Genomic DNA, 72,089 nt, shown 5'->3' on the forward strand with positions numbered 1-72,089 from the left:
CGCAACGACGACATGCTACTCCATGCAATCTCACAGCCCCGAGCCTCCCTACTGGAAGACATTCGGAATGAACTGCCACAGTCACCCGAATGGAGTGATCTGCTTAGGACAATACAGGCGGGAACGGTTAACTCCAATTGGAGCACACAGGACGAGTTGGTACTGTACAAAGGCAGAATTTATCTTCCAACCGACTTCCCCTTAATTCCCTCTGTTATCTCCAGCATACACAACGCCATGCATGAGGGTATCCAGAAAACACTGCACTGCATCCATGCAGATTTCCACTGGCGGAGCATGAAGGCTTCGGTATGGGACTTCATCCAGAACTGTTCAACGTGCCAGCAACAGAAGTGGGAAAACTTGCACCCAGCAGGCCTTCTCCAACCCCTCACCCTCCCCACTCAGATCTGGGCACATATTTCCATGGACTTCATCGAAGGCTTACCCAAGGTGGGAGGGAAATCGGTGATATTTGTAGTAGTGGACCGCTTCTCAAAGTATGCCTACTTCCTTCCCTTATCTCACCCCTACAGCACGGTCTCAGTAGCCCACGCCTTCTTCGGCCACATCTTCCGATTACATGGGCTACCTGAGTCCATTGTAAGTGACAGGGACCTGATCTTCACCAGCGCCTTCTAGAAGGAGCTCTTCCGACTGTAGGGAACAGACCTCGCCTTCTCCTCCGCCTACCATCCACAGACAGATGGCCAAACAGAGGTGGTGAACCGGACAATAGAGATGTACCTCAGCTGCCTTGTGGGAGACCAGCCCAAGCGCTGGGTGGAGTGCCTTCCGTGGGCAGAATACTGTTATAACATGTCCTACCACTCCTCCCTTGGCATGACTCCCTTCTAGGTGGTATATGGCCGAGACCCTCCCCGTCTCTTATCGTACGAGCCAGGCTCTACACGGCTGGAAGAAGTCGATCGCAGCCTCCAAGATCGTGACGCCCTCCTAGCCGAAGTCTCCTTGCGCTTACAGCAGGCACAGGCGCGCATGAAGCACGCCTACGATCAGCACCACCGTGAAGTCACCTTTGAGCCGGAACAGTTCGTTTGGCTGAGGCTCCAACCCTACCGATAGGTCTCCCTCAGGCGTCGAGGACCCCCCAAGCTAGCCCCAAAATTTTACGGGCCCTTCAAGGTTCTCAGGCAGATCGGGAAGGTTGCCTATCAACTCAAGCTACCAGAGCACAGCAGAATCCATGACATCTTCCATGTGTCCCTCCTGAAGCCTTTTACAGGGACTCTGCTGAACCAAGTGCCTCCTCTACCACCTCTAAAGGACAGTAGACCCATCCTCCTACCTCGGGCTCTTGTACGGTCACACATTAATCAGGGTACCTTCGAGGTTCTAGTAGAATGGGACGGAATACCATCAACTGAGGCCACCTGGATCCCCTGGATCGATCTTCACAACGCCTACCCCGAACTCGAGCTTGAGGACAAGCTCGTAGTCCAGGAGGGGTGTGATGTTATGGACACACCGCCCAGCAGCACACTGCGGCACAGTCATAGGCAGCAGCACGCACCGCCTAGCAGTACCGCATGGCAGCACGCAACGCCCAGCAGTGCGCAGCATGCACCGCTCGATAGCATACAACACGCGTCACACGGCAGCAGCACGCAGCGCACGGCAGCAGCACTGTGAGACGCGCGTGCCGCCGACAACAACAGTAGGGCAGGGCTCGCACGACAGCTCATCAGGGTGGGCCCACACTTATCTTACCATGTCAGCTCTGCTCGCCAAACTCGCTGCCAGCTACTCTGTTCCTTATTCCTATCTTATCTTATCTTATCTTAAGTAAGAGTTGTGTTACCATTTGGAGTTTGAGTTTAGGTTGAAGTTTGAGTTTAATTAGGAATTTTCTTCTGTAATCTCCTATTTAAGGAGCCACGAATTGAAATAAAGGCATTCAGTTTTCAACCAAGAAAGGAGTTAGGAGAGTTCGGGTGATGTCTTGGACAAATCACCCACGCGATTGCCACAATAGGGTCTGTACGCAAGGGCAAGGGCAAGGGAAGACAGGAGTCTCTCCCGGTGGACTAACCCGTGGCGAGATCCTACGCGCGGGCCCATAACATAAGTGCAATTAAATTAATTCTTATTTTTTTAGAATTAAAAATTATGGTTGACTCCTCCTCCCAAAACCAATTCTCCAATGGTAAATTCACTAGTCCGATTTAAAAAATATTTATGAGGGGAAGGGAAAAAGAGCCATTTTCCAAAAATGTTGGATTGGCTTTAGTTTTAATAGCAAGGGTGGTACTGGCCACTTGGCCAAGCATTTTCTCTTCCATGAGAAACAAGAAAAAGACACCTATTTTAAAGATTTGTTGAATGTTGAGGATAAACAACAAGACAAAGAAGGACATGACACTACTACACCTAATGAAGCAGATGATTAACGTCAAGGAGATGGAGTAATTTTTTCAATTTTATTAAATTATTTGTTATATTTTCAACAATGTAACTTTTGTTTTCAATTTGTAATTTTTTATATTTTAAATGAAATAAAATTCCTATTTTTTCAATTTGTTGTCCATTTTATATTTTGGTAAGTATTGTTTTTTCATTTCTTTGTTAGATTTTTTTTTTTTTCAATTTGTCCCCGAAGCAGACAAAGCCCAAAGTAAAGTTAGCAAAAAAAAAGTCTAGGCCTTTTTGGTTTGGTTTGGCCTCGGCCCAAGGCACGACTTGTAGCCCAGCCTGACATGGGCTTGGCCCATGACATGGCCTACAGCCCGCCCATCCTAAGCCCACAGCCCGCCCTAGTCCAGCTCGGACCCACATGGGCTCAGGCCCTACTGGGCCGACCCACCCGGAGTGTCCCAAGAGTGGGAAAGACGACCCATTTTACACCACTATACTTCAATGATAATCCCAATTGATGAATCAATTTTTTGTGATGTATCAATTTTTGGGCTAAGTACCTCGTAATTTGGTCTAAGTTGGGGGCAGATTAGGTGCCGAGTTAACTGGGCCGAGCTGGGCAGGTTAGGTGCCAAACTGATTGGGCCGAGCTAGGCAGGTTAGGTGACGAATTGACTGGGCCGAGCTAGGCAGGTTAGGTAACGAGCTGACCAGAGTATCGAGCTGCCTATTAGTTGCCGAGCTGACTAGAGGGCCGAGCCGCTTGGTGGCAAGCTGGATTGATTGTTGAGCTTTGTTGTTCTTTATAGACCTGCAAGGAATCAATGTCAGTGGACCCGGGGTGGCTAACCCGGCGAGGTCGCTCCGATGCTTAAGTCAGTACTCTCATAATAGACTGCGAGCTAAAAATCACAAAGTATGAGAGATAGAATATGCTTACTTGCCACCCCTTGCTCCATTGGGGTTGGTACCTTTATATAGACATTGTTTGGCATGGGCTTCACGCACCATATCCAAGATTTGTGAGAAGTCATCTAAGTGGTTTGAGATTCCCTGAGGTAACCGCCATGCACGTTGACCACCCTCCGGATCATTCAACACGTGGGCAAACTTCCAAGGACCGTGGGAGTGTTTGGATATGCATGCCAAATTTGTCGCCGAGCACATTTCCCAGGCCGCCAGTTAACACCTGGGCTAGGCCGCCAGGTCGTGCCAGGGCCAGGCCGCCAAGTCGCCAGGTCGCGTCAGTGTCAGGATTCCAGCTCGCGCCAGTGCCAGGTTGCTAGTTCGCTCCAGGGCCAGGCTACCAGCTCACGCCTGTGCCAGGCTGCCAGCTCGCGCTAGGGCCAGGTCGCCAGGTCGCGCTTGTGCTAGGCTGCCAGTTCGCGCCTGGGCTAGGTTGCGCCAGGGCCAGGCCGCTAGGTCACGCCTGTGCCAGGTCGCACCTGTGCCAGGCCATGCCTGTGCTAGGCCACGCTTGTGCCAAGCTGCCAGGTGGGACACCATCAAGTTGGCTAAGGCAAGTTGTTGCCAAAGTGGTTTCAGGTGTCACCTAGTTTTTCCGAGGTGCCATGTGTCACAATATCATTGGAGGGCCAAATCCGCCCTCATCATTTGCCTCCCACTCCCGAGCCGAAAGTAACTTGGCAAAGGGAGTAGATTGCTCATTTTGGCCTAAAATGACTAATTCGATGAGGTCGTAAGCGTCGATTCAATTCCTTAGGCTCTGGGAGCAACTCACAGTCCACTCTCCTTACCTTTGATTTTGCCCATTCCGAAGAGGTGACTGGGTCTTATGTGGTGCTGAAGTCTTTGCCAGTTTGGCACTTTAGCCCTTAGACTCTGGGAGCAACTCGCAGTCCACTCTCCTTACCCTTAATTTTGCCCATGCCGAAGAGGCAACTGGGTCATATGTGGTGCCGAAGTCTTTGCCAGTTCGACACTTTAGCCCTTAGGCTCTGGGAGCGACTCGTATTCCACTCTCATTGATCTTTGATTTTGCCCATGCCGAAGAGGCGACTGGGTCTTATGTGCCCATGCCGAGGAGGTGACTGGGACTTATGTGCCCATGCCGAGTTCTTTTGTCAGTTCGCCAGTTTGCGCCTGGGCAAGTTCGACACGTCGGCGCTCGTGCCAGGCCGCCAGGTCACGCCTGAGCTAGGCCCCCAGTCCGCGCCTGGGCCAGGCCACCAGGTTGTGCCTAGGCTAGGCCGCCAGGTTGCGCCTGGGCCAGGCCGCACTAGGTCGCGCCTGGGCCAGGCCACCAAGTCGGCTCCTTAGAGCTATGGCTACACTGCATCAGCCTCGTTAGTGACATCGATTACCCACTCCTACAAGAAGCTACTAGGAGTTCGACCTACGGGGGCAACACTACGGATTTTAGGTCACCAGCTCGCACGGGAGCCTTTGAAGGCTCGACTGGTAGGGGCGTCCATGAATTCTGTTGGCCGCCTACTCCCGTGGAAGCCACGAAGAGCTCACCTTTGTAGAGGGTACCTCGCGAAGAAGACTGATGAGGCTTTATCCGAGTTGAAATAAAGTTGGTAGAGCTACTTAGTCTGTTGGCCATCAACTTCCTGCATAGTCTTTGAGTTCCTAAAACATGCAAACTACAAAGTGAGAGATTTTAATTTCTAAAAGGTGAGAACTTAGCTTTCTGGAAGAGGAGGACTTAGCCTTTCGAAGGATGAGAACTTAGCTTTTTGTAGCGTTTCCCACAGACGACGTCAATTAATGCTGCACGATCTAGCTGCTTTATGTTGGAGGTGATCTAGCTTCCAGGCAGACGGCGAACTATTGATTTGCAAGAGGATCAGAGAACCCGGGGTTGCTAACCCGGTGAGGTCACTCCGATGCTTAAGTCAATACTCTCATAATAGACTGCGAGCTAAAAATCACAAAGCATGAGAGCTAGAATATGCTTACTTGCCCCCTTCGCTCCATTGGGATTGGTGACTTTATATAGGCATTGTCTGGCGTGGGCTTCACGCACCATATTTGAGATTTCTGAGAAGTCGTCTAAGTGGTCCGAGATTCCTTGAGGTAACCGCCATGCACGTTGACCACCCTCCGGATCATTCAGCACGTGGGCCAACTTCCAAAGATCGTGGGATTGTTTGGATATGCAGGTCGAATTTGTCACCGAGCACGTCTTGCAGGCCGCTAGGTCGTGCTAGGGTCAAGCCGCCAGGTTGCACTAGGGCCAGGCCGCCAGGTCATGCCTGTGCTAGGCTGCCAATTTGCGCCAGGGCTAGGCTGCCAGCTCGCGCCAAGGCCAGGCCGCCAGGTTGCGCCTGTGCCAGGCTGCCAATTTGCGCCTAGGCCAAGTCACGCCTATGCTAGGCTGCCAGTTTGCGCTTGGGCCAAATCGCGCTAGGGCCAGGCCGCTAGGTTGCGCCTGTGTCAGGCCGCCAGGTGGGACACCATCAACTTGGCTAAGACAAGTTGTTGTTAAAGTGATTCCGGATATCACCTAATTATTCCAAGGTGCCATGTATCACAATATCATTGGAGGGCCAAATCCGCCCTCATCACCAATCTTCGATGTGATCAATGAATTATTATAATGTCAATGTAATTTCGAGCCCCGCTATTGGTTACATCATTTTGAGAATTATTAAATAGTTGTTGAAAAAGTACTATGCCAACGAAAATGATTTGTGGTCGTGTGGGGACACTATCGAAAATGATTTATAGTCGTGTGGGGAGACTACGAAAATGATTTATGGTCCTGTGGGGACACAAGGCGAGTGTTAATCGGTTGAACTTTTCAACATTGAATACGCTAGTCAGAAGGAACAAATTACAGCTCACATTGTTTAATGTATTTTGTTTGGTATGTTAAAAGTTGTTTTTTTTTTTTTAAATTTCACTCACACATAACAACCTCTCGTATCTGGATTTTAATGGATTACCAAATCATTATTCATATCGGTATTTAAGTGAAAATAAAGGGAAGTCTTTTATTCTAATATAAGTGTCTTTTAGTAAGTCTTTTTAGAAAGATCTTCTAGCAGTTTAGATGGCCAAAAGACGACGAATTTTTGGGGTTTTGTTTGTTAAGACAAAGATTGTTTGGTAAACAATTTGATCTATTGGGCTTTTAAGACACATTTAGAGGTTATATATCATATAGAAAGACAAAAAGTATTCATTTGAAGCTTCCTGAAATTCGGTATTTTCAGTCTATTCGGGTCTTATTGTGCATGCATTTTTTCATCTTTCTGGATTTTGGTTACCAAATGGAAGAGACTAATTAATTTTTTGGTCTTTTGAACTTGCTGAAGCCCAAAAGGACTTGCCAAACACCGTCTGATTTTCAGATTGACAATGGGGGTAGCATTCACAACCCTATTTGGTTGCATCCAAGATTTAAAGTATCCACGTGATGGATTGAAGGTGATGACCATTGAATGCTTAATGGTGAAGATGGACCCCTTGTGGAGATGCAGACGGACAATTAGAGAATGCAAGAAGCTAAATGGACATTATCCATTCCCATATTAGAGATAAGGAAATTAAGTTGTGGATTCGTTAGGGTAGTTTGGCAAGCTTTTTTTGGGAATTTCTTTTGGTAGCTTTGATAATCAAAAGATGCATTGAGTTTTTGCATGAAGATTTAAGCAATGTAAAGCTAATTTGGTAGATACATGTATTTCCATGCATCTTTCTATGTCTTTCTGTATGAGAATAAAATGCAAAAGACATGAAAAACTTCATTTGGAGCTTCCCAAAATCAGCCTAAAATGGGTTTATCGCGTCTTTTTGGTGTTTCTGCTTTTGGCTGCTAAATCTTCCACGAACCATACAGGAATAGACCGAAAATCAATCTGCCCCCAACTTGTAAACAACCGAAAGACCAAACGGAAAGACACATTAAGCATGGCCTTAACATGGGCTATAAGTATCTTGTCAAGGGATTATCCTTGGGGCCTGTATTATATTTGTATCATGGACCATTGGGGGAGGGGAGAGGAGATCATCCTCATTAAGCTAGTTATTTGTTGTCTTTTTTAGTAACATAGCCGATCCAAAAAAAGCATCCATAGTTCCATACAGTTTTTACTTTATTACTTTTTATGTTGGCACCAATTGCTGACAAATACTTTATAAGTAATAATTATTATTTAGGGTAAAATGTTGAAATCTCTTGAAGTTTTGGCGTTGCTGAAGCCTCCCTTGAAGTCTGATCATTGCAATAACTTCCTCTCAACTTTTTGACAGTTGCAAGTAGGCCCCCTCTGATAGAATCTTCTAAAATAGAGGTATGAAAATGTCTAAAATACTCATACAGTTAATGTTTATTTTCCAAATTTCACTTCATATGAATCACTACCCCAAACCCTTCCAATCTCTTTTCTACAATTGATTTATTTTTCAAATTTTCCCTTTATATCAATCACTCAAATGTAAAGCTGTAACTTTAAATTCTCTCAGCAATAACTGTATGGGTAGTTTAGACATTATCATGTCTTTTTATAAGATTCCACCAGAGGGGTCTACTTGCAACTGTATTAGAAAGTTCAAAGGAGGTGATTGCAACCATCAAACTTTAGGTATGGTTTCAGCAACAACCAAAAACTTCAGGGGAATGTTTCAATAATTTGGGAGAATGACGGATAACCCCAGTGTCAGCATTTGTAGGTTCAAAATACATTTTGGGTAGGTGCCAACTCGGTATTGATGCAAATTTATGGGCGGACATGGATGTATAAGGTATGCCTTTTGACGTTTTGAATGTTTATAGCTGTGCAGTGGAAGATACTTCTCCGAAAAGTCAATGGGTATATAGTTTTACTATATACCACAAAACTTGAGGGAAATGTTCCCTTTTTTATCTATTTACCACAAATATGTATCTATGCTCATGCTTCTCTATTTAAAGGATGCTGAGATGACCCTCTCCATAACCCAAACCGGCTGTTATGGCATTTCAAAGCTTCCCCCTGCTCGGCCTGCTTATCCTTGTCGACTTGCTGGGTCGATCTGGGGGTACTACACTGAGTAATGATTCCTCAACTTCACTAAACCGATACAGTTTTCTAGGAAGATCTTTTGGTAGCTTTGATAGTCAAAAGACGCATTGAATTTTTGTATGAAGATTTGAGCAACTCAAAGCTACATTGATAAATACACGTATTTCCGTGTCTTTCTGCATGAGAATATAACACAAAAGACACGAAAAACTTCATTTGGAGCTTCACAAAATCAGCCCAAAATGGGCTTCTCGCGTCTTTTTGGTGTTTCTACTTTTGGCGACTAGATCTTCCATGAACCATACTGGAATAGACAAAAAATCGATCTACCCCCAACTTGTAAACAACCGAAAAACCACACAGAAAGACACACTAAACAGGACCTTAACATGGGTTATAGGTATCTTGTCAAGGGATTATCCTTGGGACCTGTATTATATTTGTATCAAGGGTCCATTGGAGGAGGGGAGAGGAGGTCATCCTCATTAAGTTAGTTATTGTTGTCTTTTTTAGTAACATAGCCGATCCAAAATAGGCATCCATAGTTCCATACGGTTTTTACTTTATTACATTTTATGTTGAAACCAATTGCAGACAAATACTTTATAAGTAATAATTATTATTTGGGATAAATTGTTGAAATCTCCTATGTAGTTTTTGGCGTTGCTGAAGCCTCCCTTGATGTATGATAATTGCAATTACTTCCCCGCAACTTTTTGATAATTGCAAGTAGGCCCCCTCTGATAGAATCTTCTAAAATATAGGCATGAAAATGTCTAAAATACCCATAATGTTTATTTTTCAAATTTTTCTTCATATAAATCACTACCCTAAACCCTTCCAATCTCTTTTCTACAATTGATTTATTTTTCAAATTTGCCCTTTATATCAATCACTCAAATGTAAAGGTGCAACTTTAAATTCTCTCAGCAGTAACTGTATGGGTAGTTTAGACATTATCATGTCTTTTTATAGGATTCCACGAGAGGGGGTATACTTGCAACTGTATTAGAAAGTTCAAGGGAGGTGATTGCAACTATCAAACTTTAGGTATGGTTTCATCAACAGCCAAAAGCTTTAGGGGAATGTTTCAACAATTTGGGAGAATGACCGATAGCCCCAGTGTCAGAATCTATTGGTTCAAAATACATTTGGAGTAGGTGCCAGCTTGTATCTTTCGACATTTCGAATGTTTATAGCAATGCAGTGGGAATCAGAAATCTACATTGGGTGTATCCATACTTCTCCGAAAAATCAAAGGGTATATAGTTTTAGTATGTACCACAAAAGTTGAGGGAAATGTTCCATTTTTTTACCTATGTACCACAAATATCTATCTATGCTCATGCTTCTCTATTTAAAGGATGCTGAGATGACTCTCTCCATAACCCAAACCGGCTGTTATGGCATTTCAAAGCTTCCCCCTGCTCGGCCTGCTTATCCTTGTCGACTTGCTGGGTCGATCTGGGGGTGCTGCACTGAGTAATGATTCCTCAACTTCACTAAACCGATACAGTTTTCCAGCAGGCTTTGTTTTTGGGGCGGCATCAGCTTCTTATCAGGTATTTCAGCAAGAAACCTTCTTAAGTTAATTTGTAGAAGTTGCTACGATATATATATCTGGCAGCCTGCGTTTGACCCTTGTGCATGGTTTCTTAGTTTGAAGGTGCAGCTAAACAAGGTGGTAAAGGCCCCAGTATATGGGATACTTTCACTCACAAATATCCAGGTCTCTCTCTCTCTCTGGGTTTTTTGGAGATGACAATGGTTCTTTGTTTCATCTTTTTCCTTTCATTCAAAAGTTCATGTAAATCTATATTGTTTCTTTCATTGTAACATGAGTCTCCTGAGTTAAATTATTTAATTCTTTCAAGTGTTACATTAATTAACAAATTAGAATTCATCAACATGGAGAGAGTTGGTTTTGATTGATTAGACTCCGAAGAGTACGATTGGGTGATTATCGTATCCGGAGATCTCACTTTTAAATTGACAAATCAAAACCACCACTATGAATTTTGATGAATTCTCTTTGGTTAATGTACAATTTATTAAAAGCCTTAAGTGTAAGGAGATCAGAACCCAGATTTCGTATTCACTTTTTCTCCCATAATTCGATACTATGGTTAGAGAGTAGTGGGTAGGAAATTCGGTCTAGACTAAGTTTGATAATGCTTAGTCCACCGATTAAGGGTATATCACCAGCCTAAGTTGATATGTGACGAGTGGGTGGCTCCTGTAAAACGGGCCGGGCTGGCATGGCATGATCAGTGTGGATGGCCCATATAAAATGCGGGTCATGTTGTATTGGCCTAGAGGTGATGCAGGGTCGTGTTATCTTCCCCTAAGATAATTTAGAAGTTAATGCTTAAGTTTATACGGGCCTGTGCCGTGCCGTAGGCCAAGATAGCTCGTGGGCTATGAAAACCAGGCTAATTTAAAGAAAAAATTATTTATAATTGATAATCATATTGTGGTATGTTATGCAGGCAAAATAGCAGACCGAAGTAATGGAGACGTAGCCATTGATTTTTATCATCGTTACAAGGTACATATTACACTGATTTCACTTCTTTTGGTTTTATATTTTAATGGGCTTTTGTTGCATTCATGGTTCAAAGTATCGGGCGTATTATATTATATTTTTTGAAAAAGTTATGGTTTAAAAGGTATCTTTGTTTAATTTTTTTAATAATAAAAAACATCTTATAAACTTTCAAAAAATTAAATTTTGACAAAAAAAATTAAAAAAATGTATATATCAACCATTTCTAAACACATACGATAAGGCCAAAATGCATATTGTATATGGATGAACTTCCTTTAATAACTTTTTCACAAAAATACTTAACAACTTCCATCAATTTCCACTCTAATTTGCCATCAAATCAAACATAGCTAATACAATTACCTTCTTGTGTGGGCGTGTGTTGGGAATCGGGACTGCATGATTTCAAAGAGACATGAAATAATTTAAGCAATGGGCCCTGTGGGCCCTTAAACATTTAAGAAATGCTTAACTCGAACTTTGAGCCCGCCCTGCCCAAAGTGGATGCCACTTAATAATTGGATGAAAAAGGATAAAAGCATAAATGCAAGAAAGTCCACGGAGTGGGGCACTGGTTCCCAGTTTGTTAGGTGAGATGTTATTAGGTGGACAAATTCAGATGATCTAACAGTCTTTGGCTTAACCGACAACTAAGTTGTCATGTGCAGGTGTAAAAATATCTTTCCATTAACCAGCACATCTTATCAACAAACTTGTCTATCATACGCATTTGCTGCTGTAACTAGCAGGAGATATTATCAATCAGTCAATTGACACCTTGTCATCATAGTATAACCCAATTTTACCTTTTGTCCTTCTTCTTCTTCACCATCCCTCTCCCCTCTCCCTGTTTCTTCGTCGCCATTACCACCACTGTTATCGTGTGTAAATTATCGGCAGAAGCTCATCTGAGCTCAGTTTCCCTTTGAGTCCAAATTTATTCTAAGTAAAAATACATCGATGGGAACCTCTCTCTAGTCCTTCGTCGATCTCGGTCCCACTCAATAAGTTGACGTGAAGATGCCTCTGCAGAGTTATTGCGCATTGGATGGCAGCGGTGAAGAATAAGGGATATGCGTAGAGAGAGAGGTAAAGAGAATTAACAAAAGAACGAAAGAGAAAGATTGGAAGCAAGCAAAAAAATGCCACCGCTGCTTGAAGTTGCAGCGGCGATGTCGTTGACACGAAAATAGACATGTTGGATTTAATGTTTGTTTGATCAATTACATAAGTAATTGCACCAGTATACTTGGTCGAAAAATCAATATTTTCTCTTACAAAAACTCAGTTTTGTATTTGTCCCACATTGGGATAGGAGCTGATTTATACTCCTGAGAGTATGGGGATTTGATATCATGCAACGCGTGTACGCATGTGTGCGGCGTAATGAGGCACTTTAGAGGCGCATTTTGCTCGCACTTTGCATGATTCGCGATGAACAGTTCTAGTTTTGGTGCGTTGATGATCGTTGATGAGATCAATGGTCACAATTCGGTCAAGTGTGATCAAGAAGCACAATTCAAAGTTAATAGTCACCAACTGTTAACTATTTTTTAAACCTTCAAATCACACAATTTTCGAAATTCACTCTCTCTCTCTCCGATCTACTACAATCTCACATAAGGTTTCTTTGGAGACTTTTCAACTTTGTTGGTTGCAAATTCTCGCCCAAAGGTCTATTGTGTCCTGAGAACGAATTTACCTATAACCCAACAACAAACTCAATAAAACTAAGTGAAGACAAATAAGATAAAGAAGACTTTTCCTCCAAAGTTACAATGACCCTATTTTCCCCAAGACATGGGTGGGATAAAAAAAAGAGAAAGAGAGAGAGATTGGAAGCAAGCAAAAAAAGCCACCGCCGCTTGAAGAGAGAGATCGGAAGCAAGCAAAAAAAAGCCACCGCCACTTGAAGTTGCAGAGGCGATGCCGTTGACATGAAAAGAGACGGGTGGGATAAAGATGGAGAGAGAGAGAATAAGAGACAATGACAGAGGGGAGAAAATGAGAGAGAAAGAGAGGTGGCTGATCAAGGGAATGCAGCTGCTGCTAGAAGTTGCAGTGGCTGCAATCATAGAATGGGAGATACAGGGAGCGTCAAAGGAGGAAGGGAAAAAAAAAGATGGAGAGAAAAAGAAAGAAAAAGGGAGAGAGAGAGAGAATGCGAGAGAGAAAGAAGAAAAGATAGCGCTGCTGGAGAACTCCCGAAAGCTGCCGGTGTTGTATATTCAAATTGGTGTTGTATACTCCGGTGGACGACGGGCCAGATCTCAGATATAGGTTCTCCTTTCAGATTTGAGATCTCCAACCTTTCTCACCGTCGCACTGCCATCCGGAAATTGCAGCGACAAGTTTCGCTGTCGAAGGCGACGGTGCTCATCAGATCCGGCGACGGTCACCGTTGCAAAACCACTCCTTAATTAATCGTTTCGTGAGAAACAGAGAGAATCATAGAGAATCAGACAAGTCGAGGGTCACCGCTGCAAAACTGCCGTCGCCAGTTGGTCACTGCAGTTCGCTGTAAATCGTCGAAGATAAAGTAAGGGCAAATTTTACATTTTGTTTCCTTCTGTTAACACTGAACGGCAACGATAATCGTTAGAAACCTTAAGTACCGCAAGACCGTATGTCATTGTCCTGAACAATAGGGTAGTTTAAAAAATTTACCCTTTTTAATTTAATGATAAAAATACTACGAACTCGCATGGCATTGAGGATCGTCTTTACGCCATGCTGCACACAACAGGCTCCATACCCGCATGGGTGTGGATTCACTTGTTACCAATGTGATTTACTCTATATAGAGGTGTTAATTGGACTCCATCTATTCCAATGTGAATTTACTTATAAATGGATTGTACCTAATCTAGTCTAAATCCAATCCAATTCATTAAAATGTAAATGGATTGGATTTAATCTAATCTAGATTAAATAAAATATCAAAAATTATATAAAAAACATGACATATAAAAAATTATAAAAATATATTAAAATGAAGAAAATCTGAAAATTACAAATATATACCTTTTTATCATTGAAAAAAGTGCTTTTGTAAAGTGTTTTTGTAAAAATGCTTTCATAAAAATGTTTTTGTAAAAGTGCTTTTATAAAAGTACTGTAGTTCTTTTGTAAAAATGATTTCATAAAAATACTTTCGTAAAAGTGCTTTTATTAAAGTGTTTTTATAAAATTGCTTCTACAAAAGTGCTTTCATAAAACTATTTTTTTTTTGTAAAAGTACTTTCGTAAAAGTACTTTCATAAAAGTGATTTTATACCGGCTTCAATTTTGATTGGTTTCAAATTGGACAAGCGTTTGGCCTCATAATGGGATTATTGGAAATTTGGTTTAGGTCCAATTCAGACCAATAAGAACATGGACCAATTTATTTTAGATTGGCCCAATCTAATAATTATAATGGACCATCCAAATCCAATTTAACAAGGTTTGGATCGGAATCCACAAGTACGCGCCTAAATCCACAAGTACGCACCTGACTTCAAAGTCGCTGATCCTTAGTTTTATGGCGAGCGCGTCATCGTGAGGTTGTGAACACCTCGCGCATCGTCTTCCGTGAAGAAGATCAGTTCTTCTGTCTTCGGCCTCTTTGGAGGGTTTTGTTCTTCTCGGGCTGCCTCGCGAACTGATGTCCGGGCTGCTGCTGAAGTACACCCTACTACCACCGGACCTCCCACTATCACATGGAAGGTTTCCCAAACTGGCCTCTCTTCCGGAGGCTGTCATTGCAACGCTTCGGCTAGTCTACTGCTGGATTCGGGGCATCCTTTCCGTGCTCCCCTTGCCGACCTACCTTATTGTTATTATTATTATTATGCTATACAAAATTTTTCAAGTATCCGCGACGGATGAGTCCCTCTATCTCATCCCAGAGATTATTACACTGTTCGGTACTATGACCATGATCTCTATGAAAACTACAATACATATTTTTATTTCTCTCGTTTGGATTCCCCTTCAGACGAGGTGGCCACTTTACGTATGGGGCGTCTTTGATTGTCATCAAGATCTCGGTTCGCCTCGTGTTTAACGGCATGTAATCTATCCGAACTGCTAAGGGAGCTCGGGACGACTGGCTTGGTTTTGCCTCCCGGGCCGGGTTTCTTCTGTCACCTGGGTTGGAGGGCTCACCTTCTCTTTTCCTTTTCTCGACCCCGCCTTCGGTCCTTTGGTTGATCTCTTCCTCTGTTCTCATGAACTTATCCACGAGTTTGAGGAATTCGGCCACGGTCGTAGGCTGGCTGGCTACCATGTGCCATTTAAGCTCCTTGTGCGTTACTCCTCTCTTGGCCGTCATGAGTTGTACCGCGGGGTCTAATCGCGGTATCTGCAAGCACGCTTCATTGAACTGCTTGATGTAGCCCCGGATGGATTCTTCTTCTCTTTGGACTACTCCAAAGATGCTTTCCTCAGTTCTGGGGCACCGCTTGCTGGTAACGAAGTGTGCTGTAAAGACCTGCACGAATTGGGTCCAGCTTCTTATTGACCCGGGGGCTAGGTTCCTGTACCAGGTGCGGGCCACCCCCCTGAAGGTGGCGGTGAAGGCCACGCACATGCATGATTCACTGGCCCTAGCGAGGTGCATTTGGGATTGGAAAGCATCGACGTGGTCGTTGGGGTCAAAAGGCCCATCATACTTGTCCAAAGGTGGGAGCTTGAAGTCTCTGGGCATGGGGACTGCTAGGAGTTCTGATGCGAGGGGGGAAGGAACTGAGAGAATCGGGGTAGCTTTTACCTCGTCCGAGCTCGTCTCTTTCATACCTCTGAGCTCGGGCAGGACACGAGTGGCAATTCGGCGACTTCGTCGGCGCCTTCGTTGTTGAGTGGGCATGGTACTGGTGCTGCTGGCCTTTGTGTTGCCAAGCTCAATGGGCCCGGAATGTTGGTAGTCTGCTCCTAGGGCGCTGAATCGGTTCTCGGTGAGCGGGAACTCGGGCCTGGAGCGTTGAGGTGCTGACCTTGCGGGTGAGGTTCCTGACCCACCTGTGAGCTGCAAGGCAGGGGTGATTTTCCTTTCCCTTCGGCCTGGGGATGAGGCCTGGCTGTTAGGGGGGTTCTGGAGCTGGGAGGCTTCTCCCCAGTGAGGGCATCCACTCTGAGGGGAGGCCTTAACCGGCTTCGGAGCAGGGTGCCGAGGTGGAAGCAGTGGCTGGTTCAGGGGTAGTTGGGGGAACTTCGGCAGCAGCCCGGATGTCAGTTCGCGAGGCAACCCGAGAAGAACAGAACCCTCCAAAGAAACTAAAGACAGAAGAACCGATCTTCTTCACGGAAGACGATGTGCGAGGTGTCCACTACCCCCATGATGACGCGCTCGTCATAAAACTAAGGATCGACGACTTCAAAGTTAGGCATGTACTTGTGGATTCAGGTAGCTCGGCGGACATTCTCTTCAAGTCAGCATTTGACTAGCTACAGTTGCAGAGAAGCGAGCTGAAGCCCGCAAACACTCCTCTGGTGGGCTTCAGCGGAGAGAAAGTCAGGCCCCTCGAGAAGATAATAGTATCTATGGAAGTCGGCACATGGCCTTGTGCGGTCAGACTCAACCACGATTTCCTGGTGGTCGCGACCCCCTCCCCATACAATGCCTTAATAGGGCGGCCACTCACACATATTCTGCGGGCAGTGGTCTCCACCTACTATCTGGCAATGAAGTTCCCTACAGACTTTGGTGTGGGGATAGCACGGGGCGACCAGCTTGAGTCTCGCAAGTGTTATGTTGCTGCCCGGAAGGGAAAAACCAAAGGGCCGACGACCTCAAGCTGGAGCGGCCTACGGAGTAGGGCGAGGAACGAGCTTCGCCCACAGAGGAAACGGTTGCAATCCTGACTTCGGCTACGGATCCGGCTCAAACGCTACAGATCGGTGCTTCCGTCAAGGAGCCTCTACGAACTGAATTGGTGAGTTTCTTACTTCAAAATTTAGATATTTTTGCATGGTCCGCGGCCGATATGCTCGGTATTAACCCTGGCCTTATAACTCATAAACTTAACACTGACCCTGTAGGCAGACCCATTAGACAGAAGAAACGCAACTTAGCCCCAGAGCGTTGGAGGGCGGTCGACGAGGAGGTTGAAAAGCTCCTCGCAACAGACTTCATAAGGGAAGTTCATTACCTGAACCGAGCTTGCCCAAAAGATTGCTTCCCCCTCCCCGGAATCGACCGCCTAGTGAACGCGACCTCGGGACATGAGCTTATAAGCTTCTTGGACGCCTACTCAGGTTACAACCAAATCAGGACGGACCAGTCCGATGAGGAAAAAACTAGCTTCATAACCGAGTTCGGCCTGTACTGTTACAAGGTCATGCCCTTCGGATTGATGAATGTTGGGGCAACCTTTCAAAGATTTGTAAATAAGCTGTTTCGGCCCTTAATTGGCATGAAAATAGAATGTTATGTAGACGACATTGTCGTTAAGACGCAGTTCTCATAGGAATTAATACAAGACTTAGATTCTGTCTTCCAAATTCTGTGTCAATTTAGCATGAAACTAAACCCCAACAAGTGTGTCTTCGGTGTCACCTCGGGTAAGTTCCTAGGGTACATTGTCAACCGGCGCGGTATTGAGGCCAACTCGGACAAGATAAAGGCCATCCTAAATATGAGACTACCCCGAAAAGTAAAAGAAGTTTAGTGGCTAAACGACCGCATAGTCGCCCTGAGCCACTTCATGTCCAAATTGGCAGACCGTTGTCTACCTTTCTTTAAGGCAATCAAAGGCAAAGGGTTTGAATGGACCCGAGACTGCCAGCTCGTGTTCGACGAGCTAAAGAGCTACCTCACTACTGTGCCAACCCTGGCCAGGCCCGAGGAGGGCGAGGTCTTGGAACTGTACCTCTTAGTAAGTGACGAGGTGGTCAGTTCGGTACTAATAAAAGATGTAGATCGGGTCCAACGGCCCGTCTATTATGTTAGTAAAATTCTGCAGGGAGTAGAGGCAAGATACTCGCAGATAGAAAAGCTAGCATAAGCCACAAACTGCTATTAACGAAGTGGGTCATTGACCGACAAACCTCTGAGGCAAGTCTTACTTAAGCCCGAGGTTTCCGGTCGACTAACGAAGTGGGTCATTGAGCTCAGTGAGTACGACCTCCAGTATAAGCCACAAACTGCTATTAAGGCCCAAGCCCTAGCATATTTTATTGCCGAATGCACGTTTTAGCCTCGAAGCCCCTGGGCTGGTTGAGCCCGAGATCCCTAGTTCGGGTGAGCCCGGAGCTCCCAAGCCAATAGAGTCTGAACCCCGTGAAGTAGCAACCAGTGTGGCATCTCTCTTGGTTAGGCCAAACGCGAACTGGGAGGAGGAGCCCTAGATCCTTCATGTAGATGGCTCCTCGAACCAGCAGGGCAGCAGGGCTGGAATAGTCCTACGCGGCCCAGGTGGCACGAAACTGGAATACGCACTACGCTTTGAGTTTGTGGCATCCAATAATGAGGCGGAGTACGAGGCACTGGTAGCCGGGTTGAACCTAGCGCAAAAGGTAAGAGCAAGGCACATAGTTATCTGCAGTGATTCCCAGCTCAAGGTCAACTAGGTTACGGGCGAATACGAAGCATGCAAGCTCACTATGATCGCATACTTGGCAAAAGTAAAGGAGGCTCTGCTAAACTTCCAGTCACACTTCATCAGAAAAATCCCAAGGTCAAAGAACACCGAGGCTAACGCCCTGTCCCGGTTAGCCAGCACGAGTCACAACACTATGAGAACCGTGTACATAGAGAACTTACCTCGGCCTAGCATTCTCGGTGGGGCATAGGAGGTCGCTCCCATCCTTGAAGTAGAGCCAAGCTGGATTGACCCACTCGCTAGCTTCTTGCTAGATGTAACCCTCCCTGTGGACCGCAATGCAGCCAAGAGGGTGCAGCGCTAGGCAGCCAAATACGTCATAATAGACGAATAGTTGTACCGACGGTCTTACACGCTCCCCTATCTGCGTTGCTTGCGATCTGTTGAAGCCAAGCTCGTACTACGCGACATCCATGAAGGTCTGTGCGGCGGACACCTGGGGGGCAGAGCCCTCACCCAAAAAGCACTTCGACAAGGATACTACCGGCCAACGATGAAGGCAAAGGCGGCCGAGCTCGTCAGGAAATGCGACAAGTGTCAGAAGCATGTCAATATCCACCATCAGTCTACTGCTGACTTCAAATACCTCACCAGTCCATGGCCCTTTGCGCAATGGGGCATCGACCTCCTAGGGCCTTTCCCGCCAGCAACAGGTGGGAGAAAGTTCCTAGTGGTGGCAGTAGATTACTTCACAAAGTGGATAGAAGCTGAACCTCTGGCAACGGTCACACACCGAAACATACAGAACTTCTTCTAGAGGAACATTGTATGTCGCTTCGGGCTACCTCGAGTACTGATCTCCGACAACAGCAAACAGTTCGAGGATATCAAGTTCCAAGAATGGTGCCAAGATATGGAAATTCGTCAGAACTTCACATCGGTCGCACACCCGCAGGCAAACGGTCAGACAGAAGTAATGAATAGAGCCATCCTCCGCGGACTGAAAGCACGACTAGACCGAGCTAAAGGGTTGTGGGCGGACGAGCTACCAAGTGTTCTATAGGCTCACCGAACTACAGAGAAAACCGCCACGGGAGAGACCCCCTTTAACCTCACCTACGACACCGAAGCGGTAATCCCGGCGGAAATCGAAATACCTACACTACGACTAGAAGCATATGACGATCAGACAAACGAAGATGAGTTACGTACCAACCTCGACCTACAGAATGAGGTAAGAGACCTCGCGCACATCCGGACAACGGCCTACCAACAAAAAGTAGCCCGGTACTACAATGCCAGAGTAAAGAAGCGGAGCTTCCACGTTGGTGACCTGGTTCTCCATAAGATCATGGTACCTGAACCTGGCGTGGGCAAACTTAGACCAAATTGGGATGGGCTCTACAGAGTAAAGAAAGCACTCGGGAGGCATACGAGATCGAAACCTTAGAGGGTAAACAAGTACCCCAAGCGTGGAACATCGTCAACTTAAGGCGATACTACCTATAGACCACCAAGCGAAGTGGACAAAATCGCTACCAGAGCCTAAGGGATAGGGTGCTGAGCTAACGAAGGAACCTCGACATAGGCAAGCAAAGAAAAGTGTCAGCCAAAGGCGAAGCGGAAATAGCGAACTAATAGGGACATCGGCATCTCAGAGACAGTATTAACACCAAAACAGGACGTGTGAGTGTAGTAACCCGGGCAAGAAACAGATTGGATGTATGGTCAGTTCGGAAAATACGGTCAGTTCGGGAGAAAGAACAACCAACACTTAACCAAAAGAAAAGTCATTCCATTTCAAAATAAGGGAGTGTACATTTCGAACAAAAAAAAAAAAAATTACAGGCCTAGAGCTACTTCTTCATTATCAGAAGGCACTTCAACGATACCCAAAGGCCCTGTCTCTTCCTCGGAATCTGGCTCACCATCAGCAGCATTGGCCATCTCCTGAGTTATGCGCGAAGTGGATATGGCACTGATATCGAGATCGGGGTACGTATTCCGGATCATCAAAGCACGAAGTGGATATGGCCATCTCATGACCATTGACCATCACCTGAGTTAAAACCCCTTCTGTACGAGTCTACCATGAGGTCATCAAAGCACGGCGAGGCGATGTACTCATCGACGGCCTTCTTCTTGGCATCTTTGATGCCTTGAGAAAAGATCTGCGTCCTCTCCCTAATGTCCTCCTAAAGGTACTCAACCTGATGCTGCAGATCCAGCCTCAGGTCCACCATATGCTTCACCACTACTCCCATGACCTCGGCATCTCTCTGAGACCTCGCCTGCCTGATCTGTACGACGCGAGCAGCCTCCTCGGCAGCATGAGTAGCCACCTCAACAGCTTGGGAAGTCATCTCGGCAACACGAAGAGCCTCTTTGGCACCTCGTGCTTGCCTCAAGCTCCTTTCCACCTGGGCCGCCAAGGCATGGATAGAAGAGTTCACCTACCAAAAGGAAAGAACAAGTGATCAAAAGAACGACAACAAGAGTGGTAAAAGCAAAAGAGCTCGATAAAAAATCTGACTTACCACCATGGCATGAGTGACAGCATGATAGGCCACCTAGTGCAAAGGAAGATCAGTCCACACCGCGACCTCCTTGGGGAAAATGGCCTCCCTACTCTTCTGAAGAGCATGGGTCGGCGATAGCACACTCCTAAATTCCCCTGGGGCCTCCGAGCCTGAGGGCCCAGCTCACGTATGAGCAGACCCAGAGTAAGCAGGAGCACCAAAGTAGGTGGGAGCCCCCATGTAAGTAGTCTCAACATAAGGGGCCCCTGCCGCTTCTTGCATTGGAGAAGCCATCTCGGGCTCCCTGGGCGGATCCTCTGACGGGTAGTCTGGTACCTTGGGCTCCGCATCCCGGGGCAGCTCGGCACGAGTTCGTTTGGCCACTCGCTTCCTCCCCTTCATGCCTTGAAACAAATGCCCACTACGAGTCCTTTCTGAGTCCATCACACCTGCAAAAAAGAGTTCGGCATCAGAAAAAACAAAAGAAACAGAGCAAAACAGAACCTTTAAGTAAGGAACCTACCCGAACTCAGGTCGGCCGCAATGAGCTTGGCCTCCATCAGATATTGATGGCACTTTAGCCCAAGCCGCGCCCATTGCCAGAGGCCCTTCACCGTCTCTTTGTCAAGCGTAACACCGGAGTTAGGGGCGGCCATCCCCCACCCAGTCTGAAGCAGCCACCCTAGTACACTTCGCACCCCGAAGTAGTCCCGCTTCCACGTCGGGACCTTGTTGGGAAGTTCATTTTAAAGCTTAAAACTCTGGCGAGGAGACAGGTAATACGCCCGTCTACGCCCGGGAAGGGACCCACTTGCTTCTTAAGCATTAAGATGGAAGAGAAGATCTCCAAGTCTAAAGGAAAGCCCTGTTCGCAAAATAGGGAGATTGTCCCCACCAAGTTACGAATAGAGTTCGGGTGAAGCTGGCCGACCGTAACGCCGAAGTGGTTCATGACGACAAGGAGGGGATGGAAAGGCAGTCGCAGCCCCGCAGCGAGCTACTCCCGGAATATCACGATCTCATCAGGACTGTGTTCCCAAGGAAAGCTACCCGAAGGTATGAAATAAGCGTACTCCCCAGGCAACTTGTAATAGGTAATAAGGGATTGGAGCCCCTCAGGCGTCATGGTCGAGGGGCCAAACTTGTCTAACATCCGATCCCGACGAGAAGTTGACGCCAAACTACCCGAAGCGACTTGGCCAACGGGTTCGAACTCTTCCTCGAGCTCTACCTCCGGCTCACTAGAACTATCAGAGGATGCAACTCGGTTCGTGGAACCTGCATCTGACCCACTTGAAGAACCGTCTGAGCTATCCAAGCTAGACATCGAGGAGAGAAGGTGGATTCCAGGAAGGTACTCACCCGGAAAAAGAGTTGAATAGACTACGGGAACTTGAACGAGTAAAAACCTTGAATGCGAACTAAAAGCCTGGACGTGAACTAAAAGCCTGGATGCGAGATGAAACTTGGATGCGAGCTCAAGAAGCAAAGCACAGAAGTGACAAAGCGACTGTGGTCCCCCACTATTTATACCCACAGTGACCGAGAAGCAACATCGCAGATCAAAGCCAATCCGATGGCCCACAGTCGCGCTGACCGCACGTCCCCTGAGATCGAGATGTGATTGGCACACGTCTTTCTGAAACTGACAGAGCACCGGCGCACGTCTTTCTGAAATTGACTGAATGCCAGTGCACGTCTCCTCACATTAAAGGCGGCAGTGACACGTTTTGAAATTTGAAAAGACGCTTGCTGTCACATTTCACAGTGGCATGCTTTTTGAATTTTTGAAATAAGGTGCGTGCTGTCACGTCTATCAGCATTTGTAGGCAGGTCGGCGCGTTTCTCGCCTTTTGGGCGCTCGAGAAACCCAGAGAACCCTAACAACGCACCTCGCGCTATCAGTCAACCGAGATTCGAAGTACGGGACAAATCCACCTGCCACCTCGCGAACTCCCCGCGCCAGGGCAAGACCCTTAGCACGAGGAATGGGGGGAAATTGATGAAGGAAGATTTAGCCCGACCTTGTAATCACTCAACACGTGGCAAAGGCAAACAGTTCGGCACAATAGCGCACCCAAGGCGCGAGCACCGAAGGGAGGAACAACAGTCTAAACTACCTACTAGCAGTCCGAACTCCCTCCTAGGAGCCCGAAATCCCTACTAGGAGCCCGAACTCTCTACTAGGAGCCCGAACCTCCCTTAGGCCCCGAGCCTCACACAAGGCAATGACCCGAATTGGCCCGCCTCATGGCAGTTCGGGACACTCCCCTATCCGAACTCAAGACTTCACCTCGCCTACCACTCCAACACTTCACTTCCAAGACGCTAGGCTGAACAAACGTACCATACCTGACACCGAGGATGTTCGTATCCAAGGGCAGTGCACCTGACTGACTTGGGATCTGATGCTTGACAGCCGCACTTCAATGGCTACCTGCCACCGCCACCTGCCACCGTCGTCACCAGCCGCAGAGACGGCTCCGACAAAGAGAGCAGTGGCGGTTCTGCCCAGGCAGAGGGGATGACATCCGAACTGGTAGGAGCTCAGAAATAATCATACCCGATCTGACAAAAGCTTAGAAGTGAGTGCGCGAGGTGGTTATAAAAGGCTCCCTACCCCCCAAGAACAAGGTATGTGAACTTTGCGCCATCTAGTTTTATCTTGCCTTTGAGAGAATTCTAACTTGAGCTTCAGAGCAATCACACCGGGTTCCCCTCGGAGCTTCCTCATCTTCTCCGTTCCAGGTTCCTTGTAGCTCCGTTCAGAGGAACCTGAACAAGGTCGTTGACAGCTAGGCCCAGCCGGATTGTGCACCATCACTTTTATAAAAGTGCTTTTATAAAAATGTTTATGTAAAAGTGCTTTTATAAAAGTACTTCTGTAGTTCTTTTGTAAAAATGATTTCATAAAAATACTTTCGTAAAAGTGCTTTTATTAAAGTGTTTTTATAAAATTGCTTCTACAAAAGTGCTTTCATAAAAGTATTTTTTTTTGTAAAAGTACTTTCGTAAAAGTACTTTCATAAAAGTGATTTTATACCGGCTTCAATTTTGATTGGTTTCAAATTGGACAAGCGTTTGGCCTCATAATGGGATTATTAGAAATTTGGTTTAGGTCCAATTCAGACTAATAAGAATATGGACCAATTTATTTTAGATTGCCCAATCTAATACTTATAATGGACCATCCAAATCCAATTTAACAAGATTTAGATGGGATTAAATACAATCCAAAACCGATCAATTGACACCCTTAGAAAAATTAATATTTTTGAAACCAACGTAAAAATGAAATCGTTGTTCCATCCATGTGGCATATAAGCATTCAGCCATATAGGCCAATTGAATCGATGTCATAGTCAAATGAAATGTTTATAATGTGACACCACCCTACTAATTAATTCTCATCCAACGGTCAAATTTAAAAATAAACCTGATGATTAACTATTATTACACATATTCTCTTACATATGCAATTTTTAATTAAACAATGGATGAATTTTACAGGGGGACGTGGGAATAATGAAGGAAATGGGCTTAGACGCCTTCAGGTTCTCCATCTCCTGGCCTAGAATATTGCCACGTAAGATTTGATTATCGTGGTTTGTATGATTTGAATTGTTTAGTCTATCACTAGATTCATTCATAAACTCTAAATAACATACAGTCTATTTGATAAGTCTTTTTACATGAAAATAAAATTAAAGGCACGGAAAGTTTCATTTGGAGCTTCCCAAAATCAGCCCAAAATAGCTTCTAATGTCTTTTCGGTATTCCGACTTTTGATGGTTAGATTTCTGTGAATCAAACAAGAATGACAAAAAATTGGCCCACCCGACTTATAAACAGCCAAAAGACCGTGCAGTAAGACGTATCAAACAGGCCCATATATTTTTGAAGAAAATTGATTAACTCAATCAAAAGAAGAAAAAATTTTTAAGGCTATGTTTGGTTTGAAGGAAAAGTTAAGGAAAGGAAGAAGAACCTATACAAAGGTTTATAGAGATTTCCTTACATTTCCCTTCCTTTCCCTGCATTTTCCTTCAAACCAAGCATAACCTAAGGAAAAACATACAGATTAAAAGTTTAAAACTTATTATTTCTGGTAAAATATTCTTTCCTTCCTAATGATTTTTTCTCAAAATCTTAGATGGGAAACTAAGTGGAGGAGTGAACAGGGAAGGCATCAGATTCTACAACAATCTCATCGACGAGCTTCTCTCCCACGGTTCTCTCTCTCTCTCGATCTCTCTCTCTGTCTATATCATTGTTAATTTGGTGTCATGAATGCATAGGTTTGCAGCCATACGTGACCCTCTTTCATTGGGATCTTCCCCAAGCACTTGAAGATGAATACGGAGGTTTCTTAAATACTAAAATTGTGTAAGTGATTCATTTTCACTTAGATGAATAAGGAGGTTTCTTAAGTCTCTCTCTGGAGATCTCTCTCTCTCAGTGATAAACATTCAAATGATCCAAACTAATCTAGTTGGGCATCGCTGATCTAACTTGCAGCGATGACTTCCGTGATTACGCGGAAATCTGCTTCCGAGAGTTCGGTGATCGGGTGAAGAGCTGGATCACCTTCAATGAGCCATGGACCTTTAGCAATGGTGGGTACAGCATGGACACTTTAGCCCCTGGCCGATGTTCTCCATGGGTGAGCTTAAGCTGCACCGGTGGGAATTCAGGCACGGAGCCATACCTGGTGGCTCACAACCAACTCCTTGCTCATGCAGCAGCAGTGAAAGCATACAAAGACAAGTATCAGGTCTGTAATTCTTTCATTCTTAGCAATCTGAATTCCATTGGCCATCAAAGTGGTGGGCTATAGCGTGAGTCCTGAACTGTTAAGTGAGGTCTCTGAATAGGTTTTTATTTTCTATCATGGACTATCATCCAAAAACTCGTTGGGTGAAGATTGAACATTAGAGCATTTGATCAACAGGTTTTGATACCATTTCAAAGAACCATTCAACCTATTAAATGAAATCCCTGAATAGGTTTTTATTTTCTAACAGAACTATATATATTTCTTGATTCCTCTCTGTTTATAACACTGATCAGGCGTCTCAAGAGGGCAAGATTGGAATAACGTTGGTGTCACATTGGTTTGTGCCCTACTCCAATGACAAGGCAAGCATCCAGGCTGCTCAACGAGCTATTGATTTCATGTTTGGCTGGTGAGTCCATTGATGGATTGGTTTAATCCTTTCCCATTTGCGTATTAGTGACTTGGGGTGTTTTCAATGACAAGATTCCTCGACGGTGTTTTCGTTTTAAGAATTTTGTTTCAAAAAACAATCCATACTCTTGAAACCATCAAAATAAATAATGGCTTTTAAAACAAAAATAAATTTTGAAGTGTAAAAGTTAAGTCACTGTTCTATGGAATATGATATTATATAAACAGATGAAAATATATTCTTTAAACTAGAAATTCAACATGTTTCTTGTTTCAATTTTGAAAAAAAAAACTACACATAATATAACCAAGAAAATGGATTCTGTATTTTTTGTTCGGCAAACCCATTTGTCTTCAATCCAGTTAGTTTTGTTTTGTTTTTTGAAACTTAGGCTGCATTTGGAAATGATGGATGCAAATGAAGTGTAAATCTCAATTCTGGGTAAATTTGCACTTTGGTTCATTTTTTCCTGCATTGACAATTGACAAATGACTGACCATTAGGGGTCACGATTGGTTTGCATTCAAATGGACTTCTGATAAAAAAAAAAGCTTATGCTTTATTGATATTTATGTTTACATCCATTATAAAAGTCTGTTTGGTAAGAAAATAAATTTATCAGTACAGAATTAACCCAATTTTACAACTTATATGAACGGTTTTACACTTTACATATTTACATTCACACTTATTTGCATTATTTCCAAATACAACCTTATAAGCAATTCACAGCTAATAAAATGAGGAAATTAAAAGATGTACGATTAACTAAACTGTGTTCTTTTAATAGGCTTTTGCATCCATTAACCTATGGGGACTATCCAGAGAGCATGCGATCTCTTGTTGGAAAACGGTTGCCGAAATTAACCCCAGAGCAATCCATGGCAGTAAAAGGATCATTTGATTTCCTTGGGTTAAATTATTATACTGCCAATTATGCAGCTAATGTCCTCTCCTTCAATTCTGTTAACATAAGCTATAATACAGATTCTCATGTTAATTTGTCAAGTAAGTTCAGTTCACAACCTGATTTAGATGTATTATGTACATCACTTACTATACTTACATTGTGAATTTGCCTTGTATATATTTTTTTTATGACAGCTACACGGAAGGGTGCCTTAATTGGTAAACAGGTATGGCGTTCAGCAAGTTGGGATTGCCATGTCAGCATATATATATATATATATATATATATATATATATATATATATTGTTGCTTTTGCTGATGTGGCTATTGTTTACTTTTAAAAAATGGACAAATTGGTGAACACCCACCTTCATCGACCAAGGGGGTGTTTGGTACATTGTCATTGCACTATCATAGTATTTATAACTGTCCCTTCAACTAAAAAATGCACACTTGTGAAAATAAAATTAGCAATTTGTATTAATTAACTCAAAATACAAGTGCAATTCCAATCCGATCCAGTTTAATGTGAGTCCATTATAAATGGATCAGGTTTAATCCAGTCCAACAAATATTTTGGACTAATTTGGATAAGTCCAATTCAATATCTGGACCATCCAATCTGTTTAAATTCATTTTGAATTAGATTGGTTTCAACTCAAACCTGATCTATTAACACCTATATTTTTATCTTATAGCAATGGACTGGATTTGGCTTAATCAAATCTAATCCAATATAAATTTATTACGAACGAACCAAGTCCAGTCCAATCTAAAAAATATTTTGGACTGGATTGGTCCAATCCAATATATTTTATTGGTCCGTCCAAATTGATTTTGGACTGGATGGAATTCAATCCAAAACCGGTTCATTAATACCCTTAATTACAACACAACAACACCGTACCAAACACTCTCTTAAATAACACTATTTCATACAAGAACTTAAGCTTAACTATATATTATGAAAATTTGCAGGCTGGTTCAAGTTGGCTCTTTGTGTACCCACGGGGAATACACGACCTGTTACTTTATGTAAAGAAACAATACAAAGATCCGGTGATTTATATTACAGAGAATGGTGAGACTGAGCTCTTGATCTGTTGCTTTTCACATTAATTCTGTGCTCCAAGGTTTGTGCCATGTTGATCATTGATCAGAATTAAATACTTATTTATTGTTTTTATATATGTTTTTTAGGGGTGTCGGAGAAGGATGATAGCTCGTTGACATTGAAGGAAGCGCTGGTGGATAACTTGAGAATAGAATATTATCAAAGCCATCTTTCTTTTGTTCAAAAAGCCATTAAGTGAGTTTTTCGATCATTGTCCATTACTTCTTATTAATATAACCATGGTTTTTAAAACCGAATCGGCGACTGAACCGGTCAGGGGTCTGATTATTGTTTCAAATAGTCCAATCGTTTGACCTGAATGGTTGACTTGTTATAAAAAATATAAAAAATTAAAAAAATTAAAAAAATTGAAAAACGGTCAAAATTGTTCAAACAATTCAAACGGTTAATCGTCAGTTCAACGATTTGCTGACCAAAATCATCGATTTTGAAGAAAAACAGACTGATTCCTGATTTTCTGGTCCAATTTTGAAAACCACGAATAAAACTCAAAAATGTGAACCCAATGCCATTGCTTCTGCTTGGTTCAACTCAGGAACCAAATAATTAATTGGGCTATTCGAGAATCAGCTCAAGGTATTTGGGCTGAACTCGGAATAGGATCCATCATCTTTAAAATGGGCTCATTCAGGGGAAAAGCCAACAATTTAGTGGCATGTGGTTGTAGTTGTAGCAGGCTAAGTTTCAGCGTACTTATTTGCCATTGGTGAAAAAGCACTTATTTCAAACAGGAGTAGTGTAGGTATTTTCAAAATGATATGATAGGCCAAGACAGGTCAGAAAGGAAATAAGTACTTATTGAGGTTATGGTTGAATTTTTGCAGGAAAGGTGTAAATGTGAAGGGATACTTTGCGCGGTCGCTTATGGACAACTTCGAATGGAGCGATGGTTACTCAGTTCGTTTTGGTATTAACTACATAGACTACAAGAATGGGCTGAAGAGATACCCAAAGCACTCAGCTTATTGGTTCAAAAAATTCCTCCAACGCTAGGTTAAAGACATGTTCTCAGTCCATCCCATGCATCATCTTGCCAAATATAAAACTGGTTTTTGTACTAAGTAAATAAGCATGGGATCTTCTCTTATTTAACTTTAATTAGCTTTTTATGTTTAAAGTTGTGAGCCTAGATTGCACCTCCTCTTCATCATTATTAGATGGGGAAAATAAATAACAAGTGCATACATCCTTGCACATACTTTCTAGGTCAACTTGAGTTCTGTGGAAGCAAGAGGCAGGAGTCCTTTCTTCTTCGTTTAATACAAGAAAACTGATTTTTTACCCGCAGTACATAGTTGGTGGTTATATTTTCTGATTAAGTCACTGCCGGTAAAGATGATGTATGTGTTTAGTTCTGTTTATGTTTTTTCATTCAACATTTGTATTTTATTTGCTTGTAAAACCAAAAAAGATAATAATTACAATCATTTATGACAAATAGGCACCACATCAGAATAACAGTTAAAAAACGTTTAACTGTTAGGGAAACCTTTAGAAAATAACTTACCAAAATGGTAAATATGTACAAAAACCGAAATCACCTTTCACTATTTTTGACACATACAAAAGAACATAAGAGGGGAACTACTGAAGTGGTGCCCATATAACATCTTTTATTGAATAAACACCCATAATTCCAAACATCCTCGATAACTTCCAGCAAAGGCAAAGAAAACCACCATAGGTGTCTATGTTATTTTGGCACTCAAATCAACCATTGCCTGAAATTGTTGGCAATCATAAAACTGCCAAGAAAAGTAGCTACGTTTCATTATATTTGTAAAGTACCAGCAGTCATACAAATTACCACTAAAATCGAGTCAAGTATTGTGAAAAAAGGGTAAAAGAGTTAAGTATACCTTAACTTTTCATAAATTGACTTAAAAATACCCTTAATTTTTCAAAAATAGTTAAACATACCTTGTGACTCTTTCATTCCTCATTTGCTTTAAAATTCTCAAAATATATCCTAAAATTTTCAAATACTATTGGGAGATCTAATTCATATAGGAATGTAAATATTCTAGCATGTATTTTTAGGAAGCTTTCTTATTTCTTTCGCTAGTTGTAATTAGTAGTTTCCTAGACATCTTTAGCTAGTTGTAATTAGCAGTTTCCTAGATTTCTTTGGCCAGTTGTAATTAGTAGTTTCCTACTACAACTGAATCTCCTAAATTCAGGCATAGGAATTGTATATATGTGTTGGATCTTGCATAATGGAAGACAGAATTTTCCATAATTTTTTTCATGGTATCAGAGCCACTATAACTCGTCAACCAGCTAACCAGAAGGCATATCGACAGATTTTCCATCATGTCCGGTGGAGATGAAGACAGCAGAAAAGGTGCAGGGAAGGACATGGCCATCTTCTCGCCATACTACTTGCATCCGTCTGACAACCCTGGAATGATTATCTCACCTGTCCAATTGAAATGTGAGAACTATGAGGAATGGGCGAGATCTATGAGAAACGCCCTCAGAGCAAAAAGAAAGCTCGGATTAGTTGATGAAACGTTGGGTAAACCAATAGATGACTCGACCGACATCGAAGATTGGTGGATGGTGAACTCAATGCTAGTTGCGTGGATTTTTAATACTATTGAACCAACCTTGCGATCTACTATATCGTATACGGAGAGCGTGAAAGACTTGTGGGAGGATCTGCGACAAAGATTTTCTATCAGGAATGGACCTCAGGTCCATCAATTGAAGGCTGATTTGGCTGCTTGTAAACAACAAGGACAAGCAGTGATGGCTTACTACGGGAAGCTGAAGGTCATGTGGGACAAACTAGTAGATTATGATCCAGTACCTGCATGTCGTTGTGGCGTTCGCAAATGCAGTATTGCGACTGTACTTGAAAAGAAGCGAGAAGAAGAGAGGGTACATCAGTTCTTGATGGGCCTTGACGATACAAAGTATGGCACTGTGCGTTTGAATATTTTGAGCATGGCGCCGTTGCCGAGTTTGAACTGTGTCTATGCAATTGTCATTCAAGAGGAAAGGTATCAAAATATAGCCAAGAGCAAAGAAGAACGAAGTGATTTCATGGGATTTGCGGTACATATGGGTGTTGGTGCGAAAGTAGATGCTGCACGTATGAAGGATAAACATGTGAGTTGTACACATTGTGGAAAATCTGGACATGAAGCAAAGGATTGCTTTCAGGTCATCGGATATCCAGAATGGTGGAGAGATAGACCACGCTCAATCGGGAAAGGAGTAGGTCGTGGGCGAGGTGGTTCGAGCATGGATGCCGGCGGACGTGGACGAGGGAACAATGCAAGAGCAAACGTTGCCCAAGTAGCGGTGAGTGAGACTGGAGGACAGAAGGCTAGAACCACGAATGATCATGATCGTAGCGGATTTCCTAGGCTGAGTGTAGATCAATGGACAACACTTCTTAATATTTTGAATTCTCATAAATTTGGTGGAATAGAAAGACTTTCTAGTAAGAAAAATTCTACTGATTGGATAATTGATTTTGGGGCATCGCACCATATGACTGGATAAATTAATTTATTGATTGATGTTTGGAATATTACACCGTGTCCGGTGGGACTTCCCAATGGGAAGCAAACCACTATAGTGAAGGAAGGGACTTTACATTTGGGTGGAAATATTTATTTACATCATGTGCTTTTCGTACCAAGAATGAACAGCACCCTTATTTCTGTAGCAAAATTATTACAAGAGATAAATTGTACTGTCACTTTTACTGACAAGCTGTGTGTGATACAGGATGAAACCTCAAGGATTTTGATTGGAGCAGATGAGCAGTGTGATGGAGTCTATCATTTTAGAGGAGCAACACCGGTTCGGGTGAATAGAACAAGTGGAATGAATGAATGGGAGTTATGGCATCGCAGATTAGGGCATCCGTCTAAACAGATATTATCTTTTCTTCCTAAAGTAGATAAATTAAATAGTAGAACTGAAGGAGATAAGCCATGTGATTTTTGTTATAAAGCAAAACAAACTCAGGAAATTTTTCCTGAAAGTAAACATAAAGCTGATGATTGTTTTCTCTAATCTATTGTGATACATGGGGTGCTTATAAAGTACCTACCTCTTGTGATGCCGTTTACTTTCTAACAATTGTTGATGATTATTCTCGTGCTGTGTGGGTTTACTTGTTACTTGAAAAAAGTGAAGTAACGCATATTATTGAGAAATTTTGTGTCATGGCAGAACGTCAATTTGGCAAGCAAGTCAGGACTATTCGAAGTGATAATGGAACAGAATTTAAAAGTTTGAAATCCTACTTTGAGACTCATGGCATTCTGCATCAAACTTCGTGTGTTGGGACACCTCAACAAAATGGTCAGGTGGAGAGAAAACACAAGCAAATGTTGAATGTTGTGAGAGCATTGAGATTTCAACCAGGCTTGCCCATTTGTTTTTGGGGGGAGTGTGTCTTAACTGCGGGATACTTAATAAATAGGACACCTTCTTCTATACTTGGCGGGAAGACTCCGTATGAGGTACTATTTGGGATGCCACCTCAATATGAGCAAATGAGAGTATTTGGCTGTCTCTGCTATGCTCATTGTAGTCCTCGAGACAATGATAAGTTTGGAGAGAGGAGTAGGAAGTGTGTTTTTGTAGGTTATCCCTACAGAAAGAAAGGTTGGCGCGTATGTGATGTTGAAAGAGGTGAATATTTTGTCTCCCGTGATGTAGTCTTCCATGAAAATGTATTTCCATATGCTGCTAATTTAGAAGTAACTCTAGAAAACAACCCTGGCCCAACCATTGCACCAGCCGATGCAGTGGTTGATGATGATGATTTTCACAGTCACAAAGGAAATAAAGACATGGGGAGTGACGAAGACGTTATTTGTGTGAATGATAGGGGGAGCCTTGAAAATAATGATGGAAAAGAGGAGGAGCAAGGAGATGGAGAGGGTGTGCAGGAAGTAGAAATTAATGGCGGTGAGGACGGAATTAGTGTGGATCCAGCACCACAAACAACACCAAAGGAGCAACTTGGCAGGGGACATCGACATTGCACGCCGTCTGTTTTGTTAAAGCCCTAGTGACCTACACTGTTTGGTGTTTGAAAGACCCCATTCACACTCAAGCCAACTCTGAATCAAAATCCTCAGGTATGACTCCCTATCCCATAGCAAATTATGTGACATGTACTAACTTCTCTAGTAGACATCAAGCTTTCTTAGCTGCAGTTACTACAGGAGCCAAGCCCACCAGCTTTTCTGAGGAAATAAAAAGTGAGAAATTGAGAGAATCTATAAGGAAGGAAATCCAGGCTTTGGAGGATAATGGTACTTGGTTGGAGACTCTACCTCCTGGGAAAAAGGCAATAAGGAGTAAAAGGGTCTATAAGATCAAAGATAATTCATATGGGACAGTTGAATGACATAAGGCGCGCCTAGTTATTCTCGAGAATAGACAGGTTGGATTACAATGAGACTTTCACTCCTGTGGCCAAAATGTCGACAGTTCGAACCTTGTTAGCCATGGCAGCCGCTACGAACTGGGAGTTGCATCAGATGGATGTACATAATGCATTCTTGCATGGGGATTTGAATGAGGAGGTATACATGTAGTTGCATCCAGGCTTTACATCTAAGGATCGAACAAGAGTGTGCAAACTGAAGAAATCTCTCTATGGATTACATCAAGCTGCTAAATGTTGATTCTCGAAGTTAACAACGGCTTGGGTACAATTTGGGTTTGTTCAATCATATCCTAACTACTCTTTGTTCACCTATTTCAAACACAATGTTCGTTTGCACGTGCTGATATATGTTGATGACTTGATTGTTGAGAGAAATGATACTGTAGCCATTATGAAATTCAAAGAGTATCTCAATCGGTGCATCCATATGAAAGATCTGGGTATCACTCAATTATTTCCTAGGTATTGAAGTAGCTCGTGGCCCTGAGGGAATATTTTTGTCTCAATGGAAGTATGCCCTGTACATCATCTCAGAATGTGGATTATTGGGAGCCAAACCAACATCCATGCCCATTGAACAAAATCATCATCTTGCGTTGGCAATGGGCACTCTAATGGAAAATCCGAATCAGTATCGACGATTAGTGGGACGATTGGTATACTTAACCATCACATGACCTGAACTGTGTTATTGTGTTCATATCCTAGATCAGTTCATGCAAAGTCCATGGCAAGAACATTGGGAGGCAGCTCTGCGAGTAGTGCGATATATGAAAGGACATTTTGGACAAGGTATTTTGTTACGTTCTGATAGCGATCTGCGTCTGTATGCTTTGCGACTCTGATTTGGCAAGTTGCTCGTTAATGCGACGTTCATTGACTGACTATTTTGTTCTGCTGGGGCAGTCACCGGTTTCTTGGAAAACAAAAAAACAACATATTGTGTCGCGCTCCTCTACAGAAGCAGAATATCGTTTGATGGATACGACAAGCTGTGAGTTGAAGTGGATGAAGAAACTTCTATTGTCCTTGGGGGTGGCGCATGATGAACCTGCGTGATTGTATTGTGATAATCAGGCAGCTCTGCATATAGCCGCAAATTCAGTGTTTCACGAGAGAACGGAGCATATTGAAGTCGAGTGTCATTTTGTTCAAGATGAGATACGACGTGGGAACATTGCTACTTGCCATGTTCGAACCACAGAACAGTTGGCTGACATCTTGATGAAGACACTAGGAAAGGAGAAATTCGCATATTTCCTTGGCAAATTGGGCATTCGAAATCTTCATGCGCCAATTTGAGGGGGAGTATTGGGAGATCTAATTCATTTAGGAATGTAAATATTCTAGCATGTATTTTTAGGAAGCTTCGTCTTTATCTAGTTGTAATTAGCAGTTTCCTAGATTTCTTTGGCCAGCTGTTATTAATAGTTTCCTACTACAACTGAATCTCCTAAATTCAGGCGTAAGAATTGTATATATGCGTTGTATTTTGCATAATGGAAGACACGGAATTTTTCACAAGTTTTCTCAAATACATATGAACATACTCTCTCTCATTTGTTTCTTTTCTTTTCTTTGTTTGTAATTTTATATTTTTCACTTATTGCACAACCAATTCTCAAGAAACTAGAGTAGGGCATTGGCAAATGTTACTTCTAGCCTCAACCATCTCTGTGTCCCAACTCCTACGCTACGCTACTCTCAGTAGAAAAATGTCTAAAAGTTGCAGAGTGCAGAGATGAGAACGCATCTGCAGCTGCATATACTTTCTTTTCTTCGCTTCAATCTATCTCACTTTCTCCATCTCTATATCATCCATAGATGTCAGCGTCTCTGATGAAAATCAAAACTGCCATGATTGCTCCAAAAGGTTCTCGATTGGAGAACTGGAAAGTTTCATCTTCTCGGGCCTCACATTATCACCTGTTTTCTAACGTCTCAAATGACGAGAATAAATCTCTCAACGTTTTTTACAGATTAATCCTCTATTTGGAAAAAAGGGTAAAATGATTTCATAGTCACTAATAGACCTGTTTAGGAGCCGGGTAGTCCAACAGGTTGGCCTGATTCAACCCATTTTAAATCGGGTTTGGACAAAGATACAAGTCTGCAGGCTTATGCTTGGGCTTTCTTAAATAAGCCCAGTCCAAACTCGTGCCCAGCCCAATAATATTATATAATAAAAAATATAATATATTCTAATAATACATAATATATATTATATGATAATAAAATTAATAGGGTTTGAGGCTTATGTAGGGTTAGGCTTGGGCTTGGGCCTACTCATTTTCTATCTATAAAGAGGAAAATCCCAGTCCGAACCTGATCCCGCCCAGCTTGTGAACAGGTCTAGTTGCTGAACACAACTATTGAACCAATCCAATAGCTATTTTTATTCTTCGGTATTCTCTCTCCTTCTCTCTTTGTCATCTTTCTCTATTAACAAAATCAATCCCTTTGGCCATCTTTTTTTTCTCTTATATCCTCCTACATTCTTTCTTTCTTTCTTCTTCTTCATCTTCTTCAAATAAGATTTTTAAATTTTTAAAGATTAACTCACAAGGTATTTTTGAGTCTTTTTGGAAAACTCATGATACATTTAAGTCAGTTTATGAAAACTTGGGATAAAGGGAGGTTTTATTGTTCAGTCCATCTAGAATTTTTAGAGTACAGTCTACTTATCCCAAAGAAAATCAAAATATAAATATCTTTTCACCTCTTTATCCTCTACTTTTATTTGTGGAACATGTGCATGGACATGTCTTGTGTTTTGATAGGTGCCTCATCTCTCATGATAAGGTAGGACTGCAAATAGGTCAAATTGAATGGAATTGGATTTATTTATATACAAGTTTGATTGGTCAACAATTGAATTTGAATTGCAATTAGATATTAAATGGCATTAAATAAAATAAACTAAAAATTACCAAAATTTTGCCAAATTCCTGTGGTCATGATTGTTTGTGTAGGGCTACTTTGGGTGTTTCATATACATTTTTGGATGAAGTGTCATCAAGAGCTTGTGTGGTGTGGGTACAAATGGAAAATTTGATAGGGCTCCATTATACCCCCACCAAAAATCTCTTATCAAAATAATAATTTTGTGACATATTTTGAAGAAAAGTTGACATGCCATGAAATAAGGTAAAGAAGAGATAATAGATTTGTTGCTGATTCCAGAGTCATCATCCCTTGTCGCCACGATCATTCAAAATCCAAATTTTAACAACGTCATGTATAGTTATATATAAATACGTCTTTAAGAGTTGATAAATTGTCTCCTATAACTCTATTTTAAAGGTTCTTAAGTCTTAACTCAATTTTTTGGAGCCCTGTGTGGAATCGGTATTTCCTGATTTGATTTCTTGAAGATACACATTTTATGTTTATTCTACTCTGATGCAAGTGTTGGGATTCTACAACCATGTTCTGGAAAACACTGCAATGTCGGTTCTGGTCTTTAACGTCTACTAAAATTGTTTCTGTCTAGTTCTGGAGGATTATTCTTTGATGTCTTCCGGTTTTGGATTGGATCCCGTCCACTCCAAAATCAATTTGGATTGGATGGATTGGTTGGACCAATAAAATATATTGGATCGGACCAATTTAGTTCAAAATATTTATTAGATTGGATTGGATCTGGTCCATCCGTAATAAATTTATATTGGATTGGATTGGATTAAGTCAATATCTAGTTCATTGATATAAGATAAGAATATATATGTCAATGAAGTTTGGATTGAAACCAATCTAAATCAAAATGAATTTGAACAGATGGAATTGGACCGGTCCATATATATCCAAAATATTCATTGGATTGGTGGACCTGATCAATTTATAATGAACTCATATTGGACTAGATCGGATTGGAACAAATCCAGTCCAATTGGCACCCCTATAATCAAGCTCAGTTTTTAACCATACAAATTTAATTTTGAATGAAGATGTTCACTGGAAATGGAGCTGATTTGGATCCTTTCTAATGATTTGTTTCACAAATACCCGAGACCAAGATCTTAGGGAAGGAAAGGGAGTGATAGTACACGAATGAAACCTAGAAGTACTATGAGATTCAGAGCCAGAGTTCCTCCTAAAATACGACGAATGAAATGCCATAAAGCCAAAGTTCCTCCTAAAATACGACGAATGAAATGCCATAGAGCTAGAGTTCATAATTATTAAATATTTTGTATCTTTTAAATTTTTTATCATTTTTATTTGTATTAATGATTAGATATTTTATTTTTAATTAATTATTAATTATTTTAGTACTTTTTGAGATATTAATTTGCTAATTATAAAATATTTTTCATGGATTTGTGGAATTTATTTGTACTTTTCAATATTACTTCATTATTTAATAATTTACTTTTAAGTTTTTTAAATATTTATAATTTTTTCTTGTATCAATTATTAAATATTTTAATTTTTACTAATTATTAAATATTTTAGTAAATATTTTTTCTTGTCTATAATAGTCAAGGTTGTCAGTTGTGGCCTTTATTCATATTTTTAATGTTATCTTTTAATTTTTAATAAATTATTTTTAATTTTTAATCTTTTATAATTTTGTTTTTATTAATTATTAAATATTTTAAAAAAATTTAAGATATTAATTTGCTAATTATTAAATATTATTTCGTGGGCTCATGGAATCTATTTGCATTTTTCAATATTATTTTTTTAATATTTTATTTTTTAATTATTGATTATTTTAATTATTAATTGTTTTTACTAATTTTTATTTGTATTAATTATTAATTATTATCATTTATTCATATTTTTCAATATTATTTTGAATTTAATATATTGATTTTATAAAATAGTGCAAATTGAACTCAAAATTAACAATTAGTCTGTTCTAGGGGTAAAATAGTAAAATCAAGGAATTTCAGATGCTAAAGGATTGATCCAACACAAATAACCTTGACTATTAAGAGTCTCTAAAAAGCAGAAAAGTAGGCATGCAAGAAATATTTAAGTAGACTTTGAGCCTCTTACCTTTCTTTACCCCAATATTCGGATAGAAATCCATCAACTCCTTAACCTTCTTGCCGCCCGGAATGCCTCCAAGATTAAAAGTAGGCATGCATCTTGTCAACATCACTCTGGCTTCACCTTCCAAGCATATTTTTCACCTCCAATGAATGGAAAACCCAACATCTTGCTCATCTGAATGTCTACTTCCATTCTTTGTTCCAAATTGTACATATGGCTCAGTTTGGAAAGTGTACAAATGCAAATATGTATAGTACAAATACATACAAAATAATACAAAATATAAGGTTTTGCACTCTACATATTTGCATTTATACTCCTTCCAAACTGAGCCTATGTGTCAACCAAATTAGTACCTAAGGGTGAGCACAGGTTGGCTAAGTTCAGTTCCAAGGTTTTTGAAACTAGAACCTACCCTGTCAAGATTAGTTCTAGGATTGGTTTTACCCTTGATGAATCTGGGGATAGTTCTAGGGTTTACCCATGGAACTTGCTTGTTCTTATCCACAAGAAAATAGAACTTGTTCTTAAAAAACATTCCATAACATTAAGAATCAAATTAGATAGCTACGAATGTTGTTGAATTTAATATAGTATTATATGTTAAGTTATGCTATTTATCAAAAAAAGTTAAAAGTGTATTATGTGACATAATTACATAATCACAAATTATATAATTGATAATTAATGTAACTATCAATATATATCATTGATAAGAAATCACATTCATAAAATGCTTAAACTTGATTTTCAATAAAAATAATATATAGTTCAAAATGCATCATAGTTTAAATTTTGTAAATATTACCTTTTGCATTACTTATTATGTACATTCAAATATTAAAAATATTATCAATTCACTTAAGTGGCTTAGTGGTTAAGTAAAACCTTGGATGGTCATTGTAAACATGACTTCTTGGGTTCAAATCTTTGCATATTCAAAGTATTTTGGCATTTATTTTAAGGTAAGATCAGTTAGAAGCAAAATATGGTATAAGAGGAAATGACGCCAAACCAATCTTTCTACATTAGATTGACTCAAGAAGAAGATTGGGATTTCCATATACATGTAATTTGGTGCAAAGGGCAAAGGCTAGATCGGCTCGAGACTGTTCTACAAGGCGGTTTGAGACAGAACCTTGAGCTCAAGCTCGGCTTGAATAAAAAATTCATAAGCTCGGTTCGGCTCGAGCTCAATTTTGAGAAAAAATATTTTTTATTATATATATATATGTATATATATATCCGAGAAACCGAGCCAAACTGAGCTCGAACATCTCGTGAAAAGCTCGGCTCGTTACCACACCTCCTAGAGAGATTAATGTTGATTGAGACTCCTACCTGTGTATTATGCAATAGGGCTGAAGAGTTAGGAGACCCCCTTTTACTGCACTACAATTTCTCTTACATTATCTCTGGGTAAGGATTTTAAAGATGTCTACATTAAGTTGTAGCTGCCAATCAATAGTCGAGGCTCTTGTCAAGAGCTGGAGATTGCAAGGCCAGAGTAAGAGTTAGGAGACCCCCTTTTACTTGATTCCAGGTGCAGTTTTTTGGTCAATTTTGCAAGAAAGAAACTCAAGGATGTTTCATAACAAAAGCTGTCAAGAGGATGTAGTGTGACAAAGAATTGTGGCCCTTGTGGTAGTATTTCATGATAGATCAATCAATTTATTGTGGGTTTCCTTTCCCTTGAGAGACTATCTCAGAGTCTGGTTTGGCATGTTTTATTTTGATGGAGGCGGAGACTTGAAAGTGGGTTTTCCTTGTAAAAGGGTATTCTAGGAATTTTCAAAAATATAACAGTCATCTGATCAATATCACATATGAATGGAGTGTGGCGGAAAGTTAATAGTAAAAAGGTTTTAGATAATTGTCAAAAAAACTTAAAGGTACTTTTAAGACAATATATAAATATATAAATAGTAAGAGTATATTTAACCAATTTCCTAAAGCATAAGTGATGCTTTAAGAAATTTGAGCTTTGTTTTGAATCAATTAATTTGATGGTACCGTTATAGACCCATCTTCGATATGGAACCCAATTACCCAAACCTGTGAATACTATGACACGTGTGGGAGGTGAATGGTCTGATTCTTCATCCATTCAACGGCTGAATTAGTTGAAAGGTTTCAAAATATGCAGGGTCGTATTATACAGGGGTGCAACTTGGGTATGCCTAACCCAATTCTGGACCGACCCAATCTGCATTTACTTGTATTTTCAGTCTTTAGGATGGGCTTGGGCTCCAATGATTGTTTTTTCTTTCGGATTAGATTCAGACCTGGACCTGGCCCTTAGGTAGCATAAGTGTGGCCTGTGACTGTATGACATATATATATATATATATATATATATATATATATTTATGCATACTTTTTTTTAAACCATTTATATACATACGTTTATAACTAATTTTTGTGTCGAGTGGCTTAAAATTTTAATGTGAAGGCTTAAGAAAACAATTTTAGTGCAGTGTGGACTTAGGTTTCATAGTTTGGGCTTGACATTGGGCTTGGGTTAAAACTTAGCCTGGACTGCTTAATATATATATACCTATACACATGGTTTTCAAAACTGAACCAGATTGGACGGTCGGACCAGAAAAATCGGGAATCAATTAGGTGACCAGAAAACCTGAAAAACCACTGATCCGGATGGTTGAACCGTTCAACAGTTTGGTATTTTTTATTTTATTTTTATTTTTTGTTAGAACATGTCCGTTCATTTTGAATGATCGAACCATTTGACCCGAGAACTGGCCCCTGACCGGTTCATTGTCCGATTCAGTTTTAAAAACCTTGCCTATACATGCAAAATGCCAAAGTTTCTGTTGTAAATAAGTTAGGGATAATAGCATATAAGGGCAACTTTTGGGGTTTAATATCAATAAAAGTAATATTTAAAAAAAAATCAAATATAGGTTAACTTTTCAAAAATAATACAATAAAGGGCAAAAACACTGTTTATTATTTTCTTCTTGCCATTTGTCCACCAGTGCCGCCATCCGCCGCCGCCCGCCGCCGCCTTCGCCCATCTCTGCCTCTACCTCCGGCAACATTGCTGGAGGTGGCCAGAGGCAGATGTGGCGGCGACGGCATTGGTGGTCATTTCTCTGCCCAACACCTTCACCTCCGCCTCCACCTCAACCTCCAGCAACGCTGTCGGAGGTGAGTGGAGACAAAGGTGGCAGCGGCGGCATTGGGTAAAGAAATGACCACCACCGCCCCCGCCTCTACCTCTGCCTTCGATCACCTCTGGCAACATTGCCGGACGTGGAGGCAGAGATGGCGGAGGCAGTGGGCAGCAGCAAACAGCGGTGGCAAGTGGTGGCAGGCGGCGGCGGACAGCGGTGCTGGTAAACAAATAACAAGAAGAAGATGATGAACAATGTTTTTGCCCTTTATTGATATTATTTTTAAATTTTTTTTTATTTTTGAATTTTTTTAAAGTATTACTTTTATTTTATTGATATTAAACCTCAAAAGTTGCCCTTATATACTATTAAGTTATCCCACTAGAGAAATCCACTAAGCATTTAAAAAAATGGAAAAGGTTCAATTTAAAAAAAGTATAAATACAAATATGTACGACACAAACGGTTTTGCGCTCTAAAAATATTTGTACTCTTTCCAAATGGAACCTAGAATACATTTGCCTATGTCCCATTGTTCATATCTTTCCATACAATTGATTAGAATGCACAGATAAGATCGTCAATTTATCTAATCTCCCAAACTCTTCAGGGATTGTACCAGTCAAGTTGTTCCTTGAAAGAACAATTCTGACCATATTCAAAGCTTCAACTCGTCGTGGAATCTCCCCGGATAAGTTGTTATCACTAAGATATAAATATTTTAGATTCTTTAACAAAAATAAAGAACCAGGGATAATCCCACTCAAGTTGTTATGCGAGAGTTCCAACATTTCTAGCTTCATCAGATTACCGATTGTTTCTGGAATCTCTCCAGACAAACTATTGCCTTTTAGTCGGAATTGCTTCAAACCCCACCTCGAGCCGATACTGGCCGGCATCTTACCGGATAATTGGTTTGAATGCATGAACAACATCGTCAAGTTATTCAGTTTTCCGAAATCTTCCGGTATCGTTCCAGTTAAGTTGTTTGCTGAAAGATCCATCGTCGTTAGACTCAGAGCTTCAATTCGTCTGGGAATCTCTCCTGACAATTTGTTTCCATAAACATACAAATGAGTTAGTTTCTTCAAAAGAAACAAGCTGTCTGGAATCATACCGTTGAGATTGTTCGCCGACAGGTTGATGAGTTGAAGTCCCGTCATGTCACCGACTGATTCCGGAATTTCTCCAATCAGATTAGTCATCAGCATTGACAAAAAACTAAGATTCTTCAACCGAGTGAGTTCCACAGGGATCCGTGAAGGCACGAATTTGTTTCTATCCATGGCGAGAGCTTCAAGGTTTGACAGGTTGCAGATTTCTGGAGGGAAAGTTCCATTAAACTTATTTTGATGGAGATAAAGATTCTTCAATGTCGTTAAACGCCCAATTGCCTCTGGGATGTCACCGAAGAACGTATTTTGGCCAAGATTGAGGAACGAGAGGCGAGAAAACCGGTGGATATCATCAGGAACCCGTCCAACCAACATGTTCTGAGAAAGATCAAGAATTTCGAGCTTTGAACAGTTGTAAAGAACAGTTGGAAATTCACCCAGGAGATAGTTGGATGAGAGGACAATGAGGGTGATGTTCTTGAGGTCGCAGATGACGGAAGGGATTCTACCGGTAATGTTCATTTGGGGAAGTGAGATATAAGTGACAGAACCTTACACAGGAGATTCCAGTCCAGTTACAGTGACCGATTGATGAACTCCACGAGAAGAGAGATGGTGGATTTCCCCATTCTTGCTTTAGTTTCAGTAGGATCTTTTGCTCTTCTAAATACATTGTTTGTGAGTAGCCATCGAAGCGTAGACAGAGAAGGACGAGAAGGAGAGAAAATGGGGTTAAGGATTTCATCCTATACGATGACATTCATGGATTTGTTATTTAAGTCAGGCAAACTGTCGCAGTTATATTCAACTCAATGCAAAATTGGATCAAAGTAAGCGTTTGGGAGACTTTCATGCAACGACTTCTAGCTTTTGCAAGACTTTCATGCAACGACTTTAGCTTTTGCAAGACTTTAATGCAACGCGTTTGGGAGACACAAAGTACGCGTTTGTGTCTCACCGGCTTAATTTGCAGGCATGATTAAATGAAGAGAACAAGAATCTGTCAAATAGATAGAGCATTTGAACCTTTGATCTTCAATTAATCATTCCGTGAGACCATGATTGGAGAGAGAGGCCATCCTTATCATCTAAAGTATGGGATCTACGAGGCTATTTTCTTTAGTTCAGATGGTATATACATATGATTTTCTCTTTTTTTTATTTTAATTTTTTTAATTTTTTGATAGATAAAAAAAATTCATGACATTAATACAATGAGATTATTGGTATTAAAACACCAATTTTATTGAACTCCGGGATCATCAAATGATGATCACTCCTGTCACCATCGTTGTGACCATAGTTTTCAAAACTGGACTGGAAAAATGGAGAATTGGTCAGGTGATTGATAATATAAAAAAAGCATAAGTAAACAATATAGAGTAAAGGGAAAAGTTGGTCAATATGATTTTGTTTTCCATTGACCAAGAATCCCATGTTCTTTTCTCAGATTTATGTGGGGACCATGGAAAGTTTATTTTCTTGGGTATTCACTTGAATGGAACAAAAATGCCCTTTTTAATAATAGACTTTTATGGCTAAAATGGTCATTGCCTTATTTACATGAGAAATAAAAGAACATGATTAAATGCACTTACCCGGGTACGTGTTTCCTAGGAAAAACTTACCCAGGTAACTACATTTACTCGAGTAAGTAACTTACTAAAAAACAAGCAGGGTCTAAATAGTAAAGATTAAAGAGTGGAAACTTCTAACAATACATAAATAGTCCCAATTAGACCTGCCAATTGGGTCAGCGGGTTGACCCATGACCCAACCCAACAGTTTTTTTCCGGATTGGGTCTAATTGGGTCATTCTCACAATTAGGTAGCTAAATATGAGACCTTAATCCTGTTTTTTCGAGTTGGGTTGGGTGTTCATAGATTGGGTAAACTTTTTGCCAAGTTTAACATTTGACATTCCTAATTTTAAGAACTTATCTCCTTTTTGTAGTTAAAATGCCCCTATAAAACACTTAAGTCTTTAACAATAGAAATTCTTCAAATGGAAAGAAGGAATTACTTGCTCTACTCACGTAGTCAAATATTAGATGGCAAGCAAAACTGAGGAGCTTGATCAACAGTTTGAAATTCATTTGTATAATCATTGTTGATCTCCACCATATGCAGCGAGGGTGGAGAGTGGAAGATTGGGAACAGTTCCAACTTCTAGGGTCTGTTTGGTTCATGGGAATAAGTGTTTGGAATCAGAATCAGAATAGCTATCCTGACCTCAACAATTGGTTCTGTGGAATTTGAAATCCCATTATCATTTCTGATGAAATGACATTTCCCATCTGGATCAGCCATTCCCTCTCCCTCTCTTGGGAATGAAAATCCCATTCTAACTGATTCTGATTTCTATCTGAACCAAACAAATAACAGGGATAGACCATTCTGATACAGATTTTGAGGGATTTCAATTTCAATTCTAATTGCAAACCAAATACATCCTTGGGTATTTTTCACACAAAGTGACTGCCCTCAAACTCTAACTCTAACCCAAATGCTCATGCCTACAAGCCAGAAATTTTATCACCAAGTAATGGTCCTATTGTCATTAATAAAAGCTATCCAAAAAGAAAAAATAATAAATAAATAAATAAAGATGAGGCCTATTTCATTACATGTCCACAAAAGTACACTATTCTGAGATTAATGATCTGGTTTCACTTTTTCACTATCTTTAGTTCTTTTCTATTCTTTAATTTTATATTTCTGCAATGAATGATTTCGTCCCTAGTTTTAGTTTATGTTTCTGTTTCTGTTTTTAACTAATTATAATGCAAAATTGCTAATTAGATTTGTACTTGCTAAAATCGTTAAGTAGAAAGTTAGCATGATTTTTACAAAAAAGTTCAACCAAACGTTACAACCATGGCCCAAGGTAGAGTAATCGGAATCATCAATTCACTGGTGCAATGTAGAAACCCAACAAACAAGCGGGACCATACAAGAAAAGCAAAGAGAAGCAAATACACTATGCATATTACTAATGCAAAGCATGCAAGGATACATACATACTCACAACATATCACACACGTGCACTATTTTAACTTAAAAAATTACGTACTCACTAACCTTGCTCGGAGGCTGCTTCTCACCACTATTGAAGGCTATACAGAGGGAGGCTACACACTTCGAGACTACTCTATACAACGGCACACCTTTACTATTTTAACTTGAATTACAACATGTTCAAAAGGGGGTGAGCCCCTATTTATATATGAGTTAACCGCCTTACGTGAGGCGGTTTAACAATAAATTTGGTTCTTAAATGGTCCACGTGGGACCCTTTAAAACCAAACATTCTGAGTCGGTTTTGGAACTGACTTAATGAAGTCGGTGCTGACTTCTTTCATTTCTCCCCTTCAGCAACGACTTCTCTCTTGCTAATCATTCCAAGTTTTGTTTATGCTTGATGAACTTAGTGGGACTTAATCGTTTAGTAAATAGATCGGCAACTTGATCTTCTGTCTTGATTGATTTTAAGAAGATTTCTCCACATAATATTTTTTCTCTGACGAAGTGATAATGAACTTCAACATGTTTTGTCCTTGCATGGAATACCGGAAACTATTGCAGATAGATTATCACAATATAATGAAATTGGTTTGTCAATTTGTTGATGCATGTCTCTTAGTAGTTGTGATAACCAAGTGCTTTCTTGTGTTGCCATTTCTGTTGATAAGGACACTGTTGGTTGTCTCTTACTGCACCATGATATTGCCCTTGAACCAAGTTTGAAAATGTATCCTGATGTGGATCTTCTTGTTGTCAGATCTCCTGCATAATCACCATCACAGAATCCAGAAACTTGACATTCTTCTTTCTTTTCGTAAAGAATTCCAAAGTCAGCAGTTCCTTTCACATATCGTAGGATTCGACGAACTGTTTGAAGATGAGGTTTCTTGGGATTCTGCATGAAACGACTCATCACTCCAACTGCAAAGGTTATATCAGGACAAGTCATTGTTAGGTAGATTAAATTACCTACTAGTTGTCGGTACATCGTCGGTTCTTTTAGTTCTTCTCCTTCATCTGCATGTAGCTTTGCATTCAGATCTATTGGTTTAGAAATAGGTTTGTAGTCGACCATTCCATACTTCTCTAAGAGATCCTTTGTGTATTTGTGCTGATAGAGAAACATTCCATCTTTTACTTTTTCAAGTTCTAGCGCAAGAAAATGTCTGAGCTCTCCAAGCTCTTTCATTTGGAACCGTATAGAAAGGTTCTCTTTTATCCTTTGATTATCTCTTTCATCATCTCCAGCGATGATGAGATCATCTACATAAACAAGAACAATGGAGATCTTACTATTTTGAGTTTTTATAAATAAGCTTGAATCTGCTGATGTAATTGAAAATCCAGATCGGACTAAAAACTCAGCTATCTTTCCATACCACGCTCGTGGTGCTTGTTTTAATGCATGTAAAACTTTCCGTAATTTGCAAACATAATTTGGATGATTTTGACTTTCAAACCCTTTTGGCTGCTCCATATATATCTCACAATCAAGTTCTCCAAGAAGAAAGGCATTATTCACATCCATCTGCCATAATTTTCATTAGTAACTTACAGCCAAAGCTATTAGTGGTTTCACCATTGTGATTTTTGCAACGTGACTTAATGTCTCATCATAGTCTAAGCCATATTGCTGTGAAAAACCTCGAGCAACCAATCGAGCTTTATATCTTTCTATAGATCCATCAACCCTTCTTTTTACCTTATAAACCCATTTGCATGAGATAGGTTCTACATCATGGGGTTTTGGTACTATTTCCCATGTTTGATTTTGCTTTAAGGCTTTGATCTCTTTGTTAGACAATGTATGCCCTTAGCTCCAAATCAGATTGATTTACTTGATGACATTTATTGTAAATAAATAAAAGTACATAATTGATTCATGTGTTTTGGTATGTTTCTGTGTAATACCCTTAAACTGGACACTTATGAGACTCGTGTTAGTTTAGAATCTTCACAGTCATTGGATAGATTTAGGGAGATTTATCCTACCAAGGCTGACATTGATGTGTTGCCAAGTTGGTTGGGATGGCTTGTCTCAGCTGCTAAGGTGAGACCTGAGGTGCATGTAGTGTGGGTGTTCTTGAAACCTTGAACCGGACCGAAACTCCATTATTGCCTTGGACCTTAGAGACAGATGGGCAAAACTGGAATGTTATACCTAACCCCTAGACTCGATTATGATACTGCACTATGTGTCGAATTGGGCTATCTTTGATATGCCAATCAGTGAGATCCTTAGAGGGGGTCGAAACCTAGGTGTGTTAGGACAGTCCGAAAATTCATCTGAGTGGGTGATCATAGTGACAGGATCAACCCCTTTGTCGAACAAAGTGAATGATCGGGGATGCACTCTCTCTGATGGAAACCTAAGTTGCTGGCTGTTGATTTCAAACGTTGAAATTTGTTTTTGCAAAATATATTTATATAGAGATACACACACACACACACACATTATGGTTTCAAAATGTTTGCAAAAAGTTTTAATTCCCGGGATCCATGTGAGTAGAGAGTGTAGCATTGTTCTTTGCAGCCGAGGGAAAGGTCCTCTCTTGTCGGCCAGTGTTTGATCATTATGGGTTGAGAGGTTAAGTGTAAGACCATTGAGGGTAATACCTGATGGGCTAATCTTGCATCTGCCCATAGTCCTTGTGTTTTCATAAGGTGACTAAACCCAAGGACCATTTAGTGTAAATGTTGAGCCCATTAAGAGCCCATGGTGATGGACTCAGGGGTTCATAGTCTCCTACAGTGAATTCGGCCAAGCTTTGTAACAAAGGCTGGGCTGAACACATGTGGTTGATGTGTAGATCAATGTAAGGGTCCCACGCCATACAAAGAGAGCCCATTGGGCAACAGGTTAAAGGTGTAAGTGAGCACATAGGCTTAATGGGCCTAGAGCCCAATTCGAGCTGGGCTTAAATTGGTTAATTGAAAGGAGGCAAGATCTGATTAGGATTAGCTGAAAGGATAAGATAAGTCTTATCCATTTAAGAGTCCAGATCCAAATATCAGATTTGGATCAAGAAACTCTCTCCTAGTTAGATTAGGAGGCTGATCCAAAGAAAATTATAAATAGGGGGCGAATTCCTCAGTTTTAACACAAGGCAATCTGCAAAGTTCCCTCCTTGTTCTTGCTATCCCTATCCAGTTCGATCTCCACCAGTGGAACTAATCAAGAAGAGTTCTTGATATTGTTTCTTTGCTGAAGAAACAATCTGATGTCGTGCTCACCAGCCCTTTACTCCATTCTTGTAGAAGAATTCGGTTCTTGCTGAAGAGTCGTCCTACTAATCCTGCTTCACTACGCACTATGTCATATTCAATGGAAGTGGGTTTTGATTTTTTCCTTGGGCGTGAACACCTTCATTGAGAGTTACTGCTACTTCGTATCAAGTATATTCTTATCCTTCCTTTGGTTTTAGATCTGATCCGATTTTGTTTCACGAGTGATCCTTGAAAATGAAGTTTTCTAAAATAGGGAATGCAATTCCTAGACGAGAGAGCGAAATTTTTGAAATTTCGCCCAACCTTCCTACAGGGTTGGCCATCCATATGATGGATCTTTCACCCCTTCAGTGGTATTAGACCCAGGTTCACATTCTTGAACCAAAATCAGACCCGATATGAATCTGCACAAATAGGCAGAATCGGTTCTACTCGATTTGCCCAGTTAAGGGTTTTCATTGAGAATTCGATTCTCAGCCATGGGCGATTGATCTGAAATTAAATCTTTTATTTTCATATATATATTTAGAATTGTTCTACATATATTTCATGGATTTTGGGCTGTTCGTATGGTGGAGATCGAATTCTTTTATTGGCGCAAGAAATCTACGCACCTGCTGATCTATTCTATTCATTATTGGTCTGTAAATATTTTCTTTTATTATTTTTAGACAGGATGTATAGGATTTGTTTCTGATGTAATATTAATAGAAAAATTACATTTTTTATACTTTATTCCATTGAAGATGAAGCTGGTTCTTATGGAGAAGAAGACTTGCGCAGACAATAAACCTGCAATCTGTGAAATTTAGTAATGGAAACTACAATCTGCGAACTAATTTCTTGTTTTGCAGGGTTGTAGCCTTACGAACAACCCCCCTTTTTGTGTTTGTTCACTGATTCTTGATTGTCATTTATCAGTTTTTAATTTCAGATCATCTTCTTGAATTGAATATTGAATTAAACATCAAATCCTAGACCCATTCGAACCAGATTGGACTAAACTGTTTGTACCGAATCTATGGTTCGATGGGGGCTATTCTCAACCCTAAAATTTCCTTCATGGGCCAAGGGATTGATAGTTAATTGCAAGATGCAATTCGGCCCACATCTGTAAAACCCAGTTTTAATATGTTAAAACTGCCTTAGCCCAATTCAGCATAAATGCTATATGGGCCGAACTGCTCTTTGCAGTTCAGCCCATATACCTATATAATATTAATTGGTAATATTATGGAATTAAATGGGCTTTATTTATGGGTTTTACAGTTATTTAATTGATTGGATCAATTGTGGATTTCATGCATGTGATGTATGGATGTGTGATGTGCTACGTCCATGGGCCATAAGCACTTGGCCCACGCTGATTCGATAGTGGCTCTTTCGTACACCATGGCTGAACGCACATCATTTTCATGGTGTCTTTAAGGTCATTGGATGATCTCCCTTCGTGATGGGCCCCACATCAGCTTCCTCCCCAAGAGGAACCGTACGGAACCCTAGCCGTTTAGGCCCCATCTAAATCTGGCTTTATGAAAGTCAGCGAGAGCCACTTTGGTTTAACCTAAATAAAACTAGGGCGTAATTATTCGTTCCCTCCTGAAAATATAAATGCATGTGATAGGGAGATTCATATGATGAACTCTCTAACGGCCTTCCATCATTAGCATGAAGATGGGTCCTTCAGTAATGAGGAGATGCACCATAAAATTGGGCCATCCATTTGCTGTTGGATCTGTTGGATTGTTTTATAAGATGATAGAGGCGTCATAGACTGATGTGGAAGGGGTCTATCCTAAAATGGAAGTCTCTCTCACGGTACCTTGGCATTCACGAATATGATGGGTAAGCACTTACTGGACATGCTTTAATCCATTAGGATTTAAATTGGTTAATTGAAAGGAGACAAGATCTAATTTATAATCTAATTAGGATTAGCTGAGAGGATAAGATAGGTCTTATCTATTTAAGAGTCTAGATCCAAATATCATATTTGGATTAAGAAACTCTCTCCTAATTAGATTAGGAGGTTGATCCAAAGAAGACTATAAATAGGGGGCGAATTCCTTAGTTTTAACACAGAAATTTGCAGAATTCTCTCCTTGTTCTTGCTATCCCTACCCAATTCGATCTCCACCTGTGGAACTGATCAAGAAGAGTTCTTGATATTGTTTATTGGTTGAAGAAACAATCTGAATTCGTGCTCACCAGCCCTTTACTCCATTCTTTCTGAAGAATTCGGTTCTTGCTGAAGAGCCATCCTACTAGTCCTGCTTCACTACGCACTGTGTCATCTTTAGTGGAAGCGGGTTTTGGTTTTCTCCTTGGGCATGAACACCTTCATTTGGAGTTACTACTACTTCGTATCAGGTATATCCCTCTCCTCCCTTTGGTTTTAGATCTGATCCAGATTTGTTTCAAGAATGATCTTTGAAAATGCAGTTTTCTAAAATAGGGAATGCAATTCCCAAATAGAAGAGAGCGAAATTTTTGAAATTTCACCCAACCTTCCTACAAGGTTCGGCCATCCATATGATGGATCTCTCATCCCTTCACTCTTCTCTCATTGCCTTCTGCCATTTGGTACTTTGATAGGCTTCTTCATAACTAGTTACTTCCAAGTCACTAACTTCTTCAGCGAGTGTGACATCTATATACTTAAGGTTAGGGCGTCTAACCCTAGTTGACCTTCATAATTCTTGTGTTGGTTGTTCTTCTAGCTCCTCTATCTGACTTGGTCTGTTATCTTCAGCTGTCTTTTGCTCAAGAACACCAGTATTCCATGGTTTTGGAGATTTTTGTGAATTTGACGAGCTTGATTGAGGTTATAAATCTTTTTCAAATAACTTTTCTTGTACATTTTCCTCCATGACTTCAGAGTTGGGTAGTACTACTTTCTCAGGTGACCACCAAGATGAAGCTTCATCGAATACCACATTTCGAGATGTATAGCAACAATTGGTATTCGGATCATAGCACCTCCATCCCTTTCTTTCACTATCATAGCCGAGGAATATACAGTGATTAGCCTTCTTGTCAAACTTGCTTCGTAAATGGTTTGGCACAAATACGTAACATATGCAACCAAATACGCGAAAGTAACTTACAGTGGGTCGACGATTCCATAACTTCTCATATGGTGAGAGAAAGCCAAGTGATGTTTGTGGTAGTCGATTGATAACATGTGCGACAGTCTTTATGCCTTCTGCCCAAAATCGTCCTAGCACAATTTTACTATGCAACATGCTTTTGCAAACTTTAGCTAAATGTCGATTCTTTCTCTCAACTACTCCGTTCTATTGCGGAGTATTTGGACATGTCAACTATCGTCTATCCCATGTTTCTTGATATAATCTGAGAATTCTTCTGATGTGTATTGTCCTCCATTGTCAGTGCGGAGGCACTTTATTTTATACCCTACTTCTTTTTCGACCTTCTCTTTAAATTCTATAAACTTTGAAAATGTTTCAGATTTTCCTTTTAAGAAGTACACCCATATGTATCTTGAGAAATCATCCATAAATGTTATCATATACCACATCCTGGTGTTTGATTCTTGCTTCACTCGTCCAAACACGTCAGAGTGAGCTCCAAAGGTCGCATAGCTCATTGATTCAGTATATGGTAATTGGTGTGCCTTACCATATTGACATCCAACACATACTGTGTTGATCCGTACTTCCAATTGAGGGAGGCCTTTCAACATTGACTTTTCCATCACTACTTTAAGCTTGTTATATCCAACATGGCCAAGTCTTGCATGCCAAAGATCAGCGGTTTCATTACGTCGAGTCTTTTCTACACAAGTTGATTCAGCAGACATTATGTGGATAGACTCTAATTTTCGTCCTTCCATAAATGGTGTCTCCAATGTATGTATTCTCCGATATACTTTAACATCATTTGGACCAAACACTACATAATTGCCAGATGCAGTTAACTGAGATACTGATAATAAATTCTTTTTCATACCTAGCACATGGTAGACATTTTGGAGCTGTTTTTCTTCCTTGTTGAATCGCGGGATGCATAATGCTTGACCAATATGGGTGATCGGAAGTCTGGCATTGTTAGCTGTAACCACAATTCGCTTGCCTTTATATTCTGACATAGATTGAAATTTCTGTTTATCTTTTGTCATATGATTTAAGCATGCAGAATCAACGATCCAGTCTCAGCTATAGTCAACTACTCCAGGATTTGGTGTCGATACCGTTTAATAACTACAAGTTCATTACATATTCATGTGCGTGGCTGGGCCTTATTTGTTGGGCTGGCTGGTTGTGTTCGAGGTTTCTGGTTTTACTTGGGCTGGCTGGGGTATGGTTGCCATTGGGGCCTTTTTTTTCTATGGGCTTGCTGGCTGGCCTTCTTTGTTGGGTTAAGCCCATTGTAATTCTCTTTTTCCCTTTCATTTATAAAATTTTATTTATTACCAAAAAATATGTATGTGCTAGCTTGAGTTAACGACAAATGGTTTAAGTAAGACATCACCTGTAAGAAGATGATTGAGTTTACTAAAAATTAAAAATTATATATAGGGGATGCTTGGAGAATATAATACTGTTAACACTCTTTAGCATTTTATATCATTTGAACCCATACGTTAGGCTTTGGTTTAAAAAAGCTTTTGCTTTTGATCTCTGGGCTTGCGAAATAAAACTATTAGGGTTGGTTAGGAGTTGCTTTTAAAAGCATATGTTTCGAAGTGAGAAGCCTCAAAGAAGAAAGCTTAATTGTTCAAATGTTCCAAAAATTACTAGTTTCAAGATATAAAAAATCAAGCATTGAGACCTGCATAATAATTAGGGTAAATGATTGAAACCTCCCCTATATTTTCTGACAGTTGCGGTTCAATACCCTGCTTTATACTTAATACAATTGTCCTCTTCTAAACTTTCTAATATTGGAGTTCCACTTCAATCAGGACAAAGCTCATTCGAACACGTTTTACTGCCTTGCATTGAGAATATCTCTGTACTGATGTGTTTGGAGATATTTCCACTAAGCTGTTAGATTGGTGTGGGCACAGGTTTGCCCTGATGAAAGCCGATCTCCTAATATTGTTGCATCTAGACCCCCTCCATCTGACAGAACAGGCAAATTTACCAAAATATCTAAATTTGATCATTTGAATGGTAATTTAACTTCTAAATTTTTCCTGCCCTATTACACTGACCTTAAAATTCATATAATTTGTGTTTTTATACAATTTTTATATAGTTTGTTGAATTATTTATATATATATATATATTTTGAATTATATGTATTTTTTACTTTTTATTGAAATAAAATTAAATAAATTTTAATCCTAAAGTACAGGAAAAATGCATCTTGACTGTGAATTGATGCTAAATTTATGGGCAGGATGTGGTTTATAGGATGGCAGAGGGCTAATAGTAGGGGGGCGAAATTCAGAATTCTGCATGTGTATTTTTGTACTTCTCCCTAAATTTTATGCTCGTACTTCATACCCTGTGGTGGGTCCATGTCCTCGGGAGTCATTAGACACGTGACCACTTTTTTTTAAGAAGGCCATAGGCACTTCATTCATTCAACGTGACCATTTCTACGGCCCAAAGACCGATAAATAAATAAATAAAGCGGATGGATCTAAGACAATTAAGACAGTCTAAGTATAACAAAAATATCTCTGCAAATGGGCATTTATGGTTTCTGGCAGTTGAGACATAATAATTGGGCCTGGCCCATTACAAAATTGTTTAATAAATTACTTTTAGCGGGCAACTTTACCAAAACTAGGGGTACAACCTGGGCGGTCTCCGATTAAGATTTTGTTGAAAGCTCAATGGGCCCAGCCCGAAAGCCTGGGTTCGATTGTTGCTTAAATGGACTAGATTGAGTTTCTTAATTGGGCTTCTTTTATATGAAGCACTAATTTTTTTGGAGTAAATTACTGAAACTTCCCTTAAAATTTTTGACCATTGCTGAAACTTTCTCTGAAGTTTGATAATTGCAATCATCTCTCTAAAACTTTTGAACGCAATTGTAAGTAGATCCCTCTGTTAGAATCTTCTAATAAGAGGCATTAAAATATCCAAAATATCCATGCAGTTACTTTTGACCAAAATATTTATTTTCTATGTTTTCTCATCATATCTATTACTACCCAAGTCCTTTCAATCACTTTTCTAAAATTTATTTATTTTTCAAATTTGTCCTTCATATCTATCGTTCAAAAGTAACACAGCAACTTTAAGCTCTCTTTGTTTTCATTGTTCATAAAGTTAGTATTGTTTTTTTTTTCTGTAGAAACCAAATTCAGTAATAACTGCATGGGTATTTTGGACTTTGTTAGAAGATTCTAATAAAAGGAGCCTATTAGCTGCAGTGTCAAAATGTTCAAGGGAGGTGATTGCAATTGCCAAACTTGAAGAAAATTTTCAACAATGAATAGAAACTTAAGGGGTGGTTTCAGCCATTTATAAAATTTAACTAAATAGCATTCCAGAAGTGGGTTCATCCACTCCTAAAAAACTGTCTAAGTAGTTATTTTCAATCACAAACAAATTTGAATTTTAATCTTAATCATGAGCCTTATGGATCAAAAACTGATTGTGCATTAAATTATCAGTGTAATTAGAAAATCTATTATAACAACAACAATCAATAATTAAATATCGATTATTAATAAGAACTGAATATTACAATACAAGTAATCTTTAAAAAATAAAGAAATAATAATAAAAAGTTAGACATTTTTTACTTAAACAAAATAAAAATTATCAAAAAATACACTAACCCCATACTTAGTACGGGTCGTTGTCTAATAGATACTTAAAATACTCAAAAATCGTGTATCACGATTTGTCTGGGTCGTTGTCTAACATGAAAAATAAAAAATCTCAAACTTTTGGCATTAAACCAAAATCGAAAACTAAAAACCCGAGCTCGACTCATCAAAAGTTATGGTTTGGGTTGGTCTGGGATCAGGTTGAGCATGTCCAAGTTGCATCCCTACTCGTGGGGGTTGGGGGTGTCCGTGAACTCTCTATAAAAAGAGGGTTGGACATCCCGGTGACATATGGAACTTATTACTTAATCGAACTCTGTTTTTGCAATCTCAATATCTTTTGAAGTGATTCTAGGATGATTGCTGAGTGAGTACATGTCTACTAGAAATCATTTTTATCTTGGGAACTAATTCACAAGTTCCTGGTTATACTATTAATTGGGGGCAAATGTAGTTTTAAGGAGAGTGATAAAGTGGCATGGTTCAGCCCATTCCACACCGCTACTATCTATTTCGCACATTCAGCTTGCTTATGCCGCAGTTTATAAGCATGTTTGGCAACTCAAACTTGGTGCTTTACATCTTATAGTGATTGGGTTTGCATCAAAACAATAAACTTCATTAATTCTCCCCCTTCTATATTTACAACACAAACACATAAAGCTTCATTAGGGGTAGCATAGGACAAACAAAGTGTGAACACTCCAAAAATAAAAAAGAATTAAAAAAAAAAACTCTCTTTTTTACACCTTTAAGACAAAAAAATGTCATTTTGATGTTTTCCCCAACACCTCACATGTATAAAACCCATTACTACTCAGTAAAGCTCCAATTAAAAATTGAAGTAACCCAGCAATAAAATATGTTTTTTTTTTCTTAATTCTATAGTCAAATTACCAATCACATAGAATGGAACAGGGATGCAACACCACGATACCAAATACCGCTGAAATTTGTTCACGCATTATTTTATTTGTCTATGGAGATATTTAGAATATTTTATATGTAGAAGTGGATTTACTGGTCATGGTATATAGTAAGCTTCAAACAAGGAATCGTGTGAAATTAGTTTGAATTAAACTGAAAAGTTGTCTTCGGTTAATGAAAAGATTTTGTGAAAAACACCTTCCCACGTTTATAAGATAATTAATTAAGCTCATTCTAATGGTTAAGTTTCATACTTAAAACTAATAACTTTGAATGGCTATAATTAACTAATATATGATGGGTAGATGATATGGAGTATGAAATTTAACATATAGTCACATAGGGAAAGAATTAAAGAAAAATCATCTCATATTCTTTGTTTATCCAAATAAAATGCTCCAATTTAAGTTGTGTTTGGATGAATTTTAGGATTTGTGCTTTCAAAGCCCAAAAGCACAATCCCAGGAGATCAAAAGTATTTTGGCTTTAGATTTTTATTTTTTTCTTTATTTTTTAAATCAACTCTTACCAAGTGTTCAAAACAAATTTTCGACCAGCATATAAGCCTCAAAAGAATATATCGGTGTGGGTCAGTTTATTTTTTATATTTTAGTAAAGTGGCCAATGGTTATTAAGAGAAAAATGTTTAGTTCATATATTGATATCATATAGACGGATTGAATCCAGATCCAGTCCAATTAGTTTATATGATTAAGACATTATAATATCCAAATGTGAAAAGAATCTGGAAAAAGTGGTTCACATGAATCCTTGATTGGTGCTAAAATATAATAAGTACAATATTGCCATTTTCTTAAGGTCAACTTGGGACAAAAAAGTAATAATAAGACCACAAAGTTACATAAGAACTTTAAACTTATCATAGACAAACATTATGAGATAGAGATAGCACAAGACAAATTTCCTCGACCAGTTTAATGGATTCAACGTTGAATTATTTCACCAAATCAATAGAGATAGAGATTGGGATCCAAAGTGTATATCCTGATGGTGGTGGATGGCTGTCGCTTTGATTTCAATGGATCAAGATAATGTCGTTTAGTATGTGCAGTCTCTTAAGTTGTCAGCCCCAAACTGCACCTACGTAGAACACAATCATACGCACCCTATGACCCAGGCACAAGAAATCACATAGTCAAAAAAAAATAATATAATAATAATAAAATAACATTAAAAACAAAAAAAAAAGAAATAAATAAAGTAGTGTGGCAAAAAAAAATGTGGTGTATTTCAGTTAATTAGGCTCCACGGTGTATTGAAATGGTAGATTCTGGAACAAACTTTTCGATGGGGTGATGTCAAAACATTGAGAACTAAATTTGAAATATAAAGGCATACGTTTTTTCCTGTTTAGTTGGGGGGAATATCTAGCTGCCGAAAGACTATGCCCTAAAAAAGTTTGATTTGAGTTTATTTCAAGAAGTTAGATCTTTATGTGAAAGTCAATTATGGTTTCATTTGGCGTCTTTTTTTGCAAGGTCTTTTAGTTGTTTACAAGCTGGGAAAATTTATTTTTGGTCTATTTCTGTTTGGTTTGTAGAAGATTTAACTACTAAAATCTGGAGTATCAAAAAGATGCAAGAAGCCTATTTTTTGCTGATTTCGGGAAGTTTCAAATGAAGTTTTTTTCATCTTTTATATTTTATTCTCACGCAACAAGACATGAAAAAATGCATGGAAAGACGTGTATCTGCCAAACTAGTTTCATGTTACTCAGATCTTCATGCAAAAGCTCAATGCATCTTTTGACTATCAGAACTACCAGAAGATCTTCCCAAAAACTTGCCAAATAGCCCCGTATATATTTTTTGACTATTAGATCTTTTAGAAGATCTTTCAAAGAAGACTTACCAAAATGCACCCTGTTTTAGAAGGCAAGATTTAAATCTGCAAGAAATCTCTCCCAAACCAACACTAAATTTAGACAACCACTCTAGATATGCACATCCCTACCCACATAACACATGCCACTTCTGTACATTGTAAACATCTCCCCGTGAATGACAAGGGAGATATTCTCAATGTGCAACTGTAATTTCCCACAGATATAGATAGGGATGCAAACAGATCAGATTGGATTCGAATCAGAGCACCGATCGGATAGATCTGATAGGACTCGATTTGAATTTGAATCCTATTGGTAAGTCGGATCTTTGGATCTAATTCAATCCAATTTGTTTTCTTTAAAAATTAATAAATTATCAAAAGAAAAATAGAATATACTAATTTAAATTAAGTAAAAACAAAAAACATAAGTATTTTTTAATTATTTTCATCATACATATACACGTTTTTTATAAAAAAACAAATAAATAATATATCAACTTTACAAAAAATATATTTATAAATAAATAAATAACATATATATGTAATACATAGATATATATTTATATTTATAAAAATATAATATATTGGATTGGATTTTCTCGGATCAGATAGGAGGTGATCTGAATCCAATCCAATTTTTAATCAGATCCTATTATCCGATCTGAAGATCCGAACAGGATGATCCAAATTCGACCAAATAGGACCGAACCAATTTGCACCCCTAGATAGAGATGTACAGGAACAGCTGTCTAATGGGAAGAAGAACCGAGTCCAAATTTATTTCCTAACACAAGAGGATGCTCATGAGGCCCATAGGCCATATACCACCAAGAGCCGCCTTCAGTTCTGCTTCTGCAAATTTGATCCCACCCCATGTCGAGTAAGAATGACCATCTCAACTGCGGTCTAGTGTCAGCCAAGTCATCAGCTTCCAATTTCCTCACTAAAGCATGGACAAAAAATGAATGGGATGTAAGCGGCACTCAAATAGAAAGGAAAATACTCGTGCTGGGTCCCTAACTCCATATACATATAGTATCAGTCCATAGAAACCTTGCTTTCAATGGATATGGCACATGGAAATGGAAATCAATTACTTTAAGAAACCCACATTTCTCACCAACCAATTTGATAGTTCAGTCCCAGCTGACAGTTCCCACATTTCACACATACCAAACATTAATGAAATTTTAGGATTGATAAAATCCAGTCCCAGCTGACAGCTTATCCTCTCAGAATTCCACGCCATCTCTTATCTGTAACATATGGAATTATGGATACGTTCATAACAAGGCAAGTTTCTCTGACACGAAATCGCGATTTTTCAAAGCATGAGAATTCAGGTGGATCGACTTTTCTTTTGATACAATTATAAAAACTGGGTCCAGTGGAATTTTGTGTTTGAGGACTTGTTTCTTTTTGTGCTTGGTTTTATTTCATAATTAATCTAGTTTTATAAAATGGCTACTTAAAAACTTTTCCCAATTTTCTCTGTTCTATTTTATTTTCTACCAAACCAACCAAACATAACCTTAGAAGACGTCATGTGGCAATGTTTTTCTCTTTGTTGAATAGTCAAAAGTTCACAGCTGATTGGAAAATTCTGGCAGTTAGAGCTATCTTAATAGTCGTTATCTCTGAGGGAAAAAAATTCTTCCACTATAGACTGGTATCGGCACTACAGTGTTAAGGTTAGCCATAAATACATTTTGATATATGCTAGTGACTTTAGGGTCCAATCCAATCCAATCTGATCTAGTCCAATGTGATTACATTATAAATGGATTAGATCCAATCCAATCCAATGAATGTTTTGAATCATTGTAGACTGGTTCAATTCAATGTCTGGATCTTTTAATATGTTCAAATTCATTTTGATTTAAATTAATTTCAATGCAAATCCAGTCCATTAATACCTATATTCTTATCTTATATCAACAGACCAGATATTGGCTTAAGTCAATCCAATATAAATTTATTATGGATGGATCAGGTCCAATTCAATCTAATAAATATTTTGGGTTGAATTGATTCAGTCGAATATGTCTTGTTGGTCTGTCCAATCTGTCCAAATTGATTTTGGACTGCACGGGGTGCAATCCAAAACCGATCCATTGACACCCTTATTTAATATGACGAGAAAATGTTGGAATAGCCATAAATACAATTTCATAATTACGATTATGATAGCGGAAAGATATGATAACAGAAAATTTTTTGACCAATCAATTGTAATCATAAACATGGTAGTCAATAGATACTAATGGACCCTTATATGTAGGGGTAGACTCGAGTCAAGCTGAGCCGAATACTTGGCTACTCGAGCTAAGCTCGCGCTTAACACGTAGGAATAGTATCAGGCTCGAGCTCAATTTGAGCTAGAGACTTGAGCTCGAGCTCGGCTCAGCTCGCAAGAATAGTATCAGGCTCGAGCTCGATTCGAGCTAGAGACTTGAGCTCAAGCTCGACATAAGCCAAGTTTTTTTGAAAAGTAAAATTTATATGTATGGTTTTTTATTTTTTAGACAAAAAATTAAGAATTATAAAATTTATTTACTATTATACATGAAAAATAAAAATATTATATTTATATATAGTAAAATTATTTATTATATGTATATATTTATATGTATGTATGTATGTATATAATAAAAAATATTTATTTAATACTAGGCTTGCGAGCTTCATTGGGCTCGAACTCAGCTCAGTTAGTAAACAAACCAATATATTAGGCTCGAATTTGGCTCGAAGCTCAGTGAGCAACTCAATCCAATATAAATTTATTACGGATGGATCAGGTCCAATCCAATCCAATAAATACTTTGGACCATTGACTCTGGGCTGATCTAATTCAATATGTCTTGTTGGTCTGTCCAATCCATTCAAATTGATTTTGGTTTGGATAGGGTCCAATCTAGGGGTATCAATTGGACTATGTTTGGTCCAATCAGATCCAATCCAATGTGAGTCCATTATAAATGGACTAGGTCCAATCCAATCCAATAAATGTTTTGGACCAATTTGGACCGGTCCAATTCAATGTCTGGACTGTCAAATCTGTTCAAATTCATTGACACATATATTCTTATCTTATATCAGCGGACCAGCTTAATCCAACCCAATCCAATATAAATTTGTCATGAACGAATCAGGTCGAATCTAATCTAATAAATATTTTGGACCAGATTGATCTAATCCAATATATCTTATTAATTTGTCCAATCCGTCCAAATGTACGGGGTCCAATCCAAAACCGGTCCATTGACACCCTTACTCCAATCCAACCCCTATTAGACAGCAACGGGAAGATAAGATCCAAAGAGATATTAAAGATGGATGACAGAGGCATTCCTTTTTACTGTTAAAAAATTCAGTATTGATAAAGGCATTGTAACCGCAAAAAAGAGATAAATATTTGAGAAAGCCAAAGCTTACGTCGTCTTCATGTGATCAGAAAACCGCTACGTGTATTTCTACGTCATCGTTGGGAAACCAGAACCAGAGCAACGGTCTATCTACGCTGCCTACTGGCTTTGGAAGCTAATAGTTCTGGCATCAACCAAAACTAAACAGTGCAGCAGCAGTCGGTGACAGACCCACACATCAGACAAATCCCCCTTGTGATCGATCTTGTCCTCATCATCCCTCATTTGAATTTTCAAAAACCCACCTTAGTCTCCTTAATATAATTAAGGTGAGAATTCTCTATACCCTGTTTGTTGAATTGTTAATAAGAAAGATAATCACCTAAGTACTGTACTTGGATGGGAGTCATGGGACCTACAGTTTCTTCCATTATATAAGTGCATAGACAAATGTGAAGCAAAGTACACAACCAATCAGTAAGTGTGATGGCGTTTGGAATCAAATTACATCAGGGGTCTCTCCGCCTTCTGCTCTTGGGCCTTCTGGTTCTTGTCGACTCCTTGGCCCCTCCTATCGCACCGGCAACAGCCACACCCATTCATCATGTCTCGCCTTCACTCAACCGAAGCAGTTTCCCAACTGGTTTCATCTTTGGGACGGCATCAGCTGCTTACCAGGTATTAATCAAGTGTTTCTCTGGGTTCAAATTATCCTTCTTCTACTTCTTACATTATGTGTTTGTTTCAGTACGAAGGAGCAGCAAAAGAGGGTGGAAGAAAACCGAGCATATGGGATACATTCACCCACAAATACCCAGGTTCTCTCTCTCTCTCTTTCTCCCAGAAGGAAGAGATCTGTGTTTGTTTACTCTTCAGCTTTCTCTTTGAGTCTTTTCATTTTGGGTTTTGTTAATTGGGTTTTTTGCTTTTTACCTTGTTGCATCGTTTTGTTACATCTCTGTGTATAGATTTCAAATCAACAGAGAATTCAGAACAAGTGTCACTAGCTGGAATCATGCACAAAAAGTAGTGCAGAATGTTGCAGATAAAAAAGCTTCAAGAACATTTTTTTTTTCTTATAAGCACAGAAAATTTTATTTAATTTCAGGAAATTGCAAATCACTGTTGCAAGTTGCAACGCTGTTGGTGGAAAAGGGCGTGTTGACTTCATAGGCTGGTTGCTTCTTTTAATCTATTCTCAATTTAATGCATATCCTTTTCATAAAAAGCATCTGGACCTTGGTTTCATGGGGCAATTCGGATGAATTGATTCAGATAACCAACCTGCAGTGATTCTAAAACTGGACTGGACTGGATGATCCGACCAGTTGACCGGGAACCGATCATGGGTTTGGATCCGGTTTTGGACCTCAAAACCATCTGATCTGAACTGGAGTTTGGATCGGACGAGTCAAACCATTTACCCAGAAATTGATAGTCAAAAGACTCATAACACCCCACTTTGTTTTGTGATACTCCCCTGAACGCTTAATCCCAAGTCCCAACACTTTGCCCCCACATATTTTATCAATTAAAATTTTCAAATATTCTATTAAATATCAAGTTATGCTTATATTAATTTATAAGACCATTTTGCTCTTTTAGCTTAGGCTTTCTAAAATCCTAATTCATATGTTTCTCTCAACATTCTTTTTTTCAACAAAGCTCATCTTGAGAATGCTTTTAGAATGATTAATTCATCAATGTATGCCTAGAGAACAACCTACGCTTAAAAATGGTTATTTTTTATCATTTTGATACTTATTGTTATGTGTCCATAAAATCTCAAATGGACAATTTAATAATTTTACTTCCATTGGCAACCCCATATACCCATTAAAAGGTCAGGGGGAAAAGTGTTGGAATCTAGAAATTCAAAGGGGTCTAGAAAAACAATGTTTGGGGTGGCTAATTAAGTATTAGCACCAAGTACAGGGCAGTTATCTGCAATTTATCACCCCTTAATCATAAATTCATAATCTAATCCCTATCAAACATAACCCATTAGGTATAAGATGATCCCAATCCTTGTGAGAAAATTCAACTCAACAAAGCCTTCAAACAAAGAAGTTAGTTTTCAGAAATTTCAGAAAATGCTATTTATCATAACTAAAGTCTTGTCTTAAGCTCAAAATATTAGATCCTATCTACATATCTCAACCAATCTATGAACTTCTAGTTAGAGTAATGAATCTTTAATTTCCTTCGAACCCAAATTTCCTACATTGCAGCCGCACATCTCACAATGTAAGATGGCACAATTCGAGATAGATAGAATGTTCGAGTGGGCAGGAAATTCGATTTATTGTCCTTGGTGCTTGCTTCCAAGTTCCAAGGCCTTTACAATACATATCCATGTCCAAAGCTCAATAATGGCTATATATATTCAAAACATCATAATCTGATGATTAAAATACATGGTTTGGATAAACTTGCCATGTGGCTATAGGGCCACCATTTTAAGGGTCTTAAATTAATTAAACCCAACTTGCGATAAATATAGTTATTAATTTGTGGATATATATAATTTTGTGATGCATTGCAGAGAAGATAAAGGACCGTAGCAATGGAGACGTAGCTATCGACTCCTATCATCGTTATAAGGTAGCCGGCCACGGGCCATTGATTTTTCAAATTTTTAAGGGGTTTTCGTTTTTTTTTTCTTGTATAAAAGTAGCTTGTAGTTATTAATTATTAAGAAATGAATAAATATATTTGATGTAGGAAGATGTTGGGATAATGAAGGAAATGGGGTTGGACGCTTACAGATTCTCCTTCTCATGGTCTAGGCTGTTACCTAGTAAGATCCATCAACCTTACTCAATGATCGATTAGATTGCAAAAATATCGTTGACTTATTTGTATTTGTACCCTTTTGAAACTGAGCCTTATATTTGTATTTTGTATTCCTTCCAAATTAAGCTAAAGTCTAAAAGTAGAAGAAGATGAACAGTGAAAAAATAGAATAAGAACATGACCATCTTCATAATTTTACCTCTTACCGTAATGTTAATTTAATAGAATTGGGCTTCAATATGTACATTTTTCGAAGTTCAGATACTAAAGTGGCACACTTGAAATTCAGGCCCTAAAGTGAGACTACCCAAATATAAGATACTTATCTGCAATTTACCCTTTTTATTTTAAAATTTTATTGTCCTGACACCACAGCTGATTAATCTGCTTGACCTGATTGATTGAACTGGTGATCCATCCAAATGGAGAGGAAAACAATTGAACCTCCATAATTCCAGACCAGTTTCTAAAACATTAACTAAAAGAGTGGAAGTTAGGAGGGCCCCTGGCACAACCTTGGGTTATGGCTCATGGATCAAATCCAGTATCATTTGATTCTCAAAATGTAAATACTGGGAAAATCTATGATGTGAAAATAATATGGTATTGAAAGAGTTTTGACCAATCAAAACTCACCCATAAATTTGATAAATAACACCGGATTGATTACCACATTTATTATTCTAGTTGACTGATCAAAAGATTTTCAGATATCATATAATTTTCATATCATAGTCGAACTCATAAATATTTGATGACATGGGCTACGGCCTATGGTCCTTACCCTAAGATAGCCCAGGCTTGGATACAAAAAAAAATAGGCCGAAGCCCAGAAATTCCAAGAGCCGAGGGTAGAATGTAGAAATGATCACCTATATTGGTCTACGAGGTAGTAGATTCTAATGGCCCACCAAGAAAAAGCTTTATTTGATCAAACTCTAAGAATTGTATATAGCTCCAAAGTCTCAATCAATTGACTATTTTTAATTGGGACCGACATTATTAACGGTTTAAGAAATTTGTTTTGTATTTCCACTCACCACTACCTTTCTTTTCTTCAATTCAGACGGGAAGTTAAGCGGGGGAGTGAACAAAGAAGGACTTGAATATTACAACAACCTCATCAACGAGCTTATATCCAATGGTTCATCTCTCTTTCTCTCTCTCTCTTTCTTAGCACAGGTTAGCTGATGACTTGCTGTGGGTTAACAGGTATACAGCCCTTTGTGACACTCTTTCATTGGGATCTTCCTCAAGCCCTGGAAGATGAGTATGGCGGTTTTCTGAGTCCTCTCATCATGTAAGCAAAAAGCAGTACTGTTATATATGTTATTCACTTTTTGACTTAATGAACTCAGAACCCCACCATTACCCTGGTCTCACTTAGAAAAATTATACCCACATCGAATGAGTGGAACCAATCAATCAACCATAGTTTTCAAAGCGCCAAGATGAAGTTAGTCAATGGGGGGGTTTCTTTGTCACCTAATTGCCTAACTGGCGGATTTTTTTTTCGTAAAAAATCATTTATTCTTAAGTAATTGCTTAGGTTGGATAGCAACTAGTTACCATATTTGCCTAATAATTATCTATAATTTTCATAAGTATAAACTTATGTTAAAGTATAGGAAAGCATATTCATGAAAGGAAGAAAAAAAAAAGATAAGAAAAAGAAAAAGTAAATTAAAAACATAGTGGAGCTGAACCCTTAATTTTAGTTGTTATAGGAAAAAATGAAAGGAAAATTTGAAAAAAAAAAGAAGAAGAAAATGTATTAATTAGATAAAATTTTAAGTTCTTCCATTCTTAGCAGTTCAGGTTTTAAAATTTTCGAGAGGTCAAGACAGCATTTTACAACATATGTGTTGAGTAACCCTAACAAATAAGAGAATAATGAAAAAAAACTAATAAATAAACGCACATAATGAACATTTTAATTTAATAATATTTATTTTATAATTATACTCTCAAAAAAATAAAAATGTAAAAGTATTTCCTAACTACGTATAAACCTGCTTGGCGATAGGCAAGGCAGCCTTGTCACCTAGGTGTCACTTTGACAATTATGCAACCAATTTGATCCGAATCAACTCTGATAGGATGGATTCATCAAATTGGCCTATTACATTTTACCCAAACTGGTCCAATCTGATCAAAGTGATCCAACCTGCTGATTACTTTGATGCATATGCAGTGATGACTTTCGGGACTATGCGGAGCTTTGCTTCAGAGAATTTGGTGATAGAGTGAAGCATTGGATCACCCTAAACGAACCATGGAGCTTTTGCATGGGCGCATACGCCATGGGCATCCATGCACCTGGGCGCTGTTCTTCCTGGGTGAACCCAAACTGTACTGGTGGGAACTCTGCAACCGAGCCATACATCGTAGGACACCACCAACTTCTGGCCCATGCAGCTGCAGTCAAGGTCTACAAGGACAAATACCAGGTGAGTTACTCTTTGTTTGTCGAACCATGATCTTGTGTATGAGGATTAAAATTTTGATACGATATATCTAATACACCTGTTTAGAGGTGTTTTCGAGAATTCATTATTGATAATTATATTTGAAACTGGAATTTAACTTATCAATCAACCCTAATCCCACTGCTGTGCAGGCAACTCAAAAAGGCAAGATTGGAATTACACTAGTGTCACACTGGATGGTGCCTTTCTCAAATGACAAGGCCAATAAGGAAGCTGCAGGGAGAGCTCTGGACTTCATGTTTGGGTGGTGAGGAATTTCATCAAACACTTGATAACATCCAAAAACCATTAGCTAGGATGAACTAATTCAGCAAGAACAGAGAGCACCCATGATTTGTGAATGAATTCTCTATATATCATGTAGGTTTATGCACCCAATAACCTACGGCGACTATCCGGAGACCATGAAATCCCTCGCCGGACATCGCCTACCGAAATTCTCCAAAGAGCAATCCAAGATGATAAAGGGGTCATATGATTTCCTTGGACTAAATTACTACACTGCTAATTATGCTGCTAATCTCCTACGCATCAACAAGGTTAATGTAACCTACATGACGGATTCTCGAGCCACCCTCACAAGTAGGTCTATCAAAACACATTCAGTGTACAGGTAGTTAGTCCATGTTTCCATTTATACTGCATTCCTACTGAAGACATATAATTCACTGCATATTCTGTTGCAACAGCTGACCGCAATGGGATCCCAATTGGACCAAGGGTATGAGTTTAGCAACTTAATTAAGAAAAGATAAACCATGTTTTTCGTTGATAGAGCATGACCCAACTAATAGGTTTGAACCTGCAGGCTGGCTCAAATTGGCTCTATATATACCCACAAGGAATACAAGAGTTGTTGCTGTACACAAAGAGAAAATATAACAACCCAGTTATCTACATTACTGAGAACGGTGTGATCTTTGATCGATTCTCAACTTTTTATTGATCCAATATTAGCCATGAAATGAATACTCATTCATTCATTCATTCATTCATTCATTAATCCATTCATGTTTTTAGGAATTTCTGAGGTAAATAACAGCACATGGACATTGGAGGAAGCCCTCACGGACACTATGAGAATATACTACTACAGTCACCATCTTTCTTACCTTCAGAAAGCCATCAAGTGAGTTTTACTTGTTCTATCATTTTATAATAAATTATAAGGATGAATACATACATATTGGATAGGTTCTAATACTGTCTGTTCCAAGACCTACAGTGTTGAGAAGTTGGAAACCTGGACATAATTATTCCATACTAGTGCAACCAATGACCCCATTCTCATGAGGCAACTATATGAATTCTTTTGGATCTACTCACTATCCAAATAATAAGTCTTAGAAGCCTTGGGTCTGGGCCGTGTTTTAATGGGCTTGGGATACTAAGGTGGTTTTTGGTAGTGTGGATATTTTATGGTTCATTTGGTTTTGGAACAAGTCACACCCATTTATGTTGCATTCTTTCCATGGTGTGGTGTGTTTTGAAACCACCTGTAACGGGGATAACTTTGGTTGTTGGCCTGTTGAAAGGGTTTTTTGGGCTGTGCACGTTCACCAATTCGCGCCCATGTCTTCTTTCTGGTTAAAATAAATTAGGGGGCAATTACTAATTTACCCACTGTCATGATAACGTGGCGTTCTCAAAAACTCTCTCAACAGCATAGATTGTTAGCCCCCAACAGCCAAAAATTTTTCCCTGTTACGAGGTTTTATCACAATTCAAGGGAGAGGGGGGGATAACTTTGGCTGTTGGGGGCCAACAGCATAGGCTGTTAAGAGTGTTTTTGGGCTGGGCACGTTCACCTATTCATGCCCATGTTTTTCTTGTTGACCAAAATAAAATAGGGAGCTATTACTAATTTACCCACTCTCATGGTAACGTGGCATTCCTAAAGTCGCTTTCAACAGCATAGGCTGTTGGCCCCCAACAGCCAAAGTTTTTCTGTTCAGGGGTGTTAATAAATACATTTGTAGAACGTGGTGTGGTTCAAACCATGTGATTTTAACCTCATACAGACACTACTGAATACCCCCTTAAATTAGGTTAAATTTTGGAGATGGGGTATTTTTGTGGCCGATAGAAAAAAATAAATTAGTAAACCTACTATATATCTATGTGACCATGTGGTAAGTCTAAAAAGATTTTGAACTGGGATTCGACTATGTTGCTGGAAAGACATGATATCTGAAAAACTTGTGATCAAAATTCATGGGTGGATTTTGATTGGTCAAAGCTCTTCAAGTATCATGTATTTCTGGCATCATAGATTTCCGGTACCATGTCTGTGTGAATATTGAGATCCATTGCAGTTATCCTGCAATTCCATTCAATTATCCTGTCCAAAACTGAATGAGAGTGCAAGAGAAATGCAGAAAAAAAGTCCATAAAATCCGGAGTCATGTGTGTTATAATACAGAATATATAGTTAAATCCATCCCCACTAGTGTCTTAAACCAAACTCGAATATTCTAGCAACAGGCCACTTATGTTCCCAATGTGCGACTGTAGTGTCTTGTTAGTAGGGTGTGGGCAACAGATTCACTCTCTTAAACCATGTTCTTCTTTTAATCCATTTTGTTCTTTTTCTTGGGCTTTTGCAGAGAGGGTGTAGATGTGAAGGGCTACTTCGCATGGTCATTGTTGGACAACTTTGAATGGGCTGATGGTTACACGGTCCGGTTCGGTATCAACTATGTGGACTACAAGAATGGATTGAAGAGATATCCAAAGCACTCTGCCTTTTGGTTCAAAAAGTTCCTCCAAAAATAGAACAATCCTATCTGCAGTGGAGGGTGAGGAGTGATAGATTGGGTATGATTTAAACTTTTTGTAATTTTCACATAAAGTGGCCACCCTCAAACTCGAACCCGTGCTCTCATGCTTGTGAGCCTAAGATTTTATTATTGCACCAAGTAATAATGGCTCCTACTAATGTCCTCCAAATACACTATTCCGAGAGAAATGAGCAGACTTCTTCATGTTTTTTTAACTAGCTTAACATTTTTTTGTTCTTCAATTTTATATTTTCTTTCTTATTTTGCTATTAGGATTATTTGTTCCTAGCTTTTGCGATGCTTATATTTTCTATTTCTGTTTCAATTATCAACTAATTCTAGTGCAAATGTATTAATTAGAGTTATACTTGCTCATATTGCTTAACTAGCAAGTTAGCATGATTTTTAGGAAAACAATCTTCCGAACATTACAACCATGCACCATGCACCATGCACCATGCAATTCAATGCCTGGACTGGATTTGGTCCAGTCCTCGGTGTCATCCAATGCACCATGCACCATGCACCATGCACCATGCACCATGATTTTTAGCAACCTTACAATCCTTGGTGTCAATTGGACTGGATTTGGTCCAATCCGATCTGGTCCAGTATGGGTTCATTGGACTAGGTCCACTCCATCTTTATGAATATTTTGGATATTTTGGATTCATCCAATTCAATGCCTGGACTGTTCAATCTGTTCAAATTGGTTATAATTTAGACTAGTTTCAATCCAAACCTGGTCTATTGACATCTGTATTCTTATTTTTTATTAATGGACCAGATATTGGTTCAATCTGACTCAATCCAATATAAATTCATTATAGGGGATCATTAAAAATCTGGACTTGTCCAATTCAATGTGCCTTGTTGGTCTCATCCAATCCATCCAATTTGATTTTGATTTAGACAGGGTCCAACCCAAAACCGGTCCATTGACACCCTAATCTGGAGGAAAATGAGAACTGAGAAAAGGGTATTTCAGGACACTGACTGGGGCTCTGGTGGTGAAATTTGACCCATTAGTTGGGAGTGTAGAGGGGAACAACACATGGATGGAGTCATTGTGTTGGCCAAAGGTTAACACTACATGTTGGATTCAGGGATTGTTTGGATTCCATCTCTGCATACTGGTTCATTTTCAATGTGGTAGTGTTGAGAAAATTTGGGCTCCCCACAGAGCGCACCACACAGCCCATCCCTCCGTTAATTGGGAATATCTCTCCATGACAAGCACGAGAGAAGAGATGTTTTCTAAGGTCTGTGAGGCGCACTCTGTGGGGAGTCCATCTGAACTCCTTTTTGAAATAGAGTATTATGTTTTTCTTAAGGTCTTTTCTATGATACCTACCTGAAATGTGTCTAAGTAGAAGAAAGCAATGCCTGGTTGCTGGGCAGACTTCTGCTGAGATATTGAGGCCATTAACACCTAAGGGTGTCAATGAACCGGTTTTGGATTGAACCCCATCCAATTCAAAATCAATTTGAACGGATTGGACAGACCAATAAGATATATTGGATTGGACCAGTTCGGTCCAAAATATTTATTAGAGTGAATTGGACCTGGTCCATCCATAACAAATTTATATTGGATTGGGTTGGATTAAGCTAATATCTGGTCCATTGATATAAGATAAGAATATATGTGTCAATGGACCGGGATTGGGTTGAAACCAATCTAAATTAAAATGAATTTGAACAGATTGGATGGTCCAGATATTAAATTGGACCAGTTCAAATTGATCCAAAACATTTATTGGATTGAATTGAACCAGGTCCATTTATAATAGACTCACCTTAGACTAGATCGGATTGGACAAAATCCAGTCCAATTGATACCTCTATTAACACCAATGACTGCCAAGAATTTTTTTTCGCAAAACCATGAGGTGTTCAACCTTTTTTATTACAATTTTAAGCAAAATAATAATGTAGATGTATTACTTAAATAGAAGTATATTAAACAGGTGCCACATAAATAGTAAGTTACTAGTTTGGAGACAAACCAGGTCCTTAGGCATGGCC

General features: G+C 39.6%; 2 protein-coding genes across 2 annotated transcripts; both read left to right on the top strand.

Annotated features, from left to right (window-relative positions):
• Positions 1-9,715: 9,715 nt before the first annotated feature.
• Positions 9,716-29,386, top strand: LOC104603498 (beta-glucosidase 12-like). The gene is made up of 13 exons (XM_010267549.2): positions 9,716-9,913; positions 10,011-10,080; positions 10,841-10,899; positions 24,452-24,527; positions 25,095-25,172; positions 25,240-25,327; positions 25,460-25,715; positions 26,012-26,127; positions 26,921-27,138; positions 27,235-27,266; positions 28,019-28,121; positions 28,241-28,349; positions 29,000-29,386. Exons 1-13 carry the CDS (start codon positions 9,755-9,757, stop codon positions 29,166-29,168), a joined length of 1,533 nt encoding a protein of 510 aa, XP_010265851.1. The 5' UTR covers positions 9,716-9,754; the 3' UTR covers positions 29,169-29,386.
• A 33,025-nt stretch (positions 29,387-62,411) lies between these two features.
• Positions 62,412-70,276, top strand: LOC104603497 (beta-glucosidase 12-like). The gene is made up of 13 exons (XM_010267548.3): positions 62,412-62,674; positions 62,745-62,814; positions 64,542-64,600; positions 64,721-64,796; positions 65,859-65,936; positions 66,005-66,092; positions 66,987-67,242; positions 67,413-67,528; positions 67,646-67,863; positions 67,971-68,002; positions 68,090-68,192; positions 68,302-68,410; positions 69,888-70,276. Exons 1-13 carry the CDS (start codon positions 62,483-62,485, stop codon positions 70,054-70,056), a joined length of 1,566 nt encoding a protein of 521 aa, XP_010265850.1. The 5' UTR covers positions 62,412-62,482; the 3' UTR covers positions 70,057-70,276.
• Positions 70,277-72,089: the final 1,813 nt, after the last annotated feature.

This window comes from Nelumbo nucifera, chromosome 2 (assembly GCF_055504915.1).
Source record: "Nelumbo nucifera cultivar China Antique chromosome 2, China Antique-T2T, whole genome shotgun sequence".
In the NCBI taxonomy this organism is placed as follows: Eukaryota; Viridiplantae; Streptophyta; class Magnoliopsida; order Proteales; family Nelumbonaceae; genus Nelumbo; species Nelumbo nucifera.

Excerpts from the sequence above, each read along its gene's own strand:
- LOC104603497 (XM_010267548.3), top strand. The coding sequence starts at position 62,483 with ATGGCGTTTGGAATCAAATTACATCAGGGGTCTCTCCGCCTTCTGCTC. Across the intron at positions 64,601-64,720 it reads ACTCCTATCATCGTTATAAG|GAAGATGTTGGGATAATGAA; the intron begins GTAGCCGGCCAC and ends TATTTGATGTAG. Across the intron at positions 66,093-66,986 it reads TTTCTGAGTCCTCTCATCAT|TGATGACTTTCGGGACTATG; the intron begins GTAAGCAAAAAG and ends ATGCATATGCAG.
- LOC104603498 (XM_010267549.2), top strand. The coding sequence starts at position 9,755 with ATGGCATTTCAAAGCTTCCCCCTGCTCGGCCTGCTTATCCTTGTCGAC. Across the intron at positions 9,914-10,010 it reads CGGCATCAGCTTCTTATCAG|TTTGAAGGTGCAGCTAAACA; the intron begins GTATTTCAGCAA and ends ATGGTTTCTTAG. Across the intron at positions 25,716-26,011 it reads CATACAAAGACAAGTATCAG|GCGTCTCAAGAGGGCAAGAT; the intron begins GTCTGTAATTCT and ends AACACTGATCAG.